Source organism: Leptidea sinapis, chromosome 1 (assembly GCF_905404315.1).
Source record: "Leptidea sinapis chromosome 1, ilLepSina1.1, whole genome shotgun sequence".
In the NCBI taxonomy this organism is placed as follows: domain Eukaryota; kingdom Metazoa; phylum Arthropoda; class Insecta; order Lepidoptera; family Pieridae; genus Leptidea; species Leptidea sinapis.
This window is the reverse complement of record NC_066265.1, coordinates 8,120,563-8,192,651: the sequence shown is the minus strand read 5'-3', so window position 1 is coordinate 8,192,651 and position 72,089 is coordinate 8,120,563. Positions and strand designations below refer to the sequence as shown.

General features: G+C 34.4%; 1 protein-coding gene across 1 annotated transcript; it reads left to right on the top strand.

Annotated features, from left to right (window-relative positions):
- The first annotated feature begins 15,482 nt into the window (after positions 1–15,482).
- LOC126967328 (cadherin-89D) lies at positions 15,483–70,613 on the top strand. The gene is made up of 15 exons (XM_050811801.1): positions 15,483–15,619; positions 19,353–19,506; positions 49,113–49,212; positions 52,695–52,881; positions 60,679–60,787; positions 61,301–61,503; positions 64,362–64,490; positions 65,929–66,121; positions 67,934–68,092; positions 68,411–68,544; positions 68,630–69,236; positions 69,637–69,795; positions 69,887–70,054; positions 70,138–70,301; positions 70,465–70,613. Exons 2-14 carry the CDS (start codon positions 19,455–19,457, stop codon positions 70,218–70,220), a joined length of 2,283 nt encoding a protein of 760 aa, XP_050667758.1. The 5' UTR covers positions 15,483–15,619; positions 19,353–19,454; the 3' UTR covers positions 70,221–70,301; positions 70,465–70,613.
- The last annotated feature ends 1,476 nt before the right edge of the window (positions 70,614–72,089 follow it).

Sequence of the window (72,089 nt, the reverse complement as noted above, 5' to 3'; positions counted from 1 at the left end):
TATTGAAGGCTTTCCTTACTTTTGTTCGTAGCTTTTTAAGTTCTGTGCCTCACCAGCCCATGGATATGACCCCAGTAACCGGTGTTACTAGAGGACAGGCTTTATGGACGCAGTTTATTAAGGTGCTGTTTAAGTTACTTACCTGTTGATCAATTGTTTCTATGCTGTCGAACCTAGTAGTAGGCTGCTGTTTTCCCAGCTCTAGTTCTACTAGAGATCTATAGAGCCTCTGGTCAGTCTTCCTCGGGTACCTTTTAGGTTGTTCGGGGTTACTGGTAATTTTTAAATCGTATCGAATCCACCTGTGATCAGAGCATAATGCCTCTGATGAGACACGCCAACCTGCTATTAGATCAGCAGCTCTGGGGGTTGCCAGTGTCAAGTCAAATATTGTTTTGCACCGCCTACCCACAAATGTGGGCTTGTTATCTTTTCTCAATTTCCCATAGCGGATGATGGGCATTGGAGTCCGTTGACACAATCAGTTCCCATCCATTATGTTCGCAGAATCTGACGAGTGTGTTGAGTCCTTCAGGTGGTACCGCATCCGCCTCATGCATGTAGGCTGATGCAATAACGATGTTGAGGTTGTTTATGTCTTGGTTGGAGTTCAGCCTTATGGCACACAGATCTCTGGAACAGAAATCCACAAGAGGCTGTATATTTATATTCCCTTTAACGTAAATGCAGGCTCTCACCTCTTCGAAATTATTTTGGAAGAGCTTACCACCAATATTGGAGAGTCCGCATACGTTGCCGCCCCTAATCCACGGCTCTTGGATCAGTGCAATGGCTGGTGTAGTAGATGCAACCTCCAACCATCTACGAAGTTGAGCCGTCGCAGTAATGCTATGATGGAGGTTGCATTGTAAAATCAGTATTTGCTTATTGGGGGAAAGGGGCTCCATTGGGATCCTCTTCCTTTCCCAGCCCAAGTTTGGTCAGGTCAAGGAGCTCATCGTCGCTTGATGCTTTGACGGCTCGACTCGACCCAGCCTGTGAGGTCTCCTTGTTTGGGGACAGTGGGACTACAGGTTTTGCGGCAGCTACCGCGACCCGCATCCCCCCTGACTCGTTCGGAAAATCCATAGGGGTTGGTATCCTGGAATTTTAGGTACACTGCACCCAGCCGATAGCCGAGGCGGCGCTTCCTCTCCAGTACAGTTTGCACGATATCGTTGGGGATACTCACCACCACAAATGTCGCCTTATCCTGCGGTATAATGGTGTGGACACGCGACCGCTCCACTTGTGCCCATGGGTTCCCCAGTCTAAGGCACATACATTGCTTTTGTTGTGGACGGTCCTGGTGTTTCGGTCCGTCTGTCGGTTTGTGTTTTTGGGGGAGAGGTGAGTGATTGAGTTTGGGACTCACGTTTTGCTCGCCTCTTCTCCTTCTTTTTGAGTAACTTTTTGTGTTTTTGCGAGAGCCCGGGTTCACTCGCCAAGCCACTAAGCTGCTGAGCCACTTTGGGAGTGGTTATAGCAGCCCTGTTTTTTGGCGCGTTCACCTGGGCCTATTTGAGCTCGAAGTTACTTATGTTGCGTGTTTGGGAGGGTTCCAGGGACCCTGTTTGCGCCACCTCCATAGCGGAAGTAGCAGCTGTTGCTTTAGATGTTGAAGGGATGGCCATGCGGCTTTCCCTTCGGGTTGCCCCTCGGGTGTGTTTTTTGTTTTTGAGACCTTTAAATTATCCATGTTAAGGTTTGAAAATTTATCCTTCGGGTTTCCCACCCTCCCCAGAGCCCGCAATAGGGAGTGCCCATTCGGTACACTAAGACTACCACAAAGGATGTCGGTACAGCGAGTTGGTGGTTTAGGTGCGACATCAGGAGCTTGGAAGAGCGTGGCTGGGAGCATAGGTTCCCAAAACACCCTCAGTTTGTACACGCAATCCTTACCCCCTCAGCATGACCGTCACCAGTCCCGCCGCCCCTCACCAGGTATCTGCAGAAGGCAGGCTACCGAAGACCATTTCCCCACGCTGGGTAGGCGGGGGACTACCGTTTCGCATGGAAGTCCAGACCAAAGAGGGCGTGTTGCTCATCTACAGCTCAATCCTCCAGGATTCCTTCATCCCAGCTTACGGCGATCGACTGCGTAGGCCAAAAACGCAGGTAGGTCGTTGATAGTCTCCCAGCCCCAACCTTTAAAAACTGGGGGAGCCGCTGGCCTTGAGATCGGCCGAGAGGAGGGATGGGAAAAATGATTGGAAACGGAAGAGATTGTTGTGGAGAGAAGGGTCAAGTGCGTCTACTCAGTTTTTGTTATATCTGTTTCATAGGGAACCAGATCAATAACAGGCGGCAATCACGGGAAGGAAACTAAGTAGACTTAGATCTTAGCAACTTGTACTCCACCCATGATCATTTGCCAGATTACTCCTTGGGATTGAGGAGCAAAATAGATGAGAGACATTGTTACACGTCTTGGTGTGCGTGATGTCAAAACAATGCCTCTCCTCCGCCCTTATGCTAGTTTATTAAGGTTTATTATAGATCCATCCATACGTCCATCCACCATTACATTAATCGTAACCTCGATTGTATTATTTTTTTCATAAAAAGCAAAAACAGATTAATATATTAAACAGTTATAATATAATATACCAGAATTAGAACATCCGATTTATATGACAGCCATGGTAAATAATGAGAATTATAAGCCATTTAAAATGACTCGTCGGAATCCAAGACAATCTTTGTGAATAGGTACAGTATTAGCTGTGTGTAATCACATAATCAAGAATAGATCAGACAGTTCACTAAACTCCTGTTTTCGGTTCCCAATATATTATCTACAGATAGAGATAAATTACTACCTTCTAATGTCAGTAATTAGCTGTCACTAATCTGAAGCTGTCCCAATATACCCTATAAGTGATTATATACTTATCGCCTTATATTTGGACGCGTGAATTGCAATTTCCATACAAACTTCTATCGCTGGTAAGCTACACGTCGTCCCATTGACAGACAGCGTAGCGTGTCCGGATAAGGTGAGTTTCCGTCGATAAGTTTATTGAGACAGAAAAGTCAATTATTATTTTTTAATATAATACAATTATTTTTTATTTAATCAACACAATAACGGTCGTTCCCAATATTCAGTCTATCTCTTACTTCAGATGAAAATCGTAACTATGGTTGACTTTTCTGTCCCAATAAACTTATCGACGGTAACTAACCTTATCCGTACAAGCTGTCTGTCAATGGGATGACGTATGGCTTACCAGCCATAGAAGTTTGTATGGAAATTGCAATTCACACGTCCCAATATAAGGCGATAAGAATGACTTATCGGGTATATTGGGACAACTTCAGATTATTTGCCTGCTAATTACTAACAGAAGAAGATAGTAATTTATCTCTATCTGTAGATAGTATATTGGGAACGGCCGTAAGTCTGCTTTACGTCGCAACCTTGTATAGTACACTTTTTAAAATGAAACAGCTGATATCAATTGTTATACTAATACAAACTTCCTGATGTACCTAAAATAATTTGACATGGCTTAAAAAGTTATAACGAAAGTTTATGAATGCGGAAATGCTAATAAGTAAAATCTAGTGGCCATTTTTACATATTATTTCTAATAAATTGTAAAGTTGATTACATAATAATTAATCTGTCTACCAAACATCACTTTCCCAATGATGCAGTACGTAAAAACAGTAATATTAGGAAAATAAATGTAGTTCCTGATTATAACTGACCCCGCTTGTTCCCAGGAGATATTCACATTGATTACATAACGGACAATATAATGCCAGGAAAAAAATTACATCTACGGCGTGCCATTAGTCTTCCTGAGTAGGTTTTATTGAATCAATCAAAGTGATAAATATGATGCTAGTTTATAAGATCGATGAGAAAAGTGTACAGACTTAGATTAAGGATTGGTCTCCGCTGCGCTCTAACTAGATAACGCAGGCGTAGTCGCATAGTGCGGCAACTTTTGCAACGCCCAAACGGGCGTACTCAACCCAGTCTCGAAAAATATGTGACGTTGATCTGCCACATGTTCTGTAAAACTTTGCTAATAATTGAAACTTAAACGCCGGGTTTCGTTACTTTGTGAAAATAATACAAGAAATAAGAAAGACACTGGGATCACATATCATCAGTAAGTATTTTATTAATTTCAATATAAAATAACGCAAAGCGTATATTACAAAATTTGAAATATGCCATTGAGTGTCACGTACAGTGAAGATGCCACGCACACAAGCAAATAATAGTTGCCGCAATAAAGAGGCTATTTGCGCAAAAGTAGCGCAGCGGAGACCAATCCTTAATTTAAGTGTATGTAAGAATCACCAAGTGATTTTTTGTATGGAAGATGAGTGATCGCTGCCAACACACTCCTGCAACACTAGAGGAATCACAATAAAATTCAAGGTACCCAAAAAAAATCCTTGAAATAGGCACTGTGGAGGAACGCCAAACATTGTAGAGCTCTAAAATAATGTAGTGGATTTGTGAAAAGCGAGTTAGCAAAGAATTCCTTAATGGTGCTAAATAAATATCCTAAAAGTTTGATGGGGCAGTACATGCAATTTTACTTATAAAGAAAATTTGTCTATAAATATAAGTATTATAAAGTCTAAGTATTACTTCTTTATAATTCTTATATTTATAGACAGATTTTCTTTAAAGCAACAGTTACATATTTGTAAAACATCAAACCAGTGGGAAGCTCCTTTGCACAGGATGCCGGCTAGATTTAGGGTACCACACAACGGCACCTATTTCTGCCGTGAAGCAGTTATGTGTAAAAATTATTGTATTTTGGTCTGAAGTGCGCTGTACTTAGTGAAATTACTGGGCAGCTGAGACTTAATATCTTATGTCTCAAGGTAACGAGCGCAATTGTAGTGTCGTTAAGAATTTTTCGGTTTCCCAAGAATCCTGAGCAGCACTGCAGTGTTATGAGAAGGGCGTATCAATGACCATCAGCTGAACGCCCTGCTCGTCTCGTCCCTTACCGGCATAAAGAAAACATATTGACTTTGGCGCCACTTTCTGATTTATAAATACTCATTCAGCTTTCTATAAATGTAAAGCATAAATTAATAATCAAAGATAAGGCTATGCTAATATTGTGCAGCGGACTGCAGGCGTTGCGAAAATAAAGATAGTTTCCCAATTATCTCGAACTATAATTATCAATGCTAATAAGTGAACTGTAATAATCTATGTCGTGACAATTTCTATTCAGCTTTGAATTTGCAAACGTGGGATCATTTCAATTTTAAACGAGTTATTAATTTATTTCGATAACAAGTCCTTTGTTTGTAATCTTTAGTCATGCTGACTTAACTGAAAATATTGAATTGCCTCAACTTAATGCTGTATAAGAGGGCTATTCGCACTATTTATAATTTAGGTCGTAACTAATCTATAATAAAAATATATAAAGGATGAACAATTTAACTGTTGTCACTCAATATATTCTTGATAACGTTGTGTAAGTTCACAGCCATATTTGTGGGTTTTTAAGAAACTATGATAGTCATAATGTACCAGGAATAATCATTAAATCATAGTATGTTCTTTTCTCTGGGTTAAGTTGAGTTAGTCAGTGTTTTGTGGGAGATGTGAATGCTTTTCATGATCATGAGCGCAAAAAATGTACAAAATAAATGTGTTACGATATTATTATAAGGAATTATGATAAAACCTTTATGTAGTTACTATGAAATGAATGAATATCTTAATAGTACTAAAGATTGAAAATGGTGCGACCGCCATCAGGCTATGTAAATACTAAATTTAATTCTTACGAATTTATTAAGAAAAAACAGCAACTCGCTAAGTTACTTCCGCCTGTTCTTCTCAGGTGTGAGGCGTATTTTTTGGAATGGGTGGTAGTTTTAGACCTTCAGTGATTTATATATTTATAAATCCAAATATTAATTCATAAATTACTTGGATTTTAATTTAAAAATTTAGCTACCAACCAGTCATCATTAATAGTTTAGTTAGTTAGTTTAGTTAGCTACTTGTGTCAAATTACCTTGATATGAACAGTTGATTTAAATCGTAGCTATAATTCAATAATCTAATTGAACATCTTAGGACACATTAAGATATTTCAGAATCTCGAATTGTAGTTAGTATGTAGTAATAAAATTACTATAAATGAATTATTCGTTATTTCGTCAAACGTTTTATTAAAAGGCCAAATTAGATCAATTAGATATATTCTACTTGCCACATAATTTATTACATTGGATTATTGGTTTGAGGTGGCGGCGGATGTGATTGATGCAATAAGTTAAGTGAGATAGTCAAGACTGCAAGCGCGGCCTAAAGTGGTGAATTTTGTTAAGCAAGATTGATAAAAAGTCAACTTTAGATTAACACATTTTTTCTTATTATTGATAATGTTATCTTACAACATTACAATAATTATATTCAGGTCTATATTCTAGTTTATGTAACCAGTAAAAATAGATATTACTTCTAAAATTTATTACTATTCCTTAGATGAATATTTATTTGATCAAATAATATGTTAAAATCAGATAAATTCAACAATAGTGTACAACTGAAATCATATAAGAATTTTCTATATTTATAAGTAAATGATCCAAATGTTAACGAAGGAACACAAGTTAAAGATATTTAAGTCCTTGCTGTACCCTGCAGGGCCTGTCAATACCAATAATAAGCACCTTAAGATATAACACCATGTATTACCGTTGTAGAATACAGTAAGATATATTGTAGACCTTTTAAGGATGTATTGCAACTTTAATTAATTATGAATATTACTTTATTCTACACCAATAAGAAGAGCATAATTTTACTATCATTATCATCAGCCGGAATATCGTCCACTGCTGGACAAAGGCCTCCCCCAAAGATTTCCACGATGATCAGTCCTGCGCTGCCCTCATCCAACGTAGTCCGGCGATCTTGAACAGATCGTCGGTCCATCTTGTGGGGGAGCCTACCAATACTGCGACTTGCGGTTCTTGGTCGCCATTCGAGGATTTTATTTTTATTATAAAACCTGTTTATTATCTTTTATATTTTACAAAATACTTATTTGGAAAACTCAACGCGTGTGTGTCCAGCCTAAACAATATTTGAATAATAATTATTTCACAGATTAATCGAAGAATGACCTTCACGTAGATCGCTGTTGAAACTATTTGGTTTTATTTTCTCGTTAGGGTTTAGAAATAGAATTTGTATATTTATTAATTCGTAATTTGCGTACTTCAATAATATACGTTGATGATTATTGAATAGTCTTTAATTGAGTTTTGCTATTAAATTGACATTGTGCTGTTATACCCTTTAATTATAATAATTTTAAGATGATATGAGTGATGGCATAATACTATTAAGTTAATAAGTCATTGAATGAATTAAAATTCAATTTCCGCTCTTCGAGGTTATGTTGAGAACTTACCAAATTTTACATAATAACTTAAAATTCCATATGTCACAGATATTCAAATGAATCCTAAATTTGAAATGACCTTCCATATGTCAAGACATAAGCTGATAATCAGACATTTGTAATGTAAATAATGTGTTACGTAGCTCTGATATAACCTCTGACCAAGATGAGAGTAAAAGTTAACCGGATCTATAAAACTTCACGTCTAGCCGTGCTTTGTTGCTAGTTAGCAGTTTAATGCGTTTTGGTATTTAACACACAGTGCTGACTCGGCAATCGTTGTTTTTTTAACCGACTTCAAAAAGGAGGATCTCAATTCGGCATTTTTTTTTATGTATGTACACCGATTTACGTAATTCTTCGTTAGTTGGTTGCGAAATAGATGCTATTTGGTCCCATAAAAAATTTACATAGTTTGGTCCAGTAGTTTTCATTTTATGAACATTTTTTATAAAAAAAATTGTATGTGCTACATATTGATAGCTTTGAAGTCGGTGCCAAGCCCTAAACAAAATACATATAAACATACACAAATAATAGTATTATTATAATATCAAAAGTAAATAAATGCATAAGAGATGTATTAAATTAAATTTTTAGTTATTTAATAGTTTTCAGTTTTTGAAGTCGGTTTTTTTTTGCCATATAAATTAAGTATCCCGCGCCCGCTCGTCGTATGAATTGTCATATATAATTAAATGTTTTTGGCTGAATTATTTCTAATGCCAATACACAGGTATTTCTAATACCAAAAATATAGGTTCCGTATAAGTAACCATACTAGCAAATAATAATAATAATAATAATTTATTTCGTACTCGTGAACGGGTTATGCTTGAGTTCCAGGTCGACCTGTTATTGTTACCGTAGACCATCATGTTCACAAAGCATCCTTACACAAACAATAAATTCAAGCTCTAAAGATTGATGCATTCAATAGACAATAATATCTATTTTTACAGTTAATGCTTTACTACTTTTTATGAAATGTTTGATATTATTTAAACAACATTAATATATTGGATGCAGCACCTTTCAAACTTACAGTCATTGTAAAATACTCTAGAGATTAAAAAGAGTGGCCGTTGAGTTTCTTGTATGTTCTTCTCGTGAGCTCTACTTTTAATGAACATATGTTAGATTTAGTAATTTAAAAGAAATATTTGTAATGATGATTCAAAAGCGTTTAACCTAATTGAAAAGCTTCTCTCCATTTAGCAGTATAGATAATGCTCATAAAAAAACATGTCTACTTATATGGAAGTCGACAATTTTGCTCAGTATAAGTATGTATCTATCCCTTCATCTGTGGTATCATAAGTTATGTGATAGGCGCCAACTTGTGTTATCAATGACATGATATAACTACACCACAAAGAATACTCGTGTAGGAACTAAGTATTATCTCAGTTCCTACTGCTCCTTATTGTCGCCCCTCTTATGCAATTTATTATAGTTTCATTCGTTGTATAGGAGCTGTATCTCTGTTTATACGTAAGTATCTAACCTATAAGTCCTCGAACGGCAACCACGTACCGGAAGACGCGTTATTGGTAGGCCCCACAAGATGAACCGACGATTTGGTCAAGATCGCCGGAATGCGTTAGATGAGGGTAGCGCGGGACGGATCGTCTTGGAGATCTTTGAGGGAGGCCTTTGCCCAGCAGTGGACGTCATGTGGCTGATAATGATCTATACCTAATCTGTGGTAGAAGTTATATAACATTCAAACATTCTATACAAGTTTTCGCTTGAGATAAGCATTGATTTTGTTGAGATATATTTGATAATGATTTTTGATTTCGATTACACTAAAAGTTGGCAGATATTTCAATATTGTTGAGAATTTGTAACTTTTCTCCATCAGTATTTCTGTCAACTGGATGAATCTCATGTATCGAAATAGTTAGGCGCCAAACATTTTAATAGAGAGTGTATTTACAAATGACACTAAAACAACAAATATTGAAAAACCAACCAGGTGAACATACATGCAAATAATTTTTCTGTCAGAAGTATTTAAAAATTACATAAATTTACAACTTTTATAATTCAAATATTTTTCTTCAAAATGGGATATAATATCACTTATTGAAAGTGAAAAACTACCCTTACTAACCACCCTTCGAAAAGGTATGCCTCACACCTGAGAAGGCAGCAAAAAACTCAGCTGAATTCTTTTAAATCATAAAATACGGTTACAATGTCATATCTTATTTTGTATCATGTTAATTAACACGACAAAACAGTACGTGAAATAACAACAATACTAATATATTAAATGTAGTTGCTTGCAGTTCATAAACCGGTATTTTATTCTTTCAACGTTGATTTATTGGATAATTTTAACTCACTGGAATATTTCAGAATCTAGTAGGTTTAGTTAGAATTACATTTTAATGTAATTTGGTGTAATATAATTAATATACGCACATTTCAATCACTGAATTATATAAAAGTTAATACAATATTTATATATTGCGAGAACTAAATACGAGAAGAATTTATTATTTTGAAGTGATAACCCTCACGTCTGGAATTAATTATACAAATTAAATTTGTAACCAAAATTTATGAACGATGCGGGACTCGAAACCGCGATCTCTTGGGTTCGTCGGAGTATAAGTATAACCAACCGTTCGAGTGACGCATGGTTCGTAGATCTTAGTTCAACTCTCAGCTTTTAGCTCCATTAACAGGATCTATAGAGTTGATAACCTCTTCAACCCCACTAATTGTATATTAGGAAATTTACTTGAGATGTCGCTCTTTCAAATCTAAATAATTTATTATTGTTTTAGTGATATTCCTCACGTCTGGGATTAAGTATTCAAATTAAATTAATAACCAAGATTTATAAGTTGGAAGGAGCGCTCCGAGGACGGAACCCGAGATGTTGCGGGCTCGAGTTCCACATCGTTCATAAATTTTTGTTACAAATTAAATCGATTTAGTTAAAGTATGAAGAGCAAAATTCAAAGAAATAAACATTTTGACTGTTGCCTCTCAATATATTCTTGATATTGCTATGTATATACTACATTGGCACATAAGTGTATTTGCTAGAAACTGTCATAACCATAATGTTAACATCAGGTACAAACATAAACTTATAATGCCTACTACTCGGCTAAGGCGAGTTAGTAAGTCTTTTGTGGGGCGTTGTATTTGCTTCTACAACAAGATCCCAGATAATGTTTAAAACATAAGTATTACAAAATTCAAAAGAATTGTTAGTAAAAAGTTTGTGTGGTGGAGGTTAGGTACTATAACATATTATATGACTATTTTAATGATACAACTGATTTGGAAGAGAGCGACCGCCCAAAGGCTATCAAATACGCATGCCTGTATAGGTCCCATAGCGGTAACGCAGAGACTGACCGGCTCCTCGAACACATCCAAATGGCTACAGATTCCGTGTTGGAGCATATCCCCACTGCAGAGATCGTGTTTCTTGGCGATTTTAACGCCCACCACGCCGAATGGCTAGGCTCACGTACCACCGATCATGCAGGGAGATCTGTTCACGACTTCGCCTTAGCATATGGTCTGACGCAACTGGTATTGCGCCAACGCGAATCCCAGATGTGCAAGATCATACACCTTCACTGTTGGACCTTCTGTTGACCTCACATCCGGACGGCTACCTAGTTTCCGTTGAACCTCCTCTGAGATCGTCGGACCAATGACTGATCCGCAGCACCGTGCCGATCACGCGCCCAAAACGGCCCCGCTTCTTAGGCTGTCGCCGCGTGTGGCACTATAGGTCAGCAGAGTGGAGCTGCGGTGCTTTTTTGCATCCTACCCGTGGAGGCAGATCTGTTTTTCGCTGGGAGATCCAGATGCCGCTGCTGACGCTGTTGCTGATGTGATACTGCAAGGTATGGAACTCTTCATTCCATCCTCCTCTGTGCCTATCGGTGGCAGGTCCCAACCATGGTTTGACCTGCAAAATGGCCTCTCGCCGAAAGCAGGAGTGCTATCAGGCTTGGGTCAATGCGGTGGTATCTAAGGATGTGAATTCCAGCGAACTTAAAAAACACTTCAATCATGCCTCCAGGTCCTTCAAAAGAGTTATTGCTGAAGCGAAGTCGAAGCACATTGGCAGAATTGGCGAGAGACTTGCACGCCTTCCCTCGGGAACTCGTGCCTTCTGGTCGCTCGCCAAGGCTATCCAAGGAAACTTCTGCCAGCCAGCCATTCCGCCACTGCACAGGGATGATGACTCGCTGGCCCATGACGCGAAAGAGAAAGCTGATCTCCTGGGCTCCCTCTTCGCGTCCAAGTCATCTCCGATCGGCTTGATTCTCTAGCATTGCGTAGAGATGTGGGTTCTCTCTGCATCTTCTACCGCATTTATCACGGGGAGTGCTCAGAGGAGCTGTTCGGGTTGATTCCAGCGGCCGAATTCCACCATCGGACATTACGTGCAAAATACCATCCGCATCACGTAGACATCTGGCATTCCACAACCGCGCGTTTTCTTCGAAATTTCTTGCCTCGCACAGCCACTTTGTGGAATCAACTACCGGCAGCGGTCTTCCCGAACAGATACGACTTAGGGACCTTCAAGAAAAATGCATACTCCCACCTTAAAGGCCGGCAACGCATTTCTTGACACACCTGTTGTTGCGGATGTCCATGGGCGGTTGCCTCACCTCTCCCCATCCCGTGAGCCTCTTGCCCGTTTGCCCCCTCTCATATAAAAAATAATAATAATAATAATAATAAATTATGTTGAACCTTTTAAATTGTCCGCTGAGTTTGTTGCGCCCGTTCTTCTCAGGCCTGAGGCATACCTTGTGATGTTCTATCCTATTTTGAATTAAACTATATGAATTTCAAGTTGTATAAATACGAGAGGTAAAAATGATCATGTAAAAAGATATTTACCGGAGATGAAGGAATGTTGCTGAGCTATTATTTTATAACTTGAAGTCAAGTAACGGTCCCGCACGCGCGGACTCGTGCCTCGATAGTAATCATACATCATCCAGTTGTCGGGAGTATTTTTATAGACTTGAACATCTTTATACACATTTATGGTTGTTTTCGCTGTGGATTGTTTGTTAGCTAAGTTTTTTTTTATGGAAAAGGATACGAGTCCCGCATCGTTCATAAAATTTTGTTTTCAAATTTTTTTGTGTATTAATCCTAGGTTATCACTTTAAAAACATAGCAAATTGCTTAGATTTTCAAGAGCGATATCTCATGTCAATTTCCTAATATGCAAATACTGGGATTGAGCATTTTATCAACTGTAAAGTAGATCCTGCAGGTGGAACCACAACCTGAGAATTAAACAAAGCATACAAGATATATTGCCACACCAGAAGATAATAGGAGCTTTGTCAGCCTTTTAGAAAAGGGTTCACGCTTTTTTTTGAAAGTACACATGTCGTATCGTCTCGGAAAAACCGCACAAGGAAGCTCATTCAAACAGCTTGCAACACGTTGAAGATAGTTCCTTGAAAAAAGCACTGTGGAGGATCACGCCACACATCCAGATGGTGGGGATGAAATTCTAATTTGTGGCGCGTCGTATGGAAGTGGCGACAGGAATCAGGTCAAGGAAAAACAGCTATTTGGAACATTCCTCGTGATAAATGCGGTAGAAGACATTTTGAATAATACGTACTTCACAATTTTTAATGTACCTTTATATTAGATTGATTATTATGACGTAAAACACCCACAGACACATGAGCACTGATTTTGTCACAATACATTACCTATGTAGAACAGTTCCGAATAGAAACACAGTTTCTCTTATATAAATTTAAACAAATAGTTCCACGTCTAAATAAAGAATAATAAGTAATTAATTTTGTATGTTCCAACAAATATTTCCACGTAAGTATACCATTTAAATGGGCATAGAGGTAATGACTGTGTGAGATTGTTAGATCTAGTTATTTTTAGGTTATGCTTAAAATTTTCAAAGTTTTATTACAATTACGTAATCTAAAGCTTTTAGGCAAGGAAGAACTCAGTTCCAGCTATATTAAAAAGGGTTGACCAACCTGATCCTTATATACAGGGACAGAATACGCAGAATTGTTGGTGTTATCACAAGCCACAGTCCCTTAAGCAAGCATCTATTTAATAGAAGTTTAAAGGATAGTCCTTTACGCAGATGTTGGAAACAGAAAAAACTCTAGAGCACGTGCTTAATAAGTGCAGAACTATGAAAATCCTCCGATCTCCAACATCGCTACCAGATGCCTGTAACTATTTAAATAGGCTGCTAGACTTCTGGGATGGTTTGAGCTAGTTGGAGTGAGAAGATAAACGAAAGCGCATAATGGCCCAATCATGTGACAAAGTATACATAAACCCATATAGCCCTGTGGTTAGTGACCCTGCCTACTGAGCTGGATGTCCCCCGGTTTGAATCCCGGTACGTGCAAAGATTTCTATGATGAATATGTATGTTTTTTTCCGAGTCATGGATATCTATAAGTATGTATGTATGTTTAAGTGTGTATATTGTAGTAAATAATATATCGTTGTCTTGTACACATAGTATGAGCTAAGTTTAGATTGGGGCAAGATAATTTATGTAAGAGTGTGTAAATTTTATATTATTTATTAATCAGAAGTTGTGCATAAGCAGCATAGTTAAACTATCATACATACTACATATTTAAGCTAATGAGTTACAGTGGTTTGTAAAAATAATTTTTATCAAAATAAAGCAATGCCAATCATCAGGGTACAAAAATATAAGTACTACTTCTTTGACGATGCGATTCAGTTTGTTATAATTATTATATTGCAGTTGTTAACTTGAAAGAAAATTTATTGTTAATACCAGTGATTTAAATGTCAATATTCTATCGACTATTACAGCTTTAATTACATTCTAGAAAGTTGAAATAAAAGTTTGTGCGTAGCTATTATTATTATTGTACATTTTGTATGAATCATTGCATTTAATTGACGCAAAGTAGGTATCACCGAGAGAAATGTTTCTTGGCGCTGTATACGATCTATTTGGAATAATGACTTAATATCTCTATCAGAAATGATATGTCATGTTATGTCACAACTTCAACAATTTAATAACAAAAATTTATTTTTTAATTATATTATTCATTGCTATAATTGAGTTTAGTTATTTGATATTATCGTTTCAAATATTATATAGTCGTAATTTTATAACAAATTGAGTAATGACTAAAATCTATATATCGATTAAGAAATTATGATAACTCAAAGTTAAAAAGAGGGAAGAAATTTCTGAGGTGGTTTTGTCATTTAGATGAAACTTTATTGTAAGCACTATGTGAATGAAAATATTGGAAAATTTCAATCTAGGCGTACGAAATGGAGATGCGTACCTCTGTTATGGTTGGGAGGTCTTTAAATGGTTCCAAATCAACTAAAAACAGGAACGCACGTAGAAAGGTTTAAATTAGCTAGTGTTAGAGGAAGCTAATGGAAATCCATGATCTTGACGCTCTGGGATGCATTTATGAACAATATTATGTTACATTTCGTTTAGGAAGAGAACGTATGGCAGACAAAATAAAACAAATGTATTCTGATGTAATAATAAATAGAGTCAGATCACAATAACAACAACACTTTATGATATTGTGTCAAATAAGTCTTGAAATAATATACGGAGTCTTCTACTACAGTAGTAAATCCATCCATATTGAAAAGAAAAAGTTGTAAACACACAAACAGACTGGGAATGGAGCGAACGCCCTCAGGCTATTTTATTATATTTTTTAGTCTACGATACTACATATTATATTGTAACTAAATTAAGAAAAAAAAAGCCCATTGAGATTCATACGCCCACTTTTCTCAGGTCTGAGCCATACTATTTCCAATGGGTAGTAGTTTTTTGACTCTTTACGAGTGATTTTAAATACTATTTTGAATAAAAATATTTGTGTTTGAATAAAAATTAGAATTAAGTTATTAGTGATTGACGAAGATTTAAATATATTAAGGCATAATGGTATAATATAATTTACCCACTAACATGCCTTCACCGGAGCACAACAACTGAGGTTTCTGATACCTTTCCCCAGTCGAGTTGTGCGGTGAGTACAAGCCGCGCGCGCGTTGCGATCGTTTCTAGCGACGATTTGACGCTTTCTGTTCGAAGGAAATTTTATGTCAAATTTTTAAAGTGGAGCGTTACGTTGTTAATTTTATGGATTCGTATTGGACAATTAATGGTAAGGTTTATGCTTAAAGTTGATAACTTAATATAAATTATATTTATAAATTCTTGGGAGGAACAGTGTCTGGAAAAATAAGTTAATATTTGAAATATTGAAGAAGGAAGGAGCATAAGCTTTTTAAATAAAATTACTGAATAGACTTAGGTGATGCTTAACTTAAAATACTTATAAAAATTGTAGTGGTTATTTTTGTGGTGGTTAATTGTGGTTTTATAATGATTGAAATGCATTATATTATTTACAAATAATTTTATTATGAGTTCTTAAAAATGTCTTTTAAATCCCAGGAGCTTAAATTTTAAAAATAATAATTGTAGTACAAAAGTGAGTTATTTGTGGTATCAAAGTATGATAAAGATTAAAATGCTAATTTACTATATAATATAATGAATTGTATAAAAAAGCACAGAATGTTGAAATTTCTATGATTATAATTGTGATAATATCTGTATTAAGTATTATAATTAACTTAGTTTAATTTGTATAAAAACGATTCAAATTACATTAAAGAAATGTAAATAGGAATACAAGAGAAAACTTGTAATGTTTGGCCTTTGGGTTTGTTTCCAGTGGAAGGCTCCTTTGCACAGGATGTCGGCTAGATTATGGGCCTATTTCTGCCGTGAAGTAGTAATGTGTAAGCATTACTGTGTTTCTGAAGGGCGCCGTAGCTAGTGAAATTACTGGGCAAATAAGATTTAACATCTAATTTCTCAAGGTTACGAGCGCAATTGTAGTGTCGTTAAGAATTGTTCGGTTTCTCAAGAATCCTGAGCGGCACTGCAACAAAACACTGTAATGGGCAGGGCGTATCAATTACCACCAGCTGAACGTCCTGCTCGTCTCGTCCCTCATTGATTGATTGCGCATAATATATTAATTTTTAACTTCAATATCAATGTTATTTATGGCTCGATTTATTGCTTTAACTACGAGAGCTTATGTTATGTGATCCTAAATTAATTAATATCAAATCAAGTTAAAAGTAACTTAAGTCTTTAATTGAATAGCGCCTACGTGAAAGTTAAATTAAACAGTATAGGCGTTATTTTATTATAAATTTTCATAAAACCAGATTATAGTTTAAACGAAAGCTGTTCGCAATTAAATATTAATAAATTTGTGTTGCAATAAAAACCGACTGTAAAATATAAATATTTTATCTGTTACTCTTGAGTGGCGCTGTTGATGGAAGAAAAGTAATGAAAATTTTATTGAAAGCTTTTGCAAAATCATCAACCAGTCAATCGGTTCTTTCTGCATGTTTTTTTAACATTCGCATAATATTTGATTCAATACAGAATTGCTGACTAAATATTCATGTTTGCGATAGGGGGATCTCAATGAACTGTATTGTGAGTTGACACTTAATGCTATGTTAGCATATTAAATAGTTTGGCCTAGGGTTTTGTAAGTTAAATGCGTTATTAAAATATAAAACGCAATTGTTTTCAGAATCTCCTTGTGTTTAAATGATAATCTAAATAATTGTAATGATTATAAATAATTTACACAGTAATTGAATAGCTAGTATATTATGAAATTTCTAAATTCAAACAAAAAAACTCCGGAAAATGGCAACCAGTTTCGCCCGCCGTACATAAAAAAAAGGTTTATTTTCAATCATCGTCATAAATCGAAAACTACACATTGTAAATATAATTGAAACTGCTTAAATAGAATTGAACCCGTGCCTCTCGGTTTCCGTCCGAGCGCTCTTTCCAACTGAACCAACGGTCCGAGTTACGCATTGACCGAAATGTCTTATTCAATCTCAGGTTGTGGGTTCATCTACAGGATCTACCTTACTGTACAAAATCTCATAACGTTTTTAGTGGAGCAAAAAACTGGATGAATTGAAATTTAATAAAAAGCTTAATAGCCTGAACTTTAATTGAGTGACGTAAGGAAAAGCTCTTAATTTATCTACAAGGCTTACTTATCCAAGTACCATAGAGGTTTTTAATTTTAGATTTAAAATACACTTCGAAATATTGTAAATCAAAATAATCGATTGAACGCGTACATAATTACTGAGTGAATTAAAATAATTTAAAGTTAGACAACAGAAGGATATCTAAATAAATAAAAAAAAATCCAAGCGTAATTTTAACTTCTATACCCATGGATTGGGGTTTTAAAATAGTGTACTTCAGCTACAGATTTACAATTTTCTATATTATATACAATACTAATTACTTCCAGTTAATAATCAAGAAAATATTAAAAGATATATCTTAAAGACTGTTGCTATATAGAACTGATCGCCGTACTAACAGTACTGGTAGCTGTTAACTAATAAACAAAAACTATGCGTTACGTACGCGCGAGTCGAGCCACGTAATTATATTACCATTATTTAATATTCGCTGCTGGAAATAATCGCATTAAACATTACATATTACCTTTCTGCATAGTTTTTACAGTTAGGTGTTTACCGAGCATAGAAATATTCTGTTTAATTCATATTAAAATTGTGTTGAGAACCCGAATTAACATTTATAATGAATTAATTGACAGTGGGGAGTTAAATTAAATACTTTTTAAACTATTAAAATGTTTATTATTGTAGCAGCTGTGTTTTGACGTTAGTGTTTGCGTAAATGTTACATTTTTATCATTATTATCATAGCTAACTCAACGTTTCCCAGTCCCCCTGAAAATGTGCTTTGAAAATGTCACGTAACGTAAAACATAGTTAGAATTACACGCGTTCTCTCTCTTAATCAAAGAAAATACAGTCAGCAGTCAGTTGAGTGTTTTTAACCTGACTTCCAATTAAGAGACGATGTATTTTCGTACCATTAAAAATTAATATACTTAAACCGAGACATAGAGTTGCACATAAAAACTATTTTATTGAGTTGTGACTGGGATATGGGACTGACAAATATATAATTTAAACACTAACAATTAAAAACAAGGTAAATTTTTTAGTAAAATCATTCTTAATAGAAATATAAAGTTCATTGTTAGCTCCGATCATCATCGTCACGTAGAAATCATGTTTTATCTTCCACTCATGTACAATACAGTTTCCCGGCAGATATAGTTTACAGTTCACTAAGTTCATTAATATAGCTGTATCGGTCGCGTGACTGAGTGTCATTTTGTCTAACCTGTTGCTTGTGTGTCATGGTTAAGAGCAGGGTTAACTAATACGAAATGTGTGTATGCATGATTTTAAATGTAATCTAATTATGTAAATGAAAATTTTAACCAAAATTAATGAATGGCATTTCGAAAAGATAATATTGTGTTCAACAAGATTTTTATGTCTAACGATTCTTGTTACGGTGGAAAGCCCTTGAAAATTAGTTTTTCATAATTATAACACAAAGTTTTGCTTATATTTTCTTTGATGTTATTACTAGACTGGCTGTAAATATCGTCACAACTTATTAAATTTAAGTATGAGTATTTTTTTCCTTAAGTTTGAATCTTGTTTATTATCGTAGAATCTTCGATATTTTCCCGCCATTTAACATATTTTTTCGAGGATAGCATAGTAGTGTGTAAATTTCCCATGGGAATAGTGCTTAAGTCCACAGATTCGTTACCAGATAGATTAAAAGGCTGCATTAAAGCTAAAAGTAGACATTTCGTATAGGATTCTTGTTTTATTGCTGAGACTTCAGTAAATAAATACATATAAATTTACAAAATATAATATTGAAAGTGCATAAAATTTTTTTGGAAATACTTCATGTTTCTTTTATTTTTCTAGATCGCAGTGAACATGAGAACGTCGTTGCAGCGCTCATAGTGTTTACCGGATTGTGAAACCTTGTAATGAGTGTTAAGTTAAAAACATAATCGTATCGTTAAAATGCGCGCGTGGACTGTATTGCTGACCGTCGCCTGTGTCGGGGGAACCCTCGGTAAGTACGAACTGAAAAGACACTCTGGCTGATATCTGTAGAGCCTTCTCAGACTTTACTTACGTAAAACTTAGCCGAGCTCAATCTTTAACAAGAAACTTAGATTTGGTATTTATATTATATTATTCAAAAAACTGTTATAACCGTAATGTTAACACCAGGAACAGACATAAACTAATAATGCCTACTACTCGGCTAAGTAGAGTTAGTAAGTCTTTTGTGGGGCGATGCGAGCGAGCGATGGGGCGAGCTTTTAGAACAAAATCCCAGAAAATATTTAAAACAAAAGTATGAGGCTATTCAAAAGAATTGTTAAGAAACGTTTTTGTGTGGTAAAGGTTACTATAACATATGTGACTTTCTTAATGATACCACTCATTGGGAATAGAGCGACCGCCCACAGGCTATCAAATAATAAATTTTATTGTACGTTTTACATGGTAACCATATTATTTTTATACAAAAAGAAGCCCACTGAGTTCAACAAGTGCTGTTACATCCTATTTTGAATAAGAATATTTTAATTTGAATTTGAACAGTCATTTGACAGCTGAAATTATGCTGATCTTGAACTAAAACAAAAATTAATATGCACGTTTCATTACGCACAATATATTCTCAATTATTCTAACTATATACTGACATTATTCCCAATAACTTATTTAATATAATATATAACTTTTTTCAGTGTCTCAGATAATACAATATATATAAACATATAATAATACAATTGGCATTACTTATTCTTGTATTATACGGGTATTTTGAAAAATCAAACAACAGTTATCGTGATGCAAGGAATTGTTGATCTCTTTTTTGTTCGGCATATAATCTAAGTTTTTCCTAAGTCGGCGTTATGGTAGACTTAAGTGCGAGCTAAGCATGCATTTAAAGCGATGCTTATAACTACAGACTCACTCACGTTAAAATAACTTATTGCCATTTAATAGTAATGAGAATACATTGTGTGCGCTATCCGAGAAGGAAAGCTCTCAAGCCAAACAAATTTATTTGCATAATCATTTCTGGGAAGATAATAGTACATTATGATACAAATGAGATAAGTTGCTCGCTATACACGAGGCTGTGGATTGCAATGTGGTTGCGTAAGTCAGCCGAATGTCTAGTGAGCAAGATGCTTATGAATTTCATGCGGTTTTTTTCAACACACTTGCAAGGAAAATACAATCTTTATCAATTATCGTTTTTTTTATGAAAATAAGGTACGAGGCGATTAAGACGTTCAGCTGGTGGTAATTGATACGCCCTGCCCATTGCAATGCAGTGCCGCTCATGATTCTTGAAAAACCCCAAAAATTCTGAGCGGCATTTTCGTTTTCATCGTTTGCCTAGTCATTTCGCTAGCTACGGCGCCTTCAGACTGAAACACAGTAATGCTTACACAGTAGTGTTTCACGGCAGAAATAGGCGCAGTTGTGGTAATCTAGCCGGCATCCTGTGCAAAGGAGCCTTGCAACTGCGCTCGTCACTATACTAGGCATAGTCTGTACTATGGGTGCAAGACAACGATATATTTAATACAATATACCTACTACTTAAACATATATAAATACATATAAACATCCATGACTCGGAAACAAACATCCATATTAAAATAAAGTGATTGATCACATACAGCCACACAGCCTACTTAAAAATAATAATTTTAGTGATAAAATGTAAATTATTTTACAACAATTTATAATGTCAAATATAAGCAATTTGATAATAATAAATATTTTTTCGTTAAAATTTTCTTATTCCAAAAATGTAAATGGATTTTCAGCGGCATAAAACTTTAGTTTGTATTGTTAGTTTTTGTTTTTACAAAAAAAAACTGTATTACCCGGTTAAATTGAAAATGCTCTTTTTATTTCGTATAATTTGCAGTTAAGTACTAACTTCACTTAGTAGGGATAATTCTATTTAAGACAAAAATAATAAAGTATATTACGTACATAAATAAAGTGTTTCCCATATAATGAAATCGGTTGGCGTGATATTGAGTTATTCGTCCATTTGTCACGCACATACCTAATGCAAATTTAAACTTATATGGTTTTATCATGGATGCCATTGTCATAACTGGACAAACTGAAATGGGACCATACGGGAAGCATCAGCATTTAAATAGTAAAAATTATATCAAAACCGGTTCACAAAGTCAAAGTTCTGAATTAAAAACTTAAAAAAATCCAGTCGAATTGAGAACCTCCTCCTTTTTTGAAAGTCGGTAAAAAATTGGAATATTGAATAAGTATTAATATCAAAAGATTAATGACACAATTATATATTACATTACTAGCTGACCCGACAGACGTTGTTCTGTAGATAATAAAAAAAATACTGTTTTATACGAATTTGCCAATAATATTTCTAAACATCAAGAATTATTTCGTAACGTACCTATGCTCCTTGTTGTTATAATGAAATTGTTTCACAGCAAAACTGTCAAACCGTGCGTCAATAAATTCTCTCACACAAAATATGTCCATACAAAATTGGGAATAAAAATAATTATGGGTCCCAAATCAAAATAAAAAGTATCCTTTCTCTTAAGTTGGATTAAACTGCACTCCATGAAGTAATCCCCATTTATATCCGTTCATTAGTTTAGGAGTCCATCGCGGACAAACAACGTGTCACGTAATTTATATACATTAAGATTTACGTACATGACCGTATATCGAGGTGTTATTGCAGAGTCACTGCTGTCATTAAACGCAAGTCACGTAACAAGCCATCGCTAATTTATTCGGTAATGTCGCATTTTTACCGCAGTTAACATTAAGTACAATTATGGTCAAAAGTTCATGAGACTTTCCAACTTTCTCTAGAGCGGAACTATTCGAGAAAAATGATTTGTTTATAGATAATCTGTGCACTTCTTTGTTTAGTCTATGGCGTGAGTTTACTGTAAGTACATTGTGAACACGTACAGAGCACAGAAACACGATGGAGATGTTTCGATTGATAATATATCATCATTATACAACTTCCTCGATATATAAGAGGCGCGTGGGATTTTAACTATTTTTACTTTAGCCCAACGAGAGCGCATTAGTATTTTATTTCATACTTATCAATAATTCACCAATATTATTTTCGTCCAATGGTATATTCCAATGGGAAAACGCAGACATGTTTGTACGAATTTACAGCAATAAAGTCATAAACAGGGAGACTTTTTTGATATTAGTAACAATTCCCAGTTTATTTAGACACTTTCTTTCACAAATTTTAAAAGGGTCACATAAATAGCATTTCAGAATCCGGTCATGCTATCTCATATATCAAAACTTTTTTAATTAATACAAAAAATTGCATGTTTAAATACTATGATTTAGATACAGATATTTTTATCTGTCTGTCCTAGAAAAACTACAAAACGACTGGACAAATTTTTACTCGATGTTAAGGTGGAGAAAGCTCATATTAAATTATTTAAACTTTGGCATTTACTCATTTATTTTCTGAACAAATAAAAAACAAATGAAATTGTGAATTTAAAAAATTGATTTAATGGACAGAACATCCCAAAACATAAACGAATTACTTGTAAGGGAGTGTAAAGAGAGTGATAGAGGAACGGGGATGCCTTCACATTCCAGCCATGTCCAGAGATATGTATGGTTGTGTAGTAATGTTTTTATATGATAGAGAGAACAAGAACATGATACCCGACAAAAGTCATCTCAATTCGCATACATTGACGTACTAAATTGTAAAAATAATCTGATTGTTTCACTTTACAAAACGATCTACAAAAAGATCGAAGTATAAAAAATACTAAAGTGCTTTGCAATACAGGTTGTTAAGTATTCATTTTTAAATTGGTGAAAGAAACATTTTATATAATAATAGTTATACGTAGTGGTATACCGGCGTGCGTCGAGTACTGCATGCGTGTTGGTGATACAGATCTATGAAAATTGTTCCGCAGTTACTACTAACAATCCTGTTATCCCTACTAATATTATAAATGTGAATGTGAGCTTGTTTGTTACGCTTCGCCGAAGCTATTGAACCGATTTTGATGAAATTTGGTACAGCGATACACTAGAGCTTGGGAAAGGAAATTTATATAAAATACAATTTATCCCGGAAAAATCCATGGTTCCCGCGGGATTTGTGAAAAACTAAAATTCACGTCGATGAGCTATAGCTACATCAATAGTAGGTTTAGTTTGCCATAGCAATCTTCCTCGAAATAAGATTCATATAATATGTTGAGTACGGAACTGGAATAGGAGGCAATCTTCAATACCAAACTTGCTTATTTTTTTTAAAAACCCTTTATCTACGTGTACAAAGTCGCGGGCTTTAACTAGTCGTTACATAAAACTGTAAGTAAGCGAACTTCTACAAATTAAAACTCACCAATTGGATAAATAGGCTCAAGAAACTATTTTCCAATGTTAGGTGTAAGCAAAACCACAAGTAAACAAGAACTAGATGTTTTTTTTATTATTTCATCTAATGCGCCTCCTGCTTGCGCCAGTGCAATTTTGAATCATCATAAATGAAAATTTGATGTGGAAATCGAGGCTACTAACTAGGAAACGTGTACTGTGTTGAAGTTTAAATCATATCCTACCTATTACTTTTAAGAGTCGTAGTATACTCAGAGTGTTTAGGCAGGGTAGGTCCTCTGCTTTGAGTGAGGATACTTTAAGACACCTCAGCCTGATTCTGGCATTGGCTTCGAACTCCTGTAGGATTCGTTTGGGGTCTTCAGTAGCTTCACAGCAGAATCTCTACAGGTTTGATTCACTGAGACCCCACTCTGGCTAGATGCCCATTCAGCTTACAATGAGAGGAACCCCGTGAGGGTTTTCAGTTGTCTCCTTTCTAAATTTATGGATTGTTTCCACGCTCACGTGGACAGTTGCCTAAGAAACACAATAGTGCTTAACCAGACTGCTTCAGGTAGTATAAATGTGTCATTACTAAAACAGCCGTGTCAGCGTGATGGTTCAATATAATAAGACTTCGGAACATAATAAGCTATAAACTATGATCTGAGCTGAGGCCAGAGAATGTCCTCAATGCGGCAAATCTCACGGCACCGCCATTTTGTGGAGCGAGACAATCTTGATACACTCATCACTCACACATAAAACGTGACGGTACCTCCCGCTACGCTTGTCACTCTAAATCGCCAATTAGTTTAATGACTGACAAGTCAATTTCATGTCGAGTTCTCGTAGAACTTTCATCGTCATAAGTGAATATGTAAGAAAATTTTATATTAAGTGATTTTTGTGGTTCACCTCACCTTACTGCTTTACTAATGCAGTTCTCCCAATAAAGTTTATACTGTGTCATAAAAATAACATTTTTAGTATTTTCTCTGATCAACGCGAGTGTTACACCTATAAATAAATAAAACACTTTTAAAAGGATTTCAACGCGTGTAATTGTAACTGTGTTTGAATCATTTAAAGAGTGTTTTATTTAAATATTTTAAAAGATGATGCGACGGTCAAGATATTCAGTGACGTGGGACATGCTCAGGATTATTGATTGAACCTTAAGCAAAAGAAACCCATTTCTGTAATTTTGTAATAATCTTTAAACATTAAAATGAAATAAAAACTTAAAAATCTGTAAAAAAGAATAACAACAATAGTTATTAAATTATATATAAAAATGTATCCATATGTAAGTTTAAGAAGTAATACTAGGTCTTTAAATTTCGAGCAATTACCAATTTCGGAGTTATTTGCCAGAGCCAAATTGGTTTTCAAGAAACTGGGATCATAAATAGAGCACGGCAATAATTCAGCCCAGCTCAAATTCCCACATTCTAGCGATCTAAAAAGTCCGGAAATATATGGAGCATTGTCTCATCTCTGGTCTGACAATACCCCAGTATCAGCTGGAACCATCTGAACGCTACTGACCAATGCAGAGCTAATCAAATAAAAGGAGCACGGCTAGATCACTGGGCGTTGCGTGAAACGTCACTTCATGCGTGTATTTTTTTTTAAAATAAGGGACGAGGCGAGCAGGACGTTCAGCTGATGGTAATTGATATGCCCTGCTCATTACAATTCAGTGCCGCTCAGGATTATTGAAAAACCCAAAAATTCTGAGTGGCCCTACAACTGAGCTCGTCACCTTGAGACATAAGTTGTCAAATCTCATTTGGCAGTAATTTCACTAGCTACGGCACCCTTCAGACCAAAACACAGTAATGCTTACACGATACTGCTTCACGGTAGAAATAGGTGCTGTTGTGGTATCTATAATCTAGCCGGCATCCGGTGCAAAGGAGCCTCCCACTGGTAAAAAACTAGTTGTCTACCATCACTTCTACCATATTTATCACACGAGTGCTCCGAAGAGCCGCTTGGCTTGATTTCTGCCATCGAATTCCATCTTCACACGAAACGCTACAAATTGGGATATCATCCTCACCATCTGGATTTCTGCCATTCCTCAACAAAGCGATTTCAAGTAACTTTCTTCCACGTACAAAGAAACTATGGAATGAGCTTCCTTCTACGGTGTTTCCAAAACGAAACGACATGGACATCTTCTAGAAAAGTGCGTACACCTTTCTAAAAGACTGGCAATACTCCTGTGATTTCCCTGGTGTTGCAAAAAAATGTGGGCGGCGGTGATTACTTAATCAGTTGACCCGTACGCTTGTTTGACGTGATCATCCATAAAAAAGTAGATTTTCACTTTTTATGGTTTATTTTTTCAAGTGTCCGTGTTAACGAGAATCTTATTTAGTTAAAACTTATCGAAAGATAATCAAATCAAGTCAACTACATAGCACACATTTTGTTCACGAAAAGCTAATGCTTAAGAGAATATCTAAGACAAATCCCACTCCTCAGCTGTTTGTTATACTTAGAGATATTTATTGCTATATACAATAGAGATCGGGCTAAAATTAGTTGCATAGAATGTGGTTTATTTGTGCATAATATAATAGGCTTTATTATCGTGAATTAGAGTCTGTTATAACTCCAAACATTATTAACATTGCGGCCGTGCGACGCATCGTTGCAGAGGTTATGTTTCCCACAATTGTTATCATTTCTTGAGTTTGTTTTTGTTTCAAATGTGGAAATACGTCCGGGAAATGATTGCGCGGTGTTCGGCGTTCTATTACGTGCTGCTTTCCTGTCTCTACTTGAGCGAGTATCATACAATTCAAATGCTTGTAACCTTCTTAATTATATGATACATAATTAGGTGTTGTACTGTTTTACAATTCCTTGTATTGTCATGTTAGTAATATTTTAAAATATTGATTATGAACGCTCATAAGTAAAAGATAAAGTTTTTTTATGAAATATTGAAAATTCTTCTTTGTTATCAAGTATCGAAATACTTAAACGTATTGTGCAGTTTTGCCAGAGTTTATCCTAGGTTTTATTGATATTTGTACTTAATTAAAACATGAATAAGAAATGAATTTTACTAAGCACACAATTTAAAAGATAATTTTTATTCAATATTTAATGTGATCTCTCGATTGTAGATTTATTATATTTTATTATTATTAATATTTCTTAATGATAATATGTCAGTCGTCGAATCACCACTGCTGCAGATATATTTCACTTTTATTTGTTAGTTTGTCAGTTTCGGTTTTTTCAATAAAATAAAAAAGCGAGCTTCAATAATTGGACTAATGCGTCGAATATAAACCTGTAATTTTAACTTGTTATTAATACTATTTTGAATAAATACGTTTTTCTTATAAATTTTTCTTATTATAAATAAAGCAGTCTTATTCTTGGGTGAGCTTAAACCCCTCTCTGCACTCAGGACTCTATAATTAAATCCCGAGTGCAGCGAGGGTCCTTCGTTACGCTCATAATTCTAATTCAAATATTCTTATTCAAGATAGGATTTAAAACCAATTATTAAGGGTCAAAAACTAACACGCAAATGAAATAGTATGTCTCAGACCTGAGAAGAACGGGCGCAAGAAACTCATCGGGCCTATATAGATTCACGCTACAACAGTGACATAAGACACTGCATTATCCCCTTGGTAGATAATCTACTATATTATCACTAGAATTCAAAACACCGGATTTTATTTAATGAATTAGTTCCGGTATGATTCTGGTATGGCGGTTGCTGTTACGTCTACAGGGTGGTCTGATCGACGGGTAGTTCGCAGTTCGGGTCGTCGACTCGAGCTAAAAGCTCCGGAAGCTGTCAGCGTTCACATACCGCGAGTCCAGTGATCGGCGAATACCAACTGTGACGCGGATATCTTTTACAACATTCTTCTGCTAGTTGTATTACATAACTGTTGCATTACTTACTATTACGACATTGTACTTAAATAGTTTAAATTCTTCGGATTCAAAAAACTCTATCAAATTTCTTTCAGCGTAAAGGTTATTATAATAGTTTTAACATCAATTTGTCATATTCGTCTAGATAATTGCAAATTATAAAAAACGTGTGTGTTTCGGGGACGCCGGACAGAAGTGATATTAAAATTGAAATTGTTTAACTTGAGAAAAGCTTAGGTAATTGCTTAAATTTTATTTTTATTAATATGATAATATAAGGAAAGGTTTTATTAATAAAATATTTTATTGATTATATTCAAATATATTTTATTCTAAGAAAAAAATTCTTGAATATGTACATTATCTTTTATAATTATTAGAGTAACAATTGATTAGAGCGAGAGAGGAAGAGCTGGCCTATCGCTGCTGTATGCGTGAGAGAAAGGGAAGCAAGACAGACTGGCACCGTAACGCGTTACGTTATGAAGCGGTTTACCTTCCCATAGGAAGTTATCCCATCATAATCAGAGTGGCTACAGATTAAGTAAAGGTGACGCATAAATTCTTCTTTCTTCCAAGATCTTCTTGAAAATTATGTTATATAGGTACTATTAAGATTGACGACCTTAAAATAAGGTAATTTGTCTCCGCTAACTGATATTTTTTTTAAACAATGCTTACTTTTCTATCTGATTTTATATGCATATTTATATTTATATACATCTATTGTCCTGATGTTTTGTTTTCAGTAGTCCACTAAGCTAATGAACTGATTTTAATTAGATTTAATGGGGGTTAATACATGGAGTGTAGTTAAGTCCAACTTGAGAGATAGGATAGTTTTTATTTCGATTTGGGACCAATAATTATTATTATTTCAAATATTTGTTTTGTATCGACATATTTTCTATGAGATAATTTATTGACGCACGTTTTGACAGTTCTGCTCTGAAACAATTTCATTATAACAACAGGGAGCATATTTTACGAAATAATTCTTGATGTTATGAAATATTATTGACAAATTCATAATTATTTATATTTATTGTAAAATTATTTATTACGTACAGAACAACGTCTGTCGGGTATGTTTTATATGAATTGAAAAATGGTGCGATATGCATTTTCGGCAAATAAATAAAACGTCATCCACATACCTGCTCTAGAACTGTATAAAACAAGCCAAGATATAAAGGACACGAAGTCATCTAACGGAACATACAGAAACACTGATTTACATATTTCTTGCTAAAGTGAACCGTAGACAACATTAATGTCTGGTTGTCACACCAGGTTTTAAGGCATAATGAAATAAAACAAGAAATACGATAAAAATTATTAAAGTTTTGTAATATTACTTTAATAATGTAATTTGGTGCTTAGGAAGATGTGTAACTGCTTTTATTTTAAATCATATGACAGGTCCAGAAAATGATGGAAGAAAAATTGTATTTTCTATCTCGTGTTTAGGACGTACTTAGTATAAAAATGACATTCGTGAGCTATGCAGCGTTAGCAGAGGTTATTATTTTGTTAGTAGATCAGCCTGCTGATATACAGTTTACCAGTGGGAGGCTCCTTTGCACTGAAACAATCAGTCACCGACATTGCCCAGGTGGTTGCGAAACTGAAGTGGCAGTGGGCAGGGTATCTAGCTCGACAGACAGGTCGTTGGGACCGTAAAGTCCTCGAATAGCGACCACGTAACATTTTCTTATAGCACCTAATTTTTTATCTAATACTAAAGCATCCATGTTGAAATTACCATAGAATTACTATTCTATTGAATCTAGTGAGAAAGCTTAGAGGGCAATGGAGAGATTGAATGAAATGGGGAGATCCGTAGGAGAACCAAAGTCACTGACATAGCCCAAATGATTGCGAAACTAAAGTGGCAGTGGGTAGGGTTTCGAAGGACAGTTGGTCGGTGGGGCAGTACAGTCCTCGAATGGCGACCATGTACCGGAAGACGTAGTGTTGGTAGGCCCCCCACAAGATGGATCGACGATCTGGTCAGGATCGCCAACTTACGTTGGATGATGGCAGTGCAGGATTGATCGTCGTGGAGATCATTGGGCGACGCCTTGGCCCATGAAAAAAATCAATAAAATTACTCAAAATAAATTGACTATTAGTGTAATGTCTTTCCTTCAAATTCATTTTAGTTTTTTTTTAATGAAAATAAGCGATAAGACGAGCAGGACGTTCAGCTGATGGTAATTGATACGCCCTGCCCATTACAATGCAGTGCCGCTCAGGATTCATGATAAACCCCAAACATTCATAATGCCACTTTAACTAGTTAGTCGCCTTGCAACACGCACAGGGTACAGCTTATTTTTTTATTTTTGAAACTTATTATTTTCAAATTTAAATAAACACCTTCTTTTGCAGTTTTCGCGGTATTTTTTCCCAAAACCAAGTATCAAAACAAATACTTATATCTGTCCTAATTGAAGATGATTATATCATTTATTAAAATAATATAGTGAATGAACTCAATTTGAAGCGGAAATAATAATAATGAGAGATGAATTAACAATGATGAGACTTTGTCCATGATTCAGATACCGTTACATAAATAATGCAAATGTTATGTTACCATTTGTCTTTTGCCACGGCCACCTTATATAGTTCTCCACTTTCCATTTTTTAACTGAACATTTACTCGTATAAGGTCGAAAGTAGTGTCTCGCATATTTTATAATAAAGAACTTAATGTCACATATGAGATATTTTTATACTAGCTTATAGCCAGTAGTTTGTGACCTTGCCTACTGAGCTAGATGTCTCGGGTTCGAATCCCGGTAGGTGTGTAAACATTAATTGTATTATGTATATTATGGATGTTTGTTTCCGAGTCATGGATCTTTATTAATGTATTTATGTATGTTTAAGTATATAAATCTTATTAAATATATCGTTGTTTTGTACTTGGTTGGGGCTAGATAATTTATGTGAAATGTATCAATATTATTATTATTTTACTAAACATTTCGAATATGCTTCAATTCCTACTGAACTAACTTACCTTAGAAATTAGGGATTGCTTGTAACCAATTCTAGTTGGATTCATAAGGAACATTACTTAAGATGTAAAAGTATTTACTTTTATATTATAGTCCCAGGCACTGTTCAGGCATTATCTATAAATAAATTAAAATTATTTAAAAATGCGTCTGTCGTAAATCCTACTACTCCACAGCTGAATATCTAAGTGATCGGACAGCCTGGGACTCGATTATGATTGTTTCACAATAATACCAATGACAATGCAATACTGTATATATTATTTAAAAAAACGCAAAAAAAAAATACTGGGAGAGTTTCTTGCGCCGCTTCTTCTCTCTCAGAGCGCCATTTTTTCTGAAGCGGAAGTAGTATTAGTATTGAGATCAAAAATAATTCTAAAGGAATCAATTTTCAAAAAATAAAGATAGTAGTAAAGTAGATTTATTATATGAAATTTTAATACGTTAATAGCTACATCATGCAGGCATAAGCGTTCAAATACCACCTTCGACGGTCAAGGTGAGTTCCCTCATTTCCTATCGTCGGCACTTGTCACCTTAACGGGTCAGTGGTCCATCAATTAGATTTTATTACCTGTTTCTCTTTTCACGCACCGGAACACTGAATACACGCGCCACACTTGTTCAATGTTTCATTTAATGAATTATTTATTGTTGAAATGCCCTGCATTATACCGCTAGCGAGTACGGGCAAAATATATTTCCAATGAAAATTTGTGGGATAGCGTAAACCGTCTAGTATTTTTACTTCAGTAGCTTAGAAAAATTATTGTTTTGGAGTTATTTCATGGAAATCTATAATTGACCGAATGTTATCTTAATTGTTAAGTCCGCCAAAAAATGTACGTCTAAAAAGTTTTCTTAGTTGTTAAGTCCGCAAAAATTTATAAGTCTACACAGTTATCTTAAGTGTTAATTCCGATAGAACTAATAAGTCTACAGAGTTATCTTAGTTGTAAATTCCGCTAAAATTTGTAAGTCTACAAAGTTGTCCTAATTGTGAATTCCGCAAAAAAATGTTAGTGTACAGAGTTATCATAAGTGTAATTTCCGCAAAAACTTGTTAGTCTATAGAGTTATCTTAATTGTTAAATCAGCTAAAATTTGAAATTCTTTAAAGTTATCCTGGGTAACACCCAGTAAAATTCATTCCAGTAGAATTTGTAAGTCTAGAGAGTTATCTTAATTGTTAAGTCCGCTAAACTTTGTAAGTCAAGTTATCCTAAGTGTTAGTTCCAGTAACATTTGTAAGCCCAGAGAGTTATCTTAACTGCTACATCCGCTAAAATTTGCAAGTCTACAAATTTAATCTAAGTGTTAATTCAAATAAAATTTTCAAGTCTATCAGTAAATCTATCAAGTAAGTAAGAGTTATCTTAATTTTGAATACCGCTAAAATTTGTAAGTCTGCAAAGTTAGAGGTTATACGCATCTTTTACCCTAGAATCAACCCACGCTGAACCGTCGACAAACGACTGAATTAATTGGGAACGTAAAACTCTGCTTCGACCAATACGGCACATGTTTCTTCTCTACACGAGGCTCCCTAAGGAGAGATGTTGACTAACTCTAAAACAAGAGCAGAGACAAACAAATCATACCGGAGTTAACACTTTAGTTATCTAATCAAATTATGATTCTGTAGCTTAAGCAGTACACACCGTTTTGAAAACACTCAAATTAATTGCTATAATAATATAAGCAGTTATTATTTAGCACCACATTAAAGTGCTCATAATAATTTAAGGGCAACATCTAAACATGATGTAGTGGTCGGTGGTCAGGTTGAAGGCGGGTTGAATGATCCGAGTGAAATCGAAATGGTTCGCGGTAGGTCAGTAACCGGTACCTTACATTACTGTTGGTACACACCTGATAATATGGTCACCAACATAATGGAATAAATATTGTATCTCTATATATAATTAACATTGACACTCTATATATATAATACAATTTTTTCTCACAAATTATCTTGCCCCAAATTAGGCATATATAGCCTGTGTTATGGGTTGCAAGACAACGATATATTCAATACAATATACTTTCTTAAACATCAATGCATCGGAAACAATCTTCCATATTCATTATATAAATGCTAGCACCTACCGGGATTCGAACCTGGGACCTCTAGCTTAGTAAGTAGTTAGGATTGCTAACCACTCGGCTATACAGGTTGTCTATATACTATACTATATATGTATGTATTTATAATGAAAATCGTCTTTGTTTGAGGGTCTTTCACGCCTAAACCACTGAACGTATCGACATGAAACTGCCACATTCGATGCGCAATTTATCCTAGATGGATTATGGCTACTTAGTTTTGATTGTATTTTTAATTAAATGAATAAAATTTATTTCCTTTTAGAATTCGCCCAGCGAAGCGGGCGGGAACGGCTATTTTATATATAAGAATTAAGAGTATATAATAGGGTGATTCTCTTCTTCACTATTTTATTCACACTTCTCTTATTCAATAAAAAATTAATTGCACTGCGGGAGTGCAGGCAGAAGTGAAAACTTGAAAATTAACGTTGTCAATTTTTTAATATTTTGAAATGGTTAGGGAATAATTTCGCACGAATTCATTTATTTATCAGTATTAAAGTACTAGCATACACAAAAATGACAATTTTTATTACAAAAATAATTAAACCCATCAGAACTATTACAATTAATTTACATTAAAAAGTTTATCTCTCAGGAAAATGAACTTTCATCCATAAATTCAACTACGTCACGTGCTCTGACGCGAGTTTAACATTTTATACCCATTCTAATAAGAGTGCTGAACGCCGCTGAAGAAGTTTTCACTTATAGCCTTTGTTGATTGATGCTTAAGTTATGAAAAAAACAGTGAATAGAAATGGAATATAAATAAATTTATTTACCATAAGGAGTTACAATAACATAACATATTGCAACAACAAATATTGTTAAATGTCAAGATCTGATATGAAACTCCCACATCATCTTTTAAATCATACTAATAAAATTGATAATACAATATACACAATTTAGGTGGCCTGCGCAGAACCTTTTATCCTCTTTAATATAATCTATTATACTAGTAAGCCTTCTTTGTCAAATAACCTCTAATATGTTTCTTAAATTTGTGCTCATCGAGTCCTAGCCAGTCTCCTAGCGAACTGGTGTAATGTTTGGAACAAAATTGACAAAAAAACCTTTGGGAGGGATTATTTACTTAATATATTTTATTAATTATCGTTTTATCTAGTTTATGTGGTTGGTTAACCCATAAATATCTGCAGCTATTTGGTAAATAATCGAAACTGTATTAAATAATTAGAGGCTGTATATATAGGTAATAATTTCCTTATAGTAGTAGAAATTTTTTAATCGTTATATCTCAGAAACGGTGGCTCGTAGGAAAAAAGTATTGATGTATTTTTCATAGACCATTTTATGGTCTACAACTTTTATCTGAGGTACTTTCATGATAAAACATACCGTTTTGTTGAAAATCGGGAAAAACACATTGACCTTTGACCTCGAGTTAAAAAAAATCCATACACGGGAATGATGGGGAGCTCAAAAATTTTATTTGTAACTAGTAGTTGCCCGTTGCATTCACAACTAAAGTTTTTATCTCAATACTGTCTTACTGCCCATTAAGTTGGCATAGCGACATCCCATTCAGCACGGACGCACGCCAAGAAAGGGAAGATATAAATAGGATTATGTATTGAACAATTTTACTGATTTTCATCTTGTTGTGACTTTAACAACTCGTGAATTACATTATTTGGTAAAGGTCGGGGTGTCGCGTGCTTCTGTTATAAATAAGATATATGTCCGCACGTATACAAATTTTAATTAAGTGGTGTTCTTTTACTTTTAATTTTATTCATTCATTTAAATTTATTCTTATTGTTATGAGCTAGTGTGTACGAAGCCGATAAAATTTATATTAAACTTAGCATTAGGTTATAACCGTTGAATAAATTGATTGCTAGAACTAAGCCATAATTCTCACTCTACGTTTGCAGCGCGGCTGTTATTTTACGCTACAATGCTTTACCCTACTTACCTTACTATATTCACGGTTACTTCGAGCTTCAAAAGAAACTTTTAAGGCATGGTTATGGTTGTAGAAGTATTTTGCAGACACATCAAACATTATTTCAGATAATACAAAAATGAATGTTACTTTTCTTTGTCGAATAGTAGAACTATCAACAGATAACTCTGCTTTAAATGGTTTCTGTTTTACTTTTGTACATTTTTTTTTCAAGATTCAATAGCTTTTCCAGCAAAACGGACGGAGGTTATTTGGTTCTCAGACGGATGCTTTATTTAAAACATACACATAAGGTGACATGATTTAGACTGCGAGAGATGAGATTATATGCTTTGAACTGATCTCTGATTTATATTTATAGCTAGATATTATCTTGTAACTATTTCAAACGCTCAGAAAATGCTCATAACTTTATAACGAACAACGTTTGAAATAGATTTATAGACTTGGTAATAATTTCCCATTTATTCCATAGAGAAATCTATAATAAAACACTTACCCAGTAGCGGTATTGATAATTATCTGTTGTTGTTCTATATTTTATCGCATTTATTTTTCTTTAATTATTATTAACTGTTTATTTTCGTGCTATTCCCTCACTTCACTCTTGCATTGTTAATTCTTGTTCTCATTGTTTTGAGACTCTGACTGCTCAAATGACGTCATTCAAAGTTTCGTTAGATAAATGTGGTAGTATTGATAATATTGACTTAAAGTATATTATTGACGATAAAAACGTCCATCTTTCCGATTGTCAGGCGGCTCTGTACGCTATAGACTCAAACAGAACAGTCACAAGACTTGTAGACAACTGCCAAACTATACAGGCTACTCTGGGAGGAATAAACAAATATGCACTTCGATGGGTTTCAGGACTTGCAGGGATCGAAGACATTTATTATGCGCTGACGGAATTGCAAGAAGTGGTGGTGAAAGCATTAAATCTGTTCCTTAACCCTTCTGTGGTGACCCAAGGAGTCTTGTTAAATCCACCCTTGATAGATCATGTTCACAAGAGTATAATAAGCTATGAAGCAACACCCCAGATTTAACCCATTCCAAAATCCTGATCCAAGCCTTCAACAAAAAGGCTTCACATGAGCCACTAGGAACAAGCAAGGATGGACGTACGCATTCTAACCAGGACACTAACGAAGCAAACCACATAATCCTAGGCCTCAGAGATTGCAGAGCGTATAGATTCTGTTATGTTGCTTATGAAACCCTGTTAGACATCCTTTCTGAATTTGGTCCTTTAACGCGAAAATGAAGACGAGACGAGCAGGACGTTCAGCTGATGGTAATTGATATGCCCTGCTCAGGATTCTTGAAAAACCCAATAATTCTGAGCGACACTACAATTGCGCTTGTCACCTTGAGACGTAAGATGTTAAGTCTCATTTGCCCAGTGAGCTATAGTTAACAGTGGCTATCACAATAGATCGCATTAGTCATAGTGTAACAGTGCAGCCACTGAACTGTACTAAAACCCCTTCACAAACCTTATTTATTTTGTTTGTAATAGTAAATATTATATATTGAACATCAGTGTAAACATACTTGTATCCATATGGTTTTTTTATGAAAGAGGGAGACAAACGAGAGTCAGGTTCAATCAATATTAAGTGATCAGCTTAGCTCTCATTCTCCCGCAACAACGGATGAATCACAGGAGCATAGCCGGCCTTTTAGGGAGGTGTTCGCACTTTTCAAAAGGTATCCATGTTTCATCATCCTGAAAAGAAGGAAGCTTATTCCATAGTTGGTTGTACGTAGAAGAAAGCTCCTTGTAAATTACACCGTAATGGAGCACCAAACATCCAGTTTGTAAGGATGATATCCATGTACGTGGCACGTGGTGGAGTTTGGCGGCAAGTACCAGGTCAAATATCTCTTCGAAAATCTCCTTTCGAGAGACTGAAATAAGTATTTTCTCTATATTATAACTTGACAGATTATTTTTGCCCAGCACTTCAACCCGGGCTTATTTATAAGTAAGTGTATAAATAAGTAATAGGACAATTGGACAATGATTACCAATTTGCAATGAGTTTCAATTACTGAAGTTTTGGACACGTGGAGCGAATGAGTGAAGAATAAAGAATGACTTATCAAATATATAAGGCCAGTGTGTGTGGGCAAGTCGGTCGCGGGAGACCTCGTAGAACATTCGTCTACTAAATTGAGGATGTTTTGAGAAAAGGAAAGGTTTGAAGCACCCGGAACCGGCGAGCATGTATGAAAACAGTAATGAATGTAAAGGAAGCGCGTGAGGTTTGTAAGGATAGAAGCAAGTGGAGTTCTGTTGTCTTTGCATACTCCCACAGGAACGTGTGTATGTGTGTTTTAATGACTGAAAGTAATACAAATTAAATATCGCTAAAGTTAATTTCAGGTTTTTGTCATGTTGAAATAACACAATTATGGAAAACGTCATGAGGCGGTATACATATAACATTATTATACACTGATCAACAATATGGTAATGACACTTTCCATTACTTTCCATCGACGTGAGGAAAGGATCTATTTCCTACTTACATAATTTTGTTCTCAGCTCAATGACTTCCGCACTTCCTACTCGGTAAAAACTCTGACAACTAGATTACGTTAACTTGTTTCGATCAACTGATACTTGTGGGAACAGGAAAGCTTCATTAGTCATTAGAACAGGCAAAGGGTTCAAGCCAATACAGCCCCATTAATTATTTAATAATTAATTGTCAATGCCATCTATGCACGATTTTCACAAAATTGTCCTCTCTAAATACGTACAATAGCACGAGGAATATATCATTTTAATGATTTTTGCTTCGTTAGGCCAAAGAATTATAACTTCTTGCGTATAACACGTGCGTAGATAAGTACACACACACTTTTTTTATCACTTGAATTTATGCTATTTTTTTTTGGTTTAAATTATTTATAAATTTAAGTATTCATCGCCATATTTCATAACTTTCACCCTCGTAGTGACATAATTTATAGAAACCGAGTGCGAGCATGGACTAAATCGCGTGCAAAAGCAAGTACCTATGTTAATAAAGTTCACCACATTATAACCTTAACCGTCTACGTTTGAAAACATTATCTACATCATCGACACAAAAAAATATAAACAGAATATGTACGTTTACTGATTTATCTGCATGTAATAAGCTGAGAAAGATTTGTATGATACGGGAATGTGATTGTATAGTATAACTAACAATTTAATATTATTTGATATCTTTGCCTATTGTAAAAGATCGTTTGAATATTAAATCGAATGGGGCATCGCGGTTGATTGTATTTCTTACGGAATATAAGGATGAAAAAGCATACCTGATGGTTTTATCACCACTAACACCACACTGATGTAAATTCAGAGTAGATAATCATCGTTGGCATTCTATTTTAATTTTTTTTATTAAATAATGAATATGAATGTTTGTTTCCGAGTGATGGATGTTTATAACTATTTATCTATGTTTAAGTAAGTATATTGTATTAAATATATCGTCGTCTTGTACCCATAGTACAGGCTATGCCTAATTTGAGGCAAGATAATTAGTATAAAAGTGTGTCACTATTTATTTATTTGGAATTAGGTCTACCAGCAGTTAATTTAAACTTATAAAAAAGCAACCAAAGTGTACATAACAATTACTAATTGTATAACTAATTTTAAAAACACCACATGCATTGATATCACAGTACTAACAGCCCCCAGCAAAAAGTTATGTTACTTATACATTATTAAATTGTGGTACAACGCGGAAACACCTAAACACAAATAAAACACGTATGTAATATATTTAAAATTACTAACGCAAACTTAGCAAATAAATCTTAGATTGTGTGATCAAAAAACAATAATTATAAAGCTAAGGTTAAACCAAAAATATATTGATATAAATACAAAAAATAAAAATTATAGTAATGATACATAATATGCAGATTTAGCTTTGTTGGGCAAAATCTGGAATTTACTTTATGCTATTTATTTTAAGCAATCTCTAATGCATAGTAGCGATTGGCATTGAATGATCGGATCAGTTCAATCAATCAGTCGACCGTTCATGCAATTCAAATGAACTAGTTCAATTCATAAACTATGACATAAACGTGAACAAGGAGTGCGTTGGTCGTCCGTTCTAAACATAATGTAAATTATGAACTAATTTTCACCACTACTACTAACCCCCTTATTCATAATAGTCTGCTAACTTAAAGCATTGCTAATTCTCACTCTGTCTTCTTGTATTGACCTAAGTCAGAATGAGAAAAAACACTCCTTAGCGGCTGTTTTAAGTTAGCAGACCATTATGAATAAGGGGGTGAGTATGTACAAAAAATCAGTTGATCTTTTAAGTACACCAAAATAGGATTTTGTATTTTTGTAATTATGCTTTTATGTAATTTTGCTAGTAGAATCCTAGAATTAATTCAAAAAAGAAGAAATTATTGTTAAAAGAAAAGTAGAATTTGTTCAATATAAATTAGTGACATTATTACGAATAAACACAGTCTATTCCAAACAACGCGCGCCGGCGTATTCGCAATGAGCCCATACTCGGTCTTTCCGTCTTGCAATGAAAACTTGTATTTTATTGTCTTGTCTAGTATCTACAATACCGTCGAAGATGAGCTAAAGTCCGCAACTGGAACTAGTTCTTCGACTGCTCGATAAAAGAAAATGAACGGTCTAGTTTCGTTAACACTAAATACGTCGACGACCCACCGCTAATAGGGTGTATTGCAAAAGTCGAAGTTAGGTATTGATGATATGAGCGGAGACTATGACAACTACTAAGCAAAACTATTAACAGAACTCAACTTGAAGACAATATTATGTTCAATATGTAAGAACCAAACATCTATTCGATTAAGGTAAAGTCATTGAATTTAGCTATACAACCCACAATTAAGTTTAATAGAAGAGTCCATTGGGACTATCACTTTAATAGATTTCAATGGAAAAAGCGGTTTTCTAATATCTGAAACCTGAATTCTCTTGTGAAAATATTTAGAAATCGCCTTATCATAATGTCAGCTATCCGCCCTGACACTATAAGTGTAGTGTGTCGTGATCAAGTGTCGTTTGAAAATTAAAACCGGTAGTAGTAAATATTGACGCAGTAAGAGACTGAAAATGAGGGTAGGTTGATATATCCGCAAATAATTACCACCTACTTGATAACTTCAGCCGCTGAGGAGAGGTTTTAATTAACATTGAAATAAAGATCAAGCATTGTCAGTTATAAATTTACTAACCTTTTTGGAAGTTTTGTCTGAAATATCAGGAAAAAATGTAATAATTAATTATTTACAAATAATTTTGAATAAATTGTAGTTTAGTGTCTAAGTTGTAAAAAGTAATAAAAAACGTAAACATGAAATGTAAAAATAAGGATTATGTGTACTGTAGTATAAAAGAAAACTGTTTAAAACGTTACAATATGTATTCACAAAGTTATTAAAGTATTTTATAGAAAAATGTGATGGGTAATTGCTCCATAAGTTAAAAGAAACCAAATGACTGTTCAATAGCAGAAAAATTGTTGTTGCAGAACAATTCGCATAAGACCCCGTAATATTTGTTAATAGTTCATCGTCTAATTAGCTAGTAATAGTAATTGCGCACTTTCAAAACGATTGAGAATTATTTGACCATCTTCACAATGTTTGCGTAAGAAAATGTACCGTATCCAATCGAAATGACAAAACCCTTAATGATGCCATCAATTTGCATGCAGTTGGGCAACATGTCCACAATGGGAGGATAAATCATAATATAATGATTTGATGGATGGGTATTATACGGATTTCCGTATCCATTTGGATTATTTATGTAAGCCTAGTATAGGTTCAACAAGTAGCAAGCCTAACATTAGTGTTACTGTAATAAGTAAGTTATATTTAAGCTGAAGCAGTTATACTTAAGCATTTGTTAAAACCTTACATGATTGTCTATGGAAACTTTGCGTAATCTTAGGATGTATATAAAGAAACAAAAAAAAATAATATTCATTAGACTTTACATATTTGTAATTTCTGTGCATCGTTCTCTATTATCTACACTTCATATATGAATAACTCGCATCTTTATCGAATGAACATTTAAAAGATATTAACAAGTTGTGCTTGTGAGATTCAAATGAGTAAAATCAGTCTATTTTGTTGTTCGATACAACACTATTTGATTCGTCATATCCTATTGTCATGTTCTCTTTTGCACCTGTTTATTTATAGCTTGTGGCATAGCGTTTCTGTGAAAATCAAATAAAATCATAATTTTCATTACATATACACCCTTCAACTTCATATTCTATTCTTAACCCTTAATTTGTCCTCTGTTTGTATGCATCCCTAGTCAATAAGTTTTGAAGATCATATTTTTTTATGATAATAAGGGACGTGACGAGCATGACGTTCAGCTGTTGGTAATTGATACCCCCTGACCATTACAATGCAGTGCCGTTTATGATTATTGAAAAACCTAAAAATTCTGAGTGGCAATACAACTGCGATCTTTGAACTAACTTGTCAAGTCTCATTTGCCCAGTAATTTCTGCTTTACGGCAGAAATAGGCACCGTTCTAGTACCCATAATCTAGCCGGCATCCGGTGCAATGGTGCCTCCCACTGGTGATTTGTGTCAGTCACGAAACATACTTATTTCAGGCAGGTCTATGAAAGTGATAACCAAAAAACTTGTACTCCATTTAAAACAGTGTATTTTTCTCACTGTGTAGTGGTAATAATGAACTTTAACTGATAAAAAGATTGTTTTTAATTTATAATTAATTTCATGGTTAAAGCATTTCACAGTTCATCCAAATTATCAAAGTTGAAAGTAAAAGGAAAACCGCAGAGATGAGTGGAGCGTGAAGCAATAACTTCAAGATTAATGTTATTATTTACGTTATATTTGCTTTTGAACGAACTTCAAACCACAATATTATTATAGAAAGTGTCATTTGAGATATTATTTTCTTACTCGTCTACTTTGTGAGTGTTTACTGTGCAGGAAGGGTAAGTAGGCCTCTATTTCAGCCGTGAAGCAGTTATGAGTAAGCATTACTGTGTTTCGGTCTGAAGCGCGCCGCAGCTAGAGAAATTACTGAGCAATCTTATGTCACAAGGTGATGAGCGCAGTTGTAGTGTCAAGATTTTCAGACCTCTCAGAATTTTTGGGTTTTCCAATAATCCTGAGCGGCACCGCATTGTAATGGGCAGGGCAATTACCATCAGCTAAACATCCTGCTCGTCTCGTCCCTTATTTTCATAAAAAAGGACGTCTTTTATTGGCGTGATATTTTAATAAAAAATATAATATTTTTAATAGAAGAGCCTTCGCAGTTCGTACATTAATAGCTCGTTAATAAAGTAAGTGATTAGCTATGTCGAAAATGGGGGGTTCTCAATTCGATTTGATTTTTTTTTATGTATGTATACCGATTACGCTGAGATTTATGATCTGCTTTCCGTGATTTTTCTTTAGTTTGATGGAGAATGTTCGCCATTTTTCTCTATAAAAATTTGACATAGTTTGACCCAGTAGTTTTCATTTTATTAATATTTTTGCTTACGTGGATGACGTTATAAGGGTTTGTGTACTGCATTTTAGGACTTTTCATTTTTGTACATTGGATATTTTTACAAAAACCCAATTGTAGGTGATAAATTAAGCGTAGCTGAATACAAAATATAAATTAATATTAAAAATTTCAGTCTATCTGTCTTTTTTATTTATGTACAATCACGCATGCCTTCAGCCTGGAGATTGCCAAATGATTGAAATTGGTGCACGGAGAAAATAAGATAATTCGATGGGCCCCAACGAACTAACGTGCAAGAGCTCTTACCCAAATTTATTTTTTTCGTATTGTTCGTTTGTCTGGCCTATTATACACCTATATATATTTTTTTGAAAATTTTAGACTTAAAATAAGGCAACATTCAATATTCGTTACAATACAATATTCGTTTATTGTACGGAAAAAAATATTTACATATTACATGAATAATAAAACATGCGCTTATTGCAGATTATTTGTTTATTTGAGTACACCAGAATAAACGCGGTAAATTAATCTGCCGCTCGTGTCTATCCTTTCCTTTGGGTAATAACTTTTGCACGATTATTCGTGTAAAAATGCAAGCGACTTTTATCAGTAATGCCTCATTGCAGGCGGCAAAACTTTGAATAAAATAATTACAGCTATTCTATTATCTTTAAGCCCTAATATTAAGTTATTGGAATGAATTTGAAGTTATTGGTAGTAACCGTTTAATAAACGGATACTTTCCCAATAGTGTCTATTGCGATCGCTCGTTAGATAAGTATGTAATAATCTAAATAAGAAATCTAAAAATAAATAAGCAATATTTCCGGCTTAGAGGGTTTTTTTACATAGTATTGAAACAAGAAATATATCACAGGATATTGTAACTACAGAATTGGAGGAAAAACCCGTAACTCCTATAGAACCGCTAACGAAAAAGAGAAAAATAGATCCTAATTTATGGAAAGATCGCAAAAATAAAACTCTTAAAAATTCTTGTATTAGTTATGAAAGTGTTAGAAATAAAAATGAAAACGTAGAAAAATCTATTTGACAACCATGCAACTGCAAACTAAAATGTTACGAAAAGATACAGCAAAAAATGAGGAATAAAATTTTTCAGAATTTTTGGGCTAGCGGGGACCACGATATACCGTGGGATTTTATTAACCGCCGTGTAAAAAAAGATAACGTCAAAAAAATTTCAGTGGAACGTAAAAATAATCGTACTCAAACATTAACATATCAACTACTCGAATCCTTTCACAAACCTAAAAAGATTTATGTGAAATATGAAAAAATATCTTTATAAACATGTAAAAGCAACAAAATATACAAGAATAAGTGTGTAGATGACCAGAGCAAGTCTCAGGGGAAAAAAATATACTTGGAATAACCATGCAACATTTCACTACACTTGTTTAAGCTTCATTTATGACAAGAATAAACGTGCGGTGATACAATAATGTCAAGAAGTCACATATTATTCACTAGAATAATAATTTAATACGGATTTTCTTAAATATGTAGTAAACCGATAATATTTTATTTATAATAAATATATGAGCTGACAGATATATTTTTTTTTACCTTTAATTTGATTACACATTACATTTATCTATTTATTATGTAATTATAGTTATGTGATTCCAAACGTTTTTATATCTTCCTGAAAAGTTGTCGTTTTTCGATTGCACGTTTATTCGTTGGGGCCACCGAATATGTTCTTGTTTGCATGGTTTGCTCAATACGTATTCATATAAATGCACCATAATATACATCAATGACATCGCGGGTACAGCTATTAAAAAGTTAAAATTAAAACAGCCTTAATCTTCCCTGACCTTTTTATAAACTCTCTCACAAATTCTTAAACTGAATCCTCTTCTCGTTCTTAAATACGAATAAAACTATGAATATTTAATTGGTGTCAGCTACCAGAAAAGGCTATAGTATCATATACGGTTCTTCTTATTCCTCCAATTGTACCACCATCCATGGATCCATCGCCACTCTTTTCTAACGTTAGGGCAAATCTTCCTCTCATCCTTTTTTATAAGTCAACAATCGAATCGCAGGTCTCGGGTACTGTTCGGAATTACTCTGCATGCCACACAAGGCTTAAAGGCTCTTGTTTGTTGTGTCCATTGTATGGCATGAGTATCGAAGTGTATTCACCATGCAAACACTCACCAATGAATACAATTAGACCGCATCTATAATGCGAAATGACTGTTCTGGGGCTAAGGATACTAGCAGGTTTTCCATGAACACGATGATGCCCCTTTACCCTTAAGAAACTAAAGAACACGCTTTATATAAAATTCAACTAAAAAATGGAAAATTAATTTAAATTGAAAATAGTGCAAAAAAAATATTTTATATTTTATTATAAAAAAAGCGTGAGATATAGAAGAATTATTATTTTTAAATTTAATATCTTAAAAAGCACCCCACGCTTTCTTTATAATGAAATAATGAAATATATAATAATTTTTTTACACTATTTTAAATTTAAATTTATTTTCTATGTTTAGTTGAATTTTATATAAAGCGTGTTCTTTAGTTTTTTTTAAACTATTATTTATTTTTCATTTTTTAGTTAATATAAATTCACCACCATCTATTCGCTTCTAAGCGAATTAGATACTTTAATTTTGTGGAACTGTCTTGATATGTCGCGCGTTTCCTTTGCAGTTTACAATAAATTACTTGATTATGAGGGATTTATTTATTTAAAAATTATATAAATTAACAAAAATCATATTTTTCAATGGAAAAATTGAATAATTTTATCAAATTAGTGTAATGTCATTGGTCCTCGATAAATCTACAAAGTTTTAACGAAATCTAGCCGTTTAAAGTGGGTCAAAATCGCGCTCAAAGAAGTCGGTTACAAACATATAAACATACAAATATACAAACATACAAACATACAAGTGAAGCTAATGTAAAGCGTGTAAAAACGTTCCAAACCACAATCATGTTGAAATTGAGTTAAGAACACAAAACTGGTCACGTGATTCTAACGGACTGACAAAAATGGTAGCCCTACTGTCACTCTTAAAACACATCATGACTTAGCAGCCCAACCCGCATGTATAATACACTAATATTTATTAAACTTTAAACACGAATTCCTTAAAATGTGATGTTTGTGGCTTGGAACGTTTTTCAGGAATTACGTCCAACGAGACCTCAGTCAGTCAACAATCGGTTGATAACTATCAAAGCGATGAGCAATGTAGGTGCCTAGACTGACACTGGATCTCCCAATGCTAAATCCCATTAATCTCGACATTATAACAACCTCGAGTACTTAACAAAATTAAATGCACAACATTGACTTACTTCGAATGTGTTCTCACGGAGCAGTTGCTCGGATCGATCCATTTTTTATCTGACAAGATAATAGTGAATATATGGATGTGTGGGACAATTGATTTCCCAACTGAGACCTATTCACCATTCATTCAGTCTGATAACATTTCCATTGTGTACTATTTGCTAATAATTACTTTAAATGCCTTCTGTTGTATTGATATTATGTTTTAGTTTCAAGAAATATTTTATATCTGATATTGCTTATGTTGACCGGTGAGCAACATCCATCAAATCGTCATAAAAACATCATCTTAATAAATACTTACATTATCTTCGTATCAATTATTTGTGGAGATAGAGATTTGAGAGTTAATTGAGAAACTAGTTACTAGAGTTACAAAAGAAGTGGTGATAGCTGTTACTGAGCACAATGTACTGGGGTGTCCTAGTCATTTACAAAGGATTGATAACATTAGATTTATAGTACAAGTTTATGGCACAAATGTTGAAGAAAGTATTATAATGGGCAAACCTTATGGCGCTACGTCACTCGAACGGTTAGCTCAGTTGGCAGAGCACTCGCACGGAACGCGAGAGGTCGTGGGTTCGAGTCCCACATCGTTCATAAAATTTTAATTTCAAATTTTATTTGTGTATTAATCCTAGAAGTGACGGTTGTCACTTTAAAAACATAACAAATCGTTTAGATTTACAAGAGCGACATCTCAAGTCAATTTCCTAATATGCAAATATTGGGATTGAGTGGCATATCAACTGTAAAGTAGATCCTGTGGATGAAGCCACAACCTGAGAGTTGAATGCATACAAGATCTTACAACGATACGTCACTCGAACGGTTAGCTCAGTTGGAAGAGCACTCGCATGGAACGGGAGAGGTCGTGGGTTCGAGTCCCGTATCGTTCATAAAATTTTGTTTTCAAATTTTATTTGTATATTCATCCTAGAAGTGAGGGTTATCACTTTAAAAAATTACAAATTGTCAACCTAAAAGATAACTGTATAATAATTAAAAAGCGGATTTAATGAAATTGAGATTGATTGAGATAACTACGAACAAGCAGGTATAAAAGGTTTGATACGTAGCAAAAGTCTTATCTGTCTGAGTGACAGCCGTGTAGGTATGCGTGTAGTCTCAACAAAAATATTTGGAGCAAGTGCATTTCGGGCAAGTTACTCGAATGTATCACGCTCAGTAACTGCCAATAAAGCCTTATTATTTTAATTAACTATACTTTGTTTTTTTTTTTTATTTATTAACGTTACATAGTTGTTCATTTCCTTCTGTTGTTAAGGTGCCTGATTAGAGGCAATTCGAACACCGTCTTATTTTATTCAATTTAGAAAGTCTAGTCAAATGTAATAGTAACCTTTACCACACAAACCATTTTTAATACTTCTTTTGAATTTCATAACACATTTGTTTTGTACATTTTCTGGGATCATATTTTAAAAGCTTACTTACTATACATCGCCCAACAAAAAACTGACGAACTTGAGTTAACTTATTTATTTTTTCCAGGTGTTATTACCATTATCATAAATTCTATAATGTGCTTATTATTAACCAGTAGACGATGACTGAAGAAGTATCATCCACAAACAATACATTCTAATATGAAAAAAACAGAAACGAATCCAAGAATTCCCACTTCCCTTAATTCCTCGTCAAGTATCAAAATACTAGGTCTCGAAATCACGTGCGATTGCCAATTTCATGGTCATCTGGCAGGAAAAGCCAAATTTGCATCGAAGAAGCTGTCTAAATAGAACACAGCAATACTTCAAGCCAGCCCACATTTGAGCACTCTACAAAGCGCTGGTTCAGCTACATATGGCTCACCTAGCATCAGCTCTAACCATAATATGACCGTGTGAACCACAGAGTTGCTGAATTTTCGGGGATCCGGATGAACGGTTAGTTCACCTGGCGTTGCCCTGAGACGTCATAGAAGAGAAGATATAGCATTTTTTCTATTTATAGCATCTAGCAGAGTTGCGAACAGCAGAAAGATTACACAATAATGTTTTAATCTTTACCTTTATTTAAAAAAACAATGGTTATACTCCATGGCTTTCAGATAGCGATGCTGTGATCTTAGTGTTGAGTTACATAATTGATTGTGAATTTGAGGCCTGGGAGTGGGTGTTAAACGCAAATAGGTCATAAAATTTCACCTTCACGCTACTAAAACTACAGCATTGCAAGTAATTGTTTTCTACTGAAACTTTATAATAAAAACTAATCATAAAAAGCGGTCAGAAATATTTTCTTTTCTTTATTTATTTAATGATCCTTATCACTCGTGCTTTAAACAAACTAAGATTTCTACATGGTTTGAATCTAATAACTACATCTGTTTGATAAATAATAAAATGTATTAAAAACATCACCAAATGCGAAACAAGTTCACCAGTGGGAGGCTTCTTTGGATAGGATGCCGGCTAGATTATGGGTACCACAACAGCGCCTATTTCTGCTGAAGCAGAAATGTAGCTAGGGAAATTACTGGGTAAATGAGACTTAACATCTTATGTCTCAGGGTGACGAGCGCAAAAGTAGTGCTGCTCAGAGGTTTTGGGTTTTTTCAAGAATCCTGAGCTGATCATCAGTTGAACGTGCTGCTCGTCTTGTCCTGTATTGGCATAAAAAAAAACAAGTGACAAAAGTTGTACAAAATAAAACGGAGAAGCAATAGCATACTGCAGTTGCACACCGCTGTTTTTATAGGAATACCGTTAGTTGCTAAACTTCAATGGGGTTCTCACCAGGCATCATATCGAATAGACTTAGTTTTGCTGCAAACACATTAAAAAAGTTTCGTTACAAACAAACAAACCATTTCTAAACTAACGATATCGCTCAACAGATTATTTGTCAGCAATTGCATTCGATTTATATTATAATACGCTTCGTGAAATATTTTTAGCAATATCTCTTAATTAGTTCAAAGCCTTATATTAAATGAAAACTTTTTGTGAAGAATTATTCCTATTCCAATTTTACCGAAAGTATGTATGTATGCGCCGGGATTGTTTGATCTCACAATGCATGATGTTTCACCACTGAAGAACCAAAAATGACACGCGGGAAGTCGCGTCAGTTTGAGAGGCTAAGCGAGCGAGAGAATTACTCTAAAACGCGTCCCGCGTTATTCGCCTCAGTTTGAACAGAGCTTTAAGCTTATATAATCCTTACCTATGCATATACACCTAACTGGTGTACAATATTATGGTAAATGTGAAGTGCCCTAAAGTAATTGTGCTATAAATTACTTTTAATAAATATTTTAGGTTAATTATTAATGAAGATTCATCGTTTGTCATAACAATATATTTGCAATAATTATATTTATTATTTCAGGTTGTAACTTCTATCCTGTCGGAGAGTATTTAAAATTTGTGAGGATACCAGAAAATTTGCAAGTCGGGGAAGAAGTGCTGAAAGTTGAAGTACATCCGAGGTTTGTATTAATTTATTTTATAAACTTTAAAAGAAACAGGTATAATGTATTCGTCAATGATACTACACTGGCCTGCAAAAGTAAGTATCACACTTTTCAAATTATTGTTTTTTCTTAACTATTGAAGGTAGAGATTTAAGATTATAAACGTTTTGTTGCAAATTTTATAGGCTTTAATTCTTAGAAAGTAAAATTATAGATTAGTAACATTTTTAACTTAAAAAAGATAAAACAATGAAAATAGACATTTTTAGTTGAGTGTAAAAAAATTCAACTAAAATGTATTACATGTTATTTAATTTTTAATAACTGGTATTGCCTCCTCGAGCTCTGATTACAGCTTCGAGCTGGTTTGGCATACTGAACACTAGGTTTCGGAGCCGATGTTGGGGAATATTCTCCCGTTCTTTCACCAGGGCCTGCTTTAGTGCCCTGAGGGTGGTAGGTGGTGGTCTGCGATTTCTGACTAGCCTCCCAAGCTCATCCCTGGCGTGTTCAATCGGGTTGAGATCAGGACTTCTTGATGGCCAAGCCATCACGCTGATACCGACCTCCTGAATATACTCTTGTACGATATGAGCCGTGTGTGGCCGGGCATTATTATGCATCAGCATCGATCCATCACCCATATTTGCTAAATACGGGCCTGCATACTCATTGAGAATCTCTTGAGCATATCTTTGCCCAGTGAGGGTGCCATTTTCTATGGCTACTAGCTCTGTGCGACCTTCTGAAGATATGCCAGCCCATACATGTACACTGCCTCCACCGTATTGGACTCTTTCTGAGATGCAGGCTTGAAGGTATCGCTCACCAGGTCGCCTGTAAACACTTCGCCTTCCATCAGAAGTCTAAAGGGAGAATCGAGACTCATCTGCAAACAAAATTCTTGACCATTTTTCTTCATCCCACTGCATGTGTTCACGGGCGTATCGCAGTCTCGCTACTCGATGCTATCTCTCGAGTTTTGGGCCACTCGCTGGTCTTCGGGGTTTCAAATTTGCTTCAGCAAGTCTTCTTCTCACTGTACTGTCACTAATGTAGTCCCTCCGGGTCTGAAGTAGCTGTTGCTGGACTTCAACTGCATTTTGGTGGCGATTTCTTAACACAGTGGAAATAATACAACGATCTTCTCGGGCACTGGTACACCTGGGTCTGCGATTACAAGGTCTCCTCAGATGGTGTTCTGTCTCTTCGTACCTTCGCTTTACCTTCTGGACCGTTCTTACCGTCACACCCACCATTCTTGCAGTGCGACGCATACTGATGCCTAGTTCCAGAAAAGCCATGATCCTAGCACATTCTTCAAATGAAAGAGGCATGATAAATAAATGTTATGTGCTTTTTAGCATAAATTTTTAAAACAAGACCCACCGATCTTGAAAAAAATTTAAAACAGAAAGAAAAATGTGAATGGTAAAATTGTAATTCGGAAACGTCCACTTTGAAAAAGGAATGGTTTTGTTTTTGAAGGTTTTTTTCAGCCAATTCTTAAAAGAAGGTTACCGACTATAAAGTTTTTATGTACAAAATTAAATTCTCTTTGGAGTCCGTTTTATTTCGAAAGTATATCTTGTGAACTTAAAACGTTATCCCAATTTTAAAAGTGTGATACTTACTTTTGAAGGCCAGTGTATATTGCCACAGCACAAGCTATCTTGCTAGAAAATTGATACTACAATAAAAACAAAATTGATAAAACAACAGGCAAATAAAATTCTACTAATATTTTGTAAAAAATGCGGTGTTCTTTTCCTTTTCTAATATTTTTATGAAATTCTAATAAATTTTCTTAGAATATTTTAGTTAAATATACTAAGTCAAATATAGGATAATCTGCGATTTTCTTACCAACCACGTTTGTAAATCAGTGTGAATTTAAATCAATATTAAAAAATGAGATGAAATAAACTAACGAAATAATTCCCTGTAATGCAATATTCTTTCAGTTAAATAATTCATTTACATTTGTTGCTCAATTTCCCCCCATGCGATCACGCATAAGCATCAGCTTATTTCAGATTAAGGCAAAATCCCCTAAAATTGGGACTACACTCCGGCCGGGATAAGTAAAATTCCGATTCTAGATTTCTGGACATTATTTTAACATCGAGAACGGAGCAAATCGATAATAATAAATTGAGTCGGACATTATAACATCATTAACATTACATAAGAGTGAAGGTAAAAGTGTGATATAGCAGTTAGGTGATATCTGTGTTACATGACTGCTGGTGACTGGACCAATGGCCACTTAATTTCGGCCATTAACGTACTCACTCGCGTCTGTGTCAAGTGGGCAAACGCAATATTTTACATTATTTTAATGGCCGCGGAAGCTGCAAGAATAATACCCGATATCCACCAAAGCGGAGAGAAGAGGAGATGTATTTTAATAACCAATCAGTTATTTCCACATCTCCCCTCCGCTTAGCTTCGGTGGAAATAAATCAAGCCAGGAGGAGAGGAGATGTCTCATTTTTCTACAGAATTTGTGCGGCGTCGAGCGATCAAGCGGCGCGGCAGAGCAGAGATGCGTGTAGGCGGATCTTTCGTAAACATCACTTCACTGATTTCGAGCTCTTACAGCTCACATCACCGCTATACACAGCTCACATCTCTCCGCTTTGGTGGATACCGGGCCTTATACTTAATATTTTTGTAAGCAGTGCCATCTCGTGTAAACACGTGGAACTTTAATATGGAATTATTTTTACTATGAGCCGCCATGCGTTATCCTAGCTTGATTACGAAATTTTGTATACTGTGAAAAGATGGCGTTGTGATAATAAACTTATTTGAAATGACTTTCAAGACGTGCAGTGAACAAATTTTTTTATTCACAGGTATAGCTAGCCTTATTAATATTTTGCCATACAATGTTTTCCTTCACTGTTACAATAAGCGTGAGATTTTGAACATCACAAACGTATTGGTATGTGGCGGAAATTGAACCAGCTCATTCCGGATGCGAAGCCGCAGGACGACCAGGACACACCACGCGCGCACACTTTTCTTTAAGACCGGCAACGATCCTGTGATACCTCTGGTATTGCAAGAAAAAATGAACAGGGGTGATCAATTAAAATTAAGTGACTAGTACGCTCATGTGTCCTCAAAAAAGTAGGCATATGTTACTTATAAAATATATAACTACTGGTGGACCCGACAGACGTCCTGTAAACACGTGTTAAATTTGAAAAATCGGTCCAGAGGTTAGGAGATCACTAACATACGCAGGAGAATTATATATGGACGGTATTGAGAATCTAAACCATCCTTGAATCCACTGAACACACATAGAATTATTTATTCAAATCGTTCCAGCCGTTAAGGAGGAGGTCACTGTCAACACACGTCCAGAAGAATTATTCATATAAAGATAACATTCGTGTCAATGCCTGACCTAAATAATAATTTGTTGACTTTGCTTTATAATATGTTGTACCATACCAAGGGGGAATAAATAAAGATGTTTCCAGAAAGAACCTGGTGCTGCAAGCGGTGGAGCGGTCGGAAGATGCCCACATGTTCACCTACCGTGACCTTAACCGAACCCACGTGGCTGTGGTGTTAGCACAGAGCGTGGACCATTTAGTGGACAGCGCAGCACCACAGAACGTTCTCAAGTTCAGACTAGGCTGCGACTTTGACTCCGGGGACGACTTGGTAAGAAAACCATCTGTTGCACTTTTATTTAAGATAATATGGGAAGAGAAAAGCAGGATGCAGCTGGATGCAGCTGATGGTAATTGATACGCCCTGCCTATTACAATACAGTGCTGCTCAGGATTCTTGAAAAACTCAAAAAATTCTGAGCGACACTACAATTATTGCGCTCGTCACCTTGAGGCATAAGATGTTAAGTCTCATTTGCCCAGTAATTTCACTAGCTACGGCGCCCTTCAGACCGAAACACAGCAATGTTTACACATTACTGCTCCACAGCAGAAATAGTCGCCGTTGTCGTACCCATAATCTAGCCGGCTTCTTCTGCAAAGGAGCCTCCCACTGGTAAAAATTGCACCATATATTGGTAGTTTAATTTCAATAGCCATGTAGATAACTATGTTCAGTTTCATACGTAGATAAGATCATTAATATACTGGCTATAACATGACCATAGATAAAAATATAATGGCCATAACTTCAAACATTGAATTTGAATTCCTTTTCGTAAACAAATTATAATATGCATTTTTCAGTAGGTATTCATTTAGGGTATGTTCCGATATGCACTGCACAGCGCTATCACTGTAGAAAAATTCGTTCCGTTATGGGCTGCCAGTATACTGCCGCAGTACCCTAGGGAAATATATGACGTCATAAATCGCCGCCATATTCTACTGTGAGAACTGGCGTTTTCGAGGTAAGGTACTCGCAGTACTTTGATCACGTGAAGATTACGATAAAGGAGCGGCTTCACAGTATACTAAATTGACGTCACACTGTATAGTAATCGCAGTGTATATCGGAACATACCCTTAGTTTTATACTCTTAAATTAATATTTATTTATTCTTATTCGTTGCTGCTCAAAATGTTTGCCATTTGGTCCCATAATATTTGACATAGTTTGGCCCAGTAGTTTTGATTTTATGAATATTTTTGTTAATGTGGACGATATAATTAGAGTTTGTATACGGCTTTTTTAGGAGTCTTCATGAAGGTTGTCATTCAAACGTTACAAACGTTCTTTACGATATTATTGTGATCAATAGGTAGGTATTTTATTAATATTAAAGGTATCAGTTTTCCACAAGAGATGTATTAAATAAAATCTTATACTTTTAATTTTATAATTAATTAATTTTATACTTTTCAGTTTTTGAAGTCAGCTTTTTTATAAGATCATTGATCTATGATTTTTATACATGATCCTTAGACACCGTGTGATGAAATAATAAAAGTATTAATAATGAGTGACCTCGCAAGGAAACAATAAATGTATAGTGTATTATTCTGAAAGGCAGTAAACGCAATAAGGCTGAAAACATCTCGCTTTTATAACATGCCTCGTAAATGTCTCAGATGTGATTTTGATGAAGTCAATGAACTTGCAATACGTATACATAGATCTAGTAAAACTGGATGATACAATTCATATGTACATTGTAAAAACAATTTTAAAAATAGAACTTTGTATTTTATTGTTGCAACCAGAACTTTGTATTAAGGATATCGATTCATTAAATAATTATTAATAAATGAATACCGAATCATATGCATTATTCACGCATACAGTTCAACAAAAAAATTTTGGTAGAATTTTATGAGGTATCATTTTTGTTACATTTTTACTGATACGAACACTTCCAGCATCTTGAATGTTTTAAAAACATGCATTCTAAGCAATATTTAGTGCCATTTAATTAAATATCACGGTTTAATTATTCCCTAGAGAATATTTCCCGGAAACTTGGAGAGTGCTTGTTCTTACAGCACAATTAAAGGAACAAATGCAAATGTAGCATGAAAAGATGGTCCAAAACCCAAATTTTAATGACTACAAAAATTTAGACTACACATATTAAATATTGACTACATATACAAAAATTTTATTACTACTAATCAACTTGAATTCAGTAAATATTGTCAATTAAAAATATATCCGTTTAATAATTTAAATTATACAATGATTTTATTTTATTTAAATAAATTCGCGAAAAAATATTACATTTGATGCTAAGTAAATAACGACGTTATTTATATCACCCGACCTTTCATTGCATATCCAGAATTACTCTTTGTAAGAAACCTCAATCACACAATCTTTTACATATAAAAATGAATTGCTGTTCGTTAGTCTCGCTTAAACTCGAGAACGGCTGGTCCGATTTTGCTAATTTTGGTCTTGAATTATTTGTGGAAGTCCAGAGAAGGTTTAAAAGGTGAATAAATATGAAAATGCTCGGAATTAAATAAAATCTACAATTTTGTTTTTCCTTTTTAGTTATTTTACTTTTGGGTTTTTGAAGTCGGTTTTTCTGAACGTAGTTTTTTTTTTAATATTTATTATGTACAGAACAAGGTCTGTCGGGTCAGTATTTACATAAATTTGTTATGTATGCGGCGATATAATGCGTTCTCCCTTATCATTATGGTTTAGCCTTGTATTGTTTTAGTGGATTGCATTATTTTAAAAATATGTACATATGTTTAAACTATTGTGTAATTAACATGTATCTTATTTGTATGTTTTGTGATTGACGTTGACGAGCAATCTTTTGATTTTATGTCAATAAAATATTATTGACTTTGACTTTCACTTTAATTGGAGTAAGATTAGGTAATCGTATCTGCAAAATCGAAACAAAGATACGATAACAATGCAATGTAATTTAAATTTAAATAAAAAATATCACTTGTTAGGACCATACCATGGTCATTAGCTTGTAACTTACATTTAATAAAAATTATCTGCATCAATTATCAACATATTTTTTTAATGCAACTACCACATTTGTAAATATAATTTTGTCATATCTAGACGCTGTATATCTGGGAGAAGTATGTACGTCGTGTTTACGTGTTTCCTTATTTGCATAATTGTTTCTGGAACCAAAATAAACCTAGAGCCGCGACGGTGAATATATTTTTATAATAACTTGTCAAATATAGATAGATATAAACTCATTCGGATTGTTATTGTTGCTTGTTTAAGTAATAATATCTGGACGACCGAGCATTGCTCGGATTTTTAAGGTACAAAACTTGAACAAAAAAAAACCTAATAGGACATCTGGATTCGAACCGAGGTTTTCTACTTTCTGGATCACTCAAAGTCCCATCTTAGCTATTACTCGTATAGTCTTGTATTATTTTAGCAGTGTCTCATAAAAACACGGCTAAAACGATCGATTTCTCGCCCCCGAAACTACCTGTATACTAAATTTCCTTAAAATCGTTGGAGCCCTTTCCGAGATTCATATATATATATATATATGTGTGTATATATATATACAAGAATAATTGCTCGTTTAAATATATTACTTTTATCGAAAAGTTAAAAAGCTTATCACTTTTAAATCGATATGTTTCTGTTTATAAAACTTCCACCTATAATTTTTCTGAACAACTGAACAACGGTTACACTAGAAACATAATTATAAACTAAAATTATAAGTCGCTTTTTTATCCAAAACTATAATTATAAATATGGTTGAGGGAGGCGGTGGCTGGCCCATGCGTCATGCTCATGAACGGGCGCTACTTGTGGTGGTAGGATGGTCCTGATTTCGGAAGCTCAGCTTAAGATTCTTATCCTTATAAAATGCTCGCAAAATACCTTTATTTATTAACGGTGTGAGTGGATGATGCAGGCACTAATCTTCAATATATTTTGTTTTGTATTAATTTACATTTACTTTTTTGGCTTACACGTGTTTGACACGGCATTGACTATTTGACGTTTAAGTATTTTTGTTGCATCACTTTACGTATATTGTGATTGAAATAATTTGTAAAACGATGAAAATCTAAATCTTCATTTAGAGTGGCAATGAGTTTCTTGCTACTACTTCTCATTAGCTCTATAATATCTCTATGACTATATACGAAGTAGCGGTATATTTAAGAAATAAATATTATTAGACATTTATAAATGTCATTTCCATGTTCTATCTACATAAAGTTATTTTGATTTGATATGATTTTTATTTCATTCAAAATGGCTCAGAATTTGTAATAACTCGGTGGATAGTGATATCAACTCTGTCTCAGAATTATCGATGTTAAACTGCTATAGAAAATATATAAATAGGAAAGGTTTTTTTAACAAGTTTTTGAATTGAAATTTAAAATAATTTATAGAATTCAATTATTAATTTATAATTCACTGTATTCGAATATGTACGGATAAACAACACTGTCTTTTTCAGTAACCTATCTATCCTTAGTTTAACTTACTAGAGGTAGACAAATATTACCTTTACGCTTACTTACATTTCAATAACCTATCGACAGATAGTATTGCAGACTATAACTATATTGGACATAATAATGGATAGATAAGATCTTATCACTAAACGGTTATAGCAATATATCCGTAACTAGAGATCCGTTATTAAAAACGGCCCTTAATGACATAGTAGTTTTGAGCCACCGGTGGTTGCAAGACAAAACGCAGGAGCAAACTGGTAACAGCTGGAAAAGTAGGGTGAGAGCTACTTCTCAACCAAATCCAGTTGCAAATTTGAGACATGATATTTGTTCAGGCTTCTTTCTTCTATTTCTAAATAATAGTACCCTTTCCCCATAAAGTAGATAATCATACGTTTTACTCTGTAGAGACAAGAGAGAAGAGTAACTTATATTACATTCTGAGATATATATATTGTTATCCCTACGTTACAGTCTGCAGATAGATAAAATGTATAAAAGGGAATAAAAAGGTACACATAGTATAGAGAGTGAACATATGTACAACACAAGGTAGTGATTAATTTGTAATAGGCATGAAGGTGTCATAAATTTTGCCCATATATATTCTATAGTTATAATTATTTATTTGCCATAACTTGAATTATTAACAGCGTTGAATGTTAAACATATACCCCCTTATTCATAATAGTCTGCTAACTTAAAGCATTGCTAATTCTCACTCTGTCTTCTTCTATTGACCAAAGTCAGAATGAGAAAAAACACTACTTAGCGGCTGTTTTAAGTTAGCGGACCATTATGAATAAGGGGGTTAAAGTTTGTCCGAGTTAAGACATTGTTTTTCATTCACAAAGAATTTCTCTATATTTGAAAAACTATTGGTCAGATGAGTCTTTTTCAGTAAGTCTCTTTCAACGATTGAAGTCAAACATGAATTTATACTGACAATCAGTAAAATTATTTACTATATTATTGTAAAGGGCTGAAGGTACGTTAAGCTCAGCTTTTCTTGAGTGAGTTTTCTTCACGTCAACCCACAGTAGACAATTGTCCTTTTTATTGACAATTATTTCATATTTGTGGCTTGCTTTGTGAGCATCAATTTTGTAGTTATCATACCTAGGTATACTTTAACACGGTTCGGCATGCTCACTGAAATTGCTTGCGATGGCGTCGTATGCTGGGTATCCTTCCATCAAATATGTGCGAAGGGAACAATGGCTGGCCCATGCGTCAAAATATTGTTTGTCGGATGTGACTACTAATAGTTATGACAGTAATCACGACCATAATGTTCACGAAGCATCCTTACACAAACAATGAATTCAAGCTCTAAAGGTTGATGCATGAAAATATATACGATAATTTATCACATTTTACGAAATATTTAAACACGATTCGTATATTGGATGTAGCACCTTACAAACCTTACAGCCATTGTAGAATACTCTATTTGATTGAAAATAGTGGCCGTTTAGTTTTTTGTATATTCTTCTCACGGGCTCTACAACATACATATGGTAGATTTCAGTCATTTAAAAGAAATATTTATAGTAACGATTCAAAAAGGCTTACTGTAAGCCTAATTGAATAAAGTTTATTTGACTTTGACTTTATAATGACGTTATATAAATGCTATGCTTTTGATTGTAGTAAGATAAGTCAGTATTCCTCTTCTAGTTATAGCACGATTTATTAGTACTTCTTAAGTGCTCTTCTTGGGAATCTTGTATTATATCATCCATAAAAGACCGCAGAATACGTAATATTTCCTCAAACCACAGATTTATGGGCGCCATCGTTCACGCTCGCGGACTTCTTTTCAATTCTTTTACTTTTCATATGGTGTTTTATCGGTATAACTAGTTTCCTTATGAGAAGCTTTTTGGAGACAATTTATTATTTCTCGTGTTTGTTTCTATTTGATAGTTTTTCTTATTCCTTTAGTCTATTTATTACAATATGAAACTTATATTAAATGTACGAAATCGGTGATTTGACGATTGAAAAAAAAAAGAGTATTCTTAGATTAAGGATTGGTCTCCGCTACGCTCCAATTAGATACCGCACTACCTGAGAACAACAGCTTTTTTATAAAGGCCACTATTAGATGCTTGTGTGCGTGGCATCTTGACACACAATGCCATCTTTAAAATTTTGTAACATACGCTTCGTGTTATTTTACATTAAATTAAATAAATCACAAAATACATACTGAAGATAATATGTGATCCCAGTGTCTTTCTTATCGTTTACTACGCAACCCTGTATTAAAGTTTCAATTATTAGCAAAGTTTAACAGAACATGTGGCACGTCAACGTCACACATTTTTCGAGAGTCGAGACTCGCTCGAGTACGCCCACTTGGGCGCAGTATTAGTTGCTGCACTTTGCGACTACGCCTGCGATATCTAGTTGGAGCGCAGCGAAGACCAATCCATATTCTTACTTAAAAATTATTTGATGACAATACTACCGCATGATAATAATTTCTTTTATTATTGGTAAAAAATTCTGTATTTTTTTTTTAATTAGGTAAATTTAATTCCAAATTTAAACATCAAACATGACAAACAATTTGAAACTATAAAGTTGATACTGTAGATGAAGCCACAACCTGAAAGTTGAACAAGGCACACAAGATTTATCAACTATACGTCATTCGAACGGTTGGCTCAGCGGAAGAGCGCTTGCACGGAGTGCCAGAGGTTGCGGGTTGAGTCCCGGATCAGACATTATTTTTTTTTTGCAAATTTAATGCCATGAGCCTCTTGCCCCCTCTTATATAAAAAAAAAACACATGACCTCATGACGCACTTTGGCGCATTACACACTGAATATAAAAAGCAATATTCTACGATATTTTAATGTGTCTCGGGATGTCACGATAAACTCATTAAATGTTTAAATAATACATCATTGGAATATTTAATATTAAGGGCCTCCACAGTACATGTCCATCGCGATCGGCTCTGAGCATCTCTCTTAATTTCACTCCAGGTCTTTCCGATGTCTTTCGCTTCGTCATTAACAGTCTGCCGCCAGGTTTGCTTTGGACGGCCACGTTTGCGTGTTTCTTGAGGGTTCCAGTCTAGGGCTCGCCTTGGTATATGGTTGGGATCCCCCCGGACTGTGTGGCCTTTCCAGCTCCATTTGCGGCGTTTTATCTGTTGGTCGATTAGGACTTCATGACAGCGTTGCCAAAGATGATCGTTGGAAAAATTGTCGGGCCAGTGAATACCGAGGATATTTCGAAGGCATCGGTTAACGAAAACCTTGTTGATGAGAGATGGGCTTGGTGACCTGCCACGTCTCACACCTATACATCAATACATTCTTCACTTTGGACTGGAATATTTAACCCACCGGCTGAATAGCGTAAAACCTATGTCTTCGGATTTACATTTTTTAATAAATATAATTTTCAAATAATACCTATATAATTTAAATTTAAACCTTAAACAATAATTCTTAAATGGTTGATATTATCAACGTCGCCCATTGCTCCATGCAATACTAAAGGAATTCCAATACTCTTGCCAGAAGTTAAAGCGTTATAAAGAAGTCGTTAATGTTTTTTTTTCAGATATCTGCATACTTATCGGTGACAGTGTACATCGAGGATATTAACGACAACTCCCCCGTTTTCCTCGACGCGCCATACACGGTCACCGTGGACGAGCTGACACCCACAGGTATAGACATAATTTACACGTCACCGTAAACGCGCTAATATCTCTAGGTATCTCCACAATTTACACGGTCACCGAATACGTGCTGATATCCATATGTATAGATATATCCTTCTCGGACACTGTGGATGAGCTAACACCCATAGGTATAGACATATCCTACATGGTCACCGTGGATCAGCTAATATCCAAAAGAATAGACATATCCTATGTGGTCACCGTGGATGAGATAACACCGACAGGTATAGACTAAATTTACAAGGTCACACTTACGATCAAAAATATACTTTAAAGTTATATTTATGCTTATTTTTTTATTTTCGTATGGTCATTTTACTTGCCAATCTAAAGTATGAATATATAAGGCATGAAAAATCTACAATATCGTATGGGTTGAGCGTTCGGATCACAAAGTAGTTTAAACAATTATGTTACGGTTGATATGCTGTTACAAGGAGAAGAATCAAAAACCCATGCACTTCGGAATGCTATTATGAAGAGATTAAAATGTTTCAGGTCTAACCATATTCAAGCACATTCGAGCACTCGACAGAGATAAGCCAAACACTCCCAACTCCGACATCCACTACAGTATCATAGCGGGGGACGAGGAGGGCCGCTTCGCTCTCGAGAGCTCGAACAAGCCCGCGCTTGTATTGAGGAAACCATTGGACTTTGACAGCGGGGATAGAGAGTTCCTGCTCACCCTAGTAGCATCTGTAAGTAATCGCTACACTTGTTTAATAAAAATATATAAAATCATTCACTTTGTTGATATGGGATATTTTAATTATAAGAAATTCTTGAGGTTAGAAAGAGCGACTTTATTGGTCTTATCGAACATGACTGGTGATCGTTGTTTATGGTGTGACTTGTGCACGAATGCACTTGCAATCGATGCCTATACATAGCGCTCTTCATCATATCATTGAAGTCTTGTAAAGGTTCTTCGTCCTTAATCGGGTCAGCTCAATGCTGGTTGATAGGCCACGTAATCTCTTGTCTTCAGTACTTATACTAGTTGAAAAACAGTAGGCCTTTTTGTATACAATTTACTCTTTAAATTGCAGGGGGGCAATTGCTTCAATATAATTCTTATTTTTATTATTATAAATCACTATTGATTTATGCTAGAGGAAGTTACCTTTAAACTTTAACAATCAGATTTAACAGGTCTTTTTTAAAACTCTCCGTAAAAATGCGGTAGAAGTTACGCAACGATGCGACTTCTTTCTGCAAGATCTAGCATTTCACAGAACTATATGGATCTCAGACGATTCGAGCAGCTCTGTGTCTAGATATTATTAGATAGTATTATTAGATAGTACTATCAAATAGTACTATCTAATAGTGGAATGCACCAGATATGAGGTAAGGGCAATAGGTACTCCGTGTGGTCCTAGACCTGCAGACTGCTAGATAGTGGGCTCCAGTTTCGACGCTACCTCACCAGTTCGAAGATAATTTGGCGCAGCTTTCTAGACGATCGCGTAAACGGTAAACCCTTCAGATGCGTTACGAGGCGAAGCATTGACTCAATAAAATATGAAATGCCGTATATACCCTGTATACGACATTTCCTATACTGTCACCTGCATATGGGAGACATCCTATCACAAATATGAATAATCTCTCGGGAAGACTAACGTATGGTTCGAGAAAAACACTTTGTGCCATACATGATCGAAGGCCTTTGTTATATCGAACCTTGATTTCAACAGATGCCTATCTATGTGATAGCTATACTAGACCATCGCCAGCTGATTGAACATGGCAAAGACGTACTATGCATTTACCGATAAAGATTCTCCCTTGTCGTATCTTCTCAAATTTAGATCACTCCGTGAACTGCCACAGCCTGTATGAGGATATTGTCATAATATGTAACAAAAGAACACATTCGCCTCTAAAAAGCTTGGTGTACTCGGCTAGGTGCCTGTTTTAATTATTATTAATATTAAAGTGTCACATTCACTGTAATAGCTTCTTCTATTTATTATTCATCAACAATTAAGCCATTCCCGATAGGCTTAATTCATTCATGCATATTATACCATGTAGAGTGTTCACATGTGGTGTTCCGGTTAATACCGGCAGCTTTTCTACCCTCCTCGTGTTGATGTTTGACGTACCACAACCATGCGTTTTGACAAAACAATTTTTCCTCACACAGCCACTTCTTGGAATCAATTGCTGGCTTCAGTTGACTATGTTGACTATGTTTAATCCAAACTGACACAACTTAGGGACATTCAAGCTTAGATAATCAAATCCTCTGGTATAACTAATGTCCATGGGCGGTTTGTTTATTATTTCCCATGGCATAGGCCTCTTGCTCGTATTCTCCGACGTATAAAATGGTGGTTCTAATCCAGACAATAACAGCAGTGCTGCTCCTGTCATATTTATATGATATATATACCTATTATGATGATAAGTGTCCTCAATGAAATTGGCGTTTTCACGTATAAAGTAAATATTGAAATGCTCACATTGCGTTTCACGAGTACCACCAAATTCAGAAAAAGGTGCGTCCTATACGTCATTAGTAACATAATATATATACATACTATTTTGATTCTCTCTGAAAGGAATATTAAGAAGTTAATATCTGTGCACGTTGGGTTTTCAAATATTAAACACTAGTGTTTTATTAGTGATTAGCTAACTCGATAGACGTTGTTCTGTTCATAATAAATAACTTGTGTGGGTGAAATTTTGTAAAATCAGTTCTTATCTGACCTCAACTCGGCGAATGTAATATTCCTAGCAAATTTCAAGTCACTACGCCTTATGGTTCCTGAGATATCTTGATGAGTCAATACATAGGTGTAAATCTCTTGTCAAATACTCGTATTAAGAAATACAAAAAAATTAAATTAAATTTTTAATACTAATGCTGTCAACATCTCAAATATCTTTTACGGTGACATTACTCTTTGCAAGATATTTTTAGGTACAATAATTAAATAGTCAATTAAAAATTAGGCAAGGATGGAAAAGGACTGATTATTGTGCAGAATTTTATAAATTTAAATTTAGTGTAGTAGATTAAATTTTAAATCTTATATTTTAAATCAATTAAGATGATACAATTGCTCTTAAATCCTTTTTTTTATGGAAAAAGGAGGACAAACGAGCGTACGGGTCACCTGCTGTTAAGTGATCACCGCCGCCCGGCCTTAAAGGAAAGTGTACGCGTTTTTTTTAAAGGTACCAATATCGTATCGTCCCGGAAACACCGCACGAGAAGGCTCATTCCATAGCTTTGTGGTACGCGGAAGAAAACTCCTTGAAAAGCGGAGGACACATCTAGATGGTGGGGATGATATACTTATTTGTGGCGTGTCGTGCGAAGATGGAATTCGGCGGCAGAAATCAGGTGAAACAGCTCTTTGGAACACTCACCCTGATGAATACGGTAGAAGACGAAGAATTCTTGTAAACATATAAATTCTTTAAAATAGTTTAGTAACTGTTAGTGCAAGACGGGGCAGAAGAGTATACTTGCCGACATTTTTACGGTACACGGTAAGTGACGGTAGTGATAAATTAACAATTATTGTAAATATTACAGGACAGTGGATCTCCCCCAAGGAGTACCAACACAACACTTCTAGTGATCGTTCAGGACAATGATGACTTGCCTCCCAAGTTTACTCTGGATGTTTACAAAACTAAAATACCTGAATTCTATCCGTTACTCGTGAGTATATATAATATCCGAATTATTTACCAATGGGAGGCTCCTTTGCACCGGATGCCGGCTAGATTATAGGTTCCACAACGGCACCTATTTCTGACGTGAAGCAGTGATGTGTAAAAATTATTATGTTTCGTTCTGAAGGTCGCTGTAGCTAGTGAAATTACTGGAGTAAATGAGACTTAACATCTTATGTCTCAAGGTGACGAGCGCAGTTGTAGTGCTGCTCAGAATTTTTGGATTCTTCAACAATCCTGTGCGGCACTGCATTATAATGGGCAGGGCGTATGTATTATCATCTGCTGAACGTCCTGCTCGTCTCGTACCTTATTTTCATAAAAAAACTTATAAACGCACCCTTTAATATTTTTCAACACACTTAAATTGAGCCTTATTACATCGTTCCTAGGGCCATAAACTGAATTATAACACACACGTGCATGGTAATATTACACACCAGCACATAATAGTATCATTCCTACAATGTTAAGTTAGTACCTAACTGCAAATTATATGAGAGTAAACAGAGCATTTTCAATTTACCTGGTTAATACAATTTTTTTTTGTAACAACAAAGTGGTTATATGCCGGTGAAAATCCATTTACATTTTTGGAATAAATAAACGTGTCCCCAATTAAGAGGAAAAAACATTTGTTCCTATCAAATTAATTATAATTCACAATAATATGTTATAAAATACTAACATGTATTTTAACACTAAAATTATAATTTAGAAATAGGCGGTACGACTAATGAATCACCATACATTTGGCGCGTTGGCGCGTGCATAAAAAAACCTGCGCGCCATGTCCCATAATTTTTATATATTTTTGAACGATTTATGCAATGCAATACACGTTTCTCCAAATTTTCTGAGTTATCTTGAGTGTAAATTCCGTTTAATATTTGTCTTCAATCAAATCGCCACGTATTTCGCCACTACACGAGGCATCCTCCGAAGGTGTCGACTCACGTTGAAACACGTGTCGAATTAATTGAAGACTAGAAGAAATATAAGCGGAATTTTCAACATTACTCAATTTTTTTTGAATAGTTATGGATTTATGCAAAGTCATGCTTTATTCAATTAATTTTCCAAAACATGTTTGTTTTTTCCTCGCAAGTGTGTTGGAAAATTACGCATGAAACTCGTGAGCAACTTGCTAGGGCTGCAACCCGCAGCCTCGTGTAAATGAGCTTGCTATAATATATATTTAGCTCACTTATAACATGATTTACTATCTATCTATATAATGTATTTATAATAGAATATATATAATTTATATTTTATTTGAAAATTTCTTAGCTTTGCCTTAAGTGGAAACTACTTAATCTATGAAATATTATTTAAATAAAGTAAGAAATTTGCTTTCGATTGAACAATTCGTTCAGATTAAAAGTAATAATAAATTAGTTGATGACTTCTTAATTCTATACCAGGGAAAAAGAATTCACCAGGAGTTATCATTCGAGCATCCAATCAGAGCGTTCGATCAGGATAGTGGAGTGGCAGCGCCGGTTCGCTACGAGCTGATCTCTGGTAATGAGAGGAGACTGTTCTCTCTCAGCGCATTAAATGGGAGTTTGTTTTTAGACAGAGAAATAGATTTGGACGCTGAAACAGGATTGCCTGGTGAGTTCGTAGACTACGTTGATTTCCATTAAACAGGATTTTACAATTTTTGCAACAATTTATTACCAACTAAATAGATTTTAATTTTTTTGAGTAGTCTTAATATCCCAAAACAAAAGTAGATTTTTCTACGTCATATAATATGATTTCTTGTTTTAGTACCGTGAAAACCTATTGTTTATCGTTGCATTGTGCATCGTTATTTGTAGTTCTACTATCTAGGACTAATCTAGGTCAAAATGCAACTATTTCTAGGCTCTGTAGGTCATATAAACTCACTGGCCAAATCGCAGAACATTGATTGATTCTTGCCGCTTGCTGGATATAAAAAAAAATACTAAATTTACACAAGTCATTAAGAAACCTCGTTTTCATATTTCAATTTTATTTTTCTATTATATATTACAATATTTATAGATTTTAGTTATTAAATTGTTAAAATTACTGTCTTAAAAACGTAGTAAAAATTATGATTTATGTAAGTTTAAGCATGTTAAGAGGGTAATTTGTAAGTTGCCCAAATAAATAAATAAATAAAATAGACATTTAGTAAAAGCTGGTACATTAACCATAGATTTTAATATACCAATATTTATATGGTTCAATGTAGGCGGCTGTGTTGAGACCAAAATCATCTCTTAATTCAATTCCAAAAACTTCAACATATTTCGAACGGCAAAATTATATTATACTTTAGACATTATTTTGAAATCGTATTTTTTTAAAACTATGACTATTTAATTTTGTACCATCACAGTGGATTAACTTTAATCGGTGTTTATTCTCTGTATTAAATTCGATTAATTAATTTTGTATTCAATAATATATAGCAGTTAAAAATAATAAAAAACACGCTTTTTATAAAAAACCGAACTAAAAAATAGAGAAGTAATTTCAAATTTACATTAATTCCTGCCTTATAGACGATAGATGATAATTATATAAAACTAGATGACCCGGCAAACGTTGTTTTGTCATATAAATTTTTTTAGAGTTAGACCGTCTCTTGGATATTCCTTTTTTGTTTTATAAAATAAACGTAGCCTAAGTTACTCCTTATTACATCAGCTACCTGCCAATAAAAGTCGCCGGATTAGCCGGAACAAACAGACAGACCGACAGACAAAAATTGTAAAAAATGTTATTTTGGGGTATATACCGTATATGTATTCATAATATACATTTAATAAAAAACGGTTATTTCAATATTACTCACAGACACTCCAATTTTATTTAAATGTATAGATAATTCACACAATATTTTTATTAATTTGTTAAAAATTTAAATTATTCTGGTGTGTAAGCTATATTATTGCAAAGTTTCATCAAAATCCATTCAGTAGTGTTTGCGTTAAAGAAGTTCAAACATACATCCAGACATACAAACTTTCACATTTATAATATTAGTAGGATAAGAAAAATCTTATTTTGTAAATTGAAAAATGGAATAATTTTATCAAATTAATGTATTGTCATCGATCCTTGTTAAATCTATGAAATTTGAACAAAATCCGTCTGTATAAAGTGGGCAAAAATTGCGCCTAAATGAGTGTTACAAACAAACATACATAAGGGTGAAGCTAATAAAATTCGTGTAAAATAGGATCTGTCACTTATTACACAAATTAGCTTATGTTAAAGACAAAATTAATAGAATAATGTCTGTAATTTACTCTTACCTCTTAAACAAAATATATTGTTCAATTTGTTTTGATATGATTTAACTTTGTAAATTATTTTACAATAGCAACAAACTTTATCAAAAGTCTCAATTATTAATATTACGGTCTTTGTAAATTTATGGTTTTTCAGCAAACACATTCATGCTTCAAATTCAGGCTTCACAAGTGGACAATCCTCTCAAATCAGCCCAAGCGAGAGTTGAAATAGAAGTATTAGACCTCAACGATAACCTTCCAGACTTTGAAGTTGATTTCTATAATATAAGCATCGTTGAAAATCTTCCAAATGGTATGACTTCTTGAGTAATAACTTCGTAAAAGATTTATAATTGACAATATTGTCATGTGTCAGTTTGGGTTTCTTATCATACAATATTATTTTAAATTGAATTATTGTTTAATTCACATTACTAAATAAAATTACTAACGTCGTAGTAAAAATTAATTTTCAAATTCAATGTGTCAAATAAGTTAATTTCTTAAAGTATTTAAAACTTAGTTTTCACTTCCACTTTCATCCTTTTCTTTAAGTTTACAACTTTGTTGTAAACAAGTATTTGATAATTATTAAAAAACTATTAACAATAGATAAGAACTATTAATTTAGGTTTCAGTGTTCTTCAAGTAATGGCAACAGATAAAGATCAAGGAGACAATGGAGAATTTAGTTATCAATTAAACGACCCACATCAGGCTTTTTCCATAGATCCTAGAACTGGCTGGCTGACGGTGAAAAATCAGGTACTATATTAAAAAATATCTAACAATTCAATTCATTTTACTAAACTCATATTTAATCCCTCTTTTTAATTATTCTTATCCGTAGACTGTATTAGATCGTGAAGAACACTCTTCCCTTCGTATGAAAGTATATGCTAATGAAAAAAATCCAAGCATAGTTGGTACGTTTTTGGACAAACAAAGGCTGTCAAAATGGCGTCGTGGTCCAACTACACCGAAGTTTACGTCTTCGAAAGAGAAAACAACATACGTATTTCCCGATAAAATCGGAACCAAAAGCGAAAACATCGAATATTTTGAAGACAAAAACCAACTCATGTCGTTTGTCACTGTAGAGGTCACATTACTAGATGCAAATGACAACAATCCAATTTTCATTCCAAGTAATCTGTATGAATTCACAATCAGATCAAATGCAAATATGGGCGATGAAATTGGAAAGGTAAAAGCCGTTGATCCTGATTTAGGTCGGAATGGAATGGTGCTTTATGACTTACAAAGGACAAGCAACTTGACCGTTACTTCATCCTTCCAAATAGACGCACAGACTGGAACCATCACATTAGCTGAGTCACCCCTATTGGGTGGAAGACATGCACTATTTATCGAAGCTTCGGATCAACCTGCTAATCCCAGTGAAAGACGATATTCTTTAGCTGTCGTTACTATTGATGTTATTAATGTTAATAAAGGTAAGTTCTTTTCATTAGTGACCGTATCCAATTTGAACACGTATCTACAAAAATAATTTATATAACGAATATGTGACAATAACATTAATATCCCATAAATATATTATGGCATTCTAGATTTTACTATAATATTTTTCTTCCTTACATTGAATGATGCCCCTTTTAATGGTTGATGAAGATACGAAGTTATAAATAAACAATAATGTGATTTGACAGGCACATCAAATAAAATAAAAGTTCATTTAAAAAGTTAAAATAAAAAGTTGTATCAGATATGGTAAGGTAATGCTCGTTAATCATCCAATAAGAAATATAATTTCGACGGAAGATGTGAATATTACATCATCTTATAGAAAAACATATGTAATTTTATATCAAATAAATGGAATAATATTTTCAGGGACACATGCTGACAAGCCCGATTTCATTGGAGCACCATATGAATTCTGGGTTGGTTCTAATGTTGGGATCGGGACCAGTGTAGGGCAAATAAAGGTAAACGAAGTGATGAAAAGAAGTGAACTTTCATATGACTTGCTTCATGGATATGAAGATGGAGGTAGGAGTTATAGTAGGACTTATATGGAGAAGCATTCAATCCTGATGATTGCTCGTAATACTTATAGATGAACCATGTTAAATGATTTTAGTGCCGTTTGCGGTTGAAGAACGCTCTGGAGTAATAACTGTAATAGATGAACTAGCAAAATATCCGCGGCCTGTGTACGACTTCGAAGCTTTGGCTATACAAGAAAAGCTTAACGTCACCATTTCCACCAATACATCCATACATATCGTTGACGTTAACGATGAGAGAGGTGTCTTTTTAAAGTAATTACTTTCTATAGCTGCTTTGAATACTAATTTAATTTTTTTTAATAACACTCTCTCCGTGTTTCAGAGGGACACATTCCCCACTTGTGTTTCACGTTAAAGAGAATATCGCTGGTGCTACAATTGGTCAAATATTTCAAATTAACATAAGTACATTATTAGCAAATAATTCAGGAAAAATTCAATTTATCATCGCAAATCAACAAGATGTTTCAGATGATATCGCCATAGGTATTTATTATCATTTAAAATATTATTTTTTGAAGTCAACTAGGAAAAATATTTACATATGATGATATAATGCTAATTGTTATACATACCTTAACATAAATAGTAACATTAATGTATTTTTAATTTTATTCTGCTATTTAGTTCATTTTTATTTATATTACAGGACAAGACGGAACAATCTATGCCCAAAAAGCGTTGGATAGAGAAAGACGAGATATCTATAGAATGACTGTTGTTGCTGAATTCCGTAGAGGTATTATTACTGGAGCGGGATTATACCAAATCACAATATTTGTTGATGATGAAAATGACAACCCACCGCTATTTGAACTGTCAACTTACGAAGGTACAATATTAGAAAATTCACCAAATGGAACCGAAGTTAAATTGTCAAATACGCTAAAAGCTAAAGATGCGGATGTCGGCAAAAATGCTATATTCTCCTATACTCTTTTTGGTGATGGTCACGATATGTTTCATGTCGATGAAGATACTGGGAAAGTGACATTTGAAGGGCCTAACTTAGACCGTGAAGATAAAAATTCATATTTATTAAGAGTTGTGGCCAGAGATAAGGGTGGATTAAGTTCAGAGACAAAATTATCTATAATTGTATTAGATGTCAATGATAATTTACCAAAATTAAATCAAATTGTAATACCTCTGGGAGAAAACATAAATTTACTGGAATTAAATGAAAGGTCAAATTTGAAAATATACAGAGAAGTTAAAGAAAATAAAACGGATATTATTACAAAAATTGAAGTGCAACCTAGTAATAAATTTATTATTTCTGATGAAACTCTGTTATTTTCGATTCCAGAAAACATAACAATTGGTTCAACTATATTAAAACTTGGGGCCACTGACATGGATAGTGGCAATTATGGTCAAATCAGATATGAATTTATTTCCGAAGTGTTTCTACCCCCTAATGCCCTTTCTGATGCATTCAAACAAGTAAAAAGATATTTTGTAATCAATGAACGATTTGGGTATATTGTAGTTGCTAGAGCACTGCCACCTGAATCAGAATTTCGTTTAAATATTTCTGCTATAGATGGCGGCCAATTAAGCGATCATGTAACAATAAAACTGTATGTTAAAGATGTAAATGACCATTTTCCAATGTTTAAGAAAGCTTGGTATGGTTTTAATGTAGAAGAGGCACAGTACAGTCGTAAGGTTTTAGGAAAAGTAGACGCAAGTGATGCAGATTTCGGACAAAATGCCAATATCACTTATTTCATACAAACTTCCAAAACAGATATACCATTCGAAATTGCACCGTTGAGTGGTGTTTTTAGTGTCAACGGTGAACTTGATAGGGAAAAAGAAGATAAATATATATTAACCATTGTTGCGTCTGATAATGGTAGTGATAGTAAACTTTCATCATCTGTTATTGTAGAAGTACAAGTTTTAGATGTCAACGATAACGCACCAAAATTTTTTGCTTACAATGACATAATTGAACTTAAATATCCAGAAACAGGTGCTGAATCCAATCATAATTATGAGTCTGCAAAATTTATCCCAGTTTATAGAGCAACATTAGAGGAAAATACTCCGATTGGATCAGCAGTTACAAGAGTTTATGCAAACGATTCTGATTTCATTGGAAATGGTAATGGATTAATTATTTATTCTATACCTCAGAGGAAAAACCAACTTAACTTATTTTCAATTGATTCCAAGGATGGAGTTATAACAACGACTGCTAGACTAGATTACGAAAGCCAAACAGTTCATAATATTTCAGTGATTGCATCTGATCTTGGTTCACCC

Coding starts and splice junctions, on each gene's coding strand:
- LOC126967328 (XM_050811801.1), top strand. CDS start 19,455: ATGCGCGCGTGGACTGTATTGCTGACCGTCGCCTGTGTCGGGGGAACC. Junction 52,882..60,678: donor TTGACTCCGGGGACGACTTG/GTAAGAAAACCA, acceptor TTTTTTTTTCAG/ATATCTGCATACTTATCGGT. Junction 66,122..67,933: donor CGCTGAAACAGGATTGCCTG/GTGAGTTCGTAG, acceptor ATGGTTTTTCAG/CAAACACATTCATGCTTCAA.